Source organism: Falco biarmicus, chromosome 14 (assembly GCF_023638135.1).
Source record: "Falco biarmicus isolate bFalBia1 chromosome 14, bFalBia1.pri, whole genome shotgun sequence".
NCBI lineage: Eukaryota > Metazoa > Chordata > Aves > Falconiformes > Falconidae > Falco > Falco biarmicus.
Window position 1 is genome coordinate 24,224,191 of NC_079301.1, and position 68,707 is coordinate 24,292,897.

The following is a 68,707-nucleotide window of genomic DNA, read 5'->3' on the forward strand; positions in this document are numbered from 1 at the left end:
AAAATCCACGCAGCACATACCATCAAAATCCTCACAGCCGTGTCCTTGAACCAACAACAAAAAGCAGTGGCAATTTTGACTCACATTCTTAACTGCCTACCAAACAAGGATGATTTAACTCTTTAATGCTTTCCCTGCTGTTACTCTGGATAAGAGAAGAACCGCTGCGACACGTTCCCATCATAGCCTCCTACTACATTAGTATCTACAGAAAGACAGTTATTGACATTCAAAGTGTAAAGAATATCAGCTTCTTTTGGATTAGCATTATACATAGGTGGAAGGGCACACCAAACAAGAACTGGTTCAGTCAAAAAGTTCGAAACATAGCATGCCTTCTCTGAACATACCTCGGGGTCATTCCCTTCATTCCCTCTCTTTTTTATGCAAAGAGAAACACTTTTACCATAACAGAGAAGCCCCTATTTACATCTCTGAGCCAGGACACAAACCACAGCTGTATGCACCACCAGGCTCAGGGCAGAAATCGTTCATGTAGTTACATAGCTATATATCACTACAAGCATGCAGACACCTATTACACACTAGATAACCACGTTTATCTTTCCTAGTCTCCTTCACAATACCCAGCTGTTCTCTCATCTCTTGTTAGGTCAAATATTCTCCAGCTTCCTCTCCTATATCTCTCTTCAGACATTCTCTATACTCCTCTTTTTTGCTTGTTAATTGCAACAAGGCAATGGTTGTGTGTAGCTGGGTGACCATGACCTGCTTTAAGTTACAATCAACTAAACACTGAATACAGAAGAAAAAAAGCATGGGAGACATAAGGCAAATTAATTCACAGTGGTCACTCAGATTCACGTAACACATCCTATCAAAGTCTTCACACTTGTGTCCCTGTGCTAATAATAAAAATCAATAGCAACTCGGTTCTGTAGCAACATATGATGGATAGAATCAACATCTGTTAATAAGCCAGAAAAAAAAATAGTATTTGTAGTATTACTTTGTTCAGCAAGCTAGCAGCCTAATTTACTAAGCAAGTTAAAAGCGTGTACTATTCTTACGGAAGAGATTAGAGCAGCAAAAATCTGTTATGCTGCATTCCAGAACTCAGCCTGAGAATTGCAGTCTGCTGTGAGTTCTGCGTTACAATCATTTGACACATGTTGGGGTTGCGATTGTGAAAGTTCCCCGTTTACAATTTTCATTGACATTATCACAGCTAGTTGTTTTAAAAGCAACCCTTGAGCTTCCTGATGTTCGACTTGTTGCAAAATATTCTGAAGCCAATCAATCAAGTTCGTATTAAAGTTAGTGACTCTCTAGGACCCTGCAAGACTGTGGCAAGACTCCCGCATCCTGACTGCCTTAATAGCCATCTCATTCATTTGCAAACAGTTGTCCCTGGGATACCTTGCCCGAGTCACAGAATCGGCACAGTTAATTTCTCCAGCTAACTGCTCATAGTTAACAGCAATTCCCCAATTAAGGTTTTCAATCAAGGCCACTACACATAGCTCACAAAAATCAAATAACCACATCATATACTGTATCAGTTAGTACCATACAAAGCAATAACTTCCAATCATGCAGTGTGAGTGTATAAGGCTCTGCCATCACTTCAAGAAGGGACATAGCAAATGTATTATGAATTCTCCCTTCCCGCACTGCTTTGCTTAACCCTTTAACAGCCTCGTATTGCACAGGCTGCCACTCTGCAGGTTGATTTGTCTGACAAAATACTGAACATGCCATAGCGACTCCCAAAACCCATCACTGAAGTGTTTCCCACTTGCATTCCTGTCACCAATCCCTCAGACCCCTTTCACCCTCCCCCAAAATACAATCAGTGCATCAGGAGAGACAAGGGGGTGGGGGAAAGGTCTAGCTCCTTTTCCAGATTTATAGGACCTGGATCAAAAGGTTTATCAGTGTCAATAAAATCATTGTCTGAGTTGTCCTGTTCCTGTGCTTGGTCCTGTGTTGTGAGGGTCGCTGCAGTCAGTGACAGAAGCTTTGGGGGCAGAGGAGGTGTGGACGGAATCGCCATCGCTGACAGTGTGTTGAGAAGAGTCGCGCTGTCAGTGGAATTTACAGCCTCCTCTGGTTTAGCACCGTTAGTAGAATTAGTCCACACTTGGCAAAGAGTAGTCAGAATTTGCCACCAAGGTGCTAAATGCATTCCCGACGCAGAGTCCCCCTCCGCGGCAGCATCATACAATTGGCTGCTGTATGTACACACTTTCATTCTTTCAAAGTCTCTAAAGTTTCTTGACTGCTCGCCTGTCTCAATGAGTACAGGTTTCTAAAGCTTCTTAAAATTTCTTCAAATATTTAAAATCTCTAAGGTTTCTTGGCTGCTCACCTGTCTCGATGAATACAGGTGTTATCCTCGGGGTTTAGGTTGTCCGCCTGGTCCAGACAGCAAGACGATCGTTCAGCCAAGCCGTCTCCTCCGGAACGCAGCCCTCTTCCACGAGCTGTCTTTTTTCCGTCCTTATTCTTCCAAGGCTTCGGAACACCACCATAGGGGTCACCATTTGAGGAGATTGAGGCACAGACTCCCTGATCTGACTAGAAGACCCTTCACGAGTCCATATACGTCTCTTTCTGGGGACAAAGCCTGATTCCCCATTACGGATTTCCCACAGCTCACCTCTCAACTCCGGAGGGATTTCAGGCCGGCTCCCGCTTCCTTTCAGCAGATCATTCAAAGTTCTGTGGGATTCGCTGCATGTTGCTCAGATAGGCGATTCGAGAGCCCTTCACGTTAGATCCTTAAACGTATCACGTCGGGGTCACCAATTTGCGGCGAATGAAGAGACGGGACGCAGCTTGATGCAAGCAAGTTGTCCATTTATTAGTGATTTTCTTACAATTATATATGTTTCTGCCTTCTACATATTACACACTGATTGGTTAAATCTTAAGCGTAAAAAACACTGATTGGTTGATATTTAAGGCACACCGTTAGAACAATAGGTACTTACTAGTTTATCTTGACCTAGCAATAATTTTTATTCCAAGGTTAGGGAGTTTCTTTCTACACGGCTTTCTTGATTACATATCGGCGCCATCCGTTCCCTTAGCTGGCTACTTGTTTCTCTGTCCGTCTGGTTGCCTCCTCAACTGTAACGGCTCAGGGGTCTGCAGTTAGCTTGCTCCTTTGCTCCCAGGGCTTGTGCCCTACAAGTTCTGACAAGTCTCTATTCATCAGGCTCTCAGTACTTGGACTCTTGTCCTTGAGGCCTTGTCCTACACCCCCCCCCCCCCCCCCCCCCCCAAACATTAAGGGAGTATTTCAGGCCAAAAAATCCTGTACTTGCTGCAAAATGGATGATCAACATGCACCTATTACATTTTATTAATTGTTTGTGAACAAACAGACAGAATTGTGAGGATTTAAAATTTATTTTCCAGAGAAACCAATAGCACAAAGACAGCATAAGAAATAGGAAGAAATTACAGAGAGAATGATTTAAAAAATAAGTAAAAATTTGGGGTTGGGTAGTAGTAGTGAGAGGTTATTTTCATTCATTGGACTCTATACTAAATATTTGGCAATTTTGAAATAAAACTGAACTTCTTTACGCAATGACCTGAAAAACAATTGGCTAGGCAAAAGTGGACTGATAAAATATTGTAGCATGGACTTTATAATGGCAAAGTATTGGAAAAGGATCACAGATTGTTTTCCATTGTAATGAAATGAAGGGCAAAGACGAATCACCAGATGATAAATGGATTAGTGTTACTTCTAACAATGTACATTATATTCAGTTCTGTGTGGTTTGTGATTTCTATGGTATTTGGCTTTCAAGCAATTACTTCATTCATGTTCAGGTCCTAGCAGAGGGAATTTATATGAGCTGCCAAAATAAGACTTGCATTAAGGTGCACAGGGTTTTAAGTACCTTCTGTCATGTGATTGTAGAAAAAAAACCCTCTTATTTCAGGACTTGTGGTTTCTTCTGGAAGTGTACTGATGAGGAAATGCTTGGAGAACAGTGAAAGTAAACAGAAAGCAAAACAATTAAGATACTCAGTGGTAACAGAAGTTTGGCTTCTGATACTGAAAGTGCCTAGTCCTTTTCACCATCGCTGGCATTTATGAAACAAACATAAAAAATAGAAAACAAAAACAAAAGTCCTGTTCACCTTGGCAGAGAAATTCCAGTAGAATCACACTGGGAGTTCATGGTATCCATATATTTGCAGTCATTTTCCACATTATATGGTATGTAACACATTGGGAAAAAAGTAAACAGGCTTCTCTACAGCCCAGAAACTATGATTCATGGTAGTGGCAAAGCTAAGTCATATTACAGGCTAAAAAGAGAGACAGCACCAGGTGTGTTGGAATAAGTAGATTCCAGGTGGTATAATCTCCAAATATTGGATGCAACACAGAAGATCAATTTTTCATGAACTGCATCCTAGCATACAAGATAATCTAAGAGATGAAACATTTGCACCAAGGTTACAAATACTGAAAAGTAAGTGAAATGTCAAGTATGTTTCTAGCTGTTATTTCAGTTGGCAAAAGCCATTTCAAAATCTCTTGACAAACGTAAAGGAGAACATGTGTACATGAATTCCAAACACATCCCCTCTTCCCTGATTCCATTTTTAAATCCTGAGAACTGCTGATTTGAGTAACACAAAGTGTGGGTCACAGTTCAGATGGAATCTTGAGATTAGTGCAAGAAAAGACAGACACTACTAGGTATAAAGCCCACAACTGTCTTCACTGATTTGTGATTACATATGCACATTTTTTATCACAGAACACGTGTATCAGCACTCAACATGCATTTTTATTGATTCCCCCAATCCCCATCCCAGTCTCCTGGAAATGTCTTGGTACACAGTGGCTTTTCAAAGCGACAACTTGCAACAAATGAATAGTTTTTAATGTTTTTTTCTGTAAATTTGGACTTAGATTCTGTTCTAAGTTGGCAATAACCCTACTGAGGGGAAACTACTGTGGGATCATATTCCATTCTCTCAATCTTCTTGCTAAGCCATATGGAATTTGGGTTCCCTGCAGCTCTGGAAAGTGTCTTTCTGTCACCACTGTGGTTTTGCTTGTAGAAATGTATTTTGAACTTTCAGTAAATCCCACAACACTATGTTGAGACTTTTGTGGTTCTTTGGTTTAAAGCATCACAAGAAACTTGGATGTGGTCATTCCACCAGTCTCTCATTGTTTCTGGTTGTAGCAGCAGGTGCCATGCATCAGGGAGACAACAGCAGACATAATTTCTCCTGCTGCTATGTGTAAACATTGCAGAAGTACAGATGCCAATTACTATTGTGATCTTAGGAACCATAGAGAAAAACATTTCTCCTACTTTCCTAAAGATGAGTTTAGTTATTTTTTTTCAGGTCAAGTTTACTGGTGGCACAGAAGTAATCACAATATCATCTGTTGTCCTGGCACCATTGTTAAAAAAAAAAAACATGCTTAAGAAAGAAACAGGCTGCTGAGGGGGTGGAAGCACCCATCTGGAGACCGGGTCTCGTAAGGAGGCACCATGCTGGGCAGGAACAGCCTTGAAAGACTGCAGCCCATGGATGACCCATGCTGCAGTAGGGACACTACGAGACAGAGCTGCAGGAAAACCTGAAGAGGCAAAGACCATCTGCAAAAAAGGGCAAGAAGCAAAGCGTGGGAGAGGAAACCAGGAAAAAGCAAAGGGCATTTGAGAGAAACCATTATGCACATGATCCTGACATCCTGTACTGCCTATCACCTCCCTGTGGAACTGGGATGGATTTAATAACCTACAGCGTAAACAAAGCAAGCTTACACTAGGAAGTAGGGAGGAGCCGTGTTTGAGTTAAGGTGACCCTGGGGAAGGGAGAGGAAGAGTGTTAAGTGCTTGATTGATTGTGGGTTTTTTCCCCTGTACCTGACTTGGTGACCAAAAATCAGTGTTAATTAGCAGTAAATTAAGGCAAGTAAAAATTCTCCAAGTTGAGACTGTTGTTTGTCACATATACACATAATAGTGAAAAAGTAGATTGCATATGTAGCACAAAAAAAAATCAACAGTGACTGAAAGCTTGTACAGCTTAATTTCTGAAACTAAGACTGATATTAGGCACCAGCTGTCTTAGAACATCTGTATTTTAGCTTGTCAGCCTGAGAAAGCTAATATTTGCAAACAGCCACATTTATTATAAAAGTGTTAGATTGTTTCCACCACCAGTGGAATGAGCTAATTCCACTACCTCATACAGGAATAAATACTTTCTTAAGTAATAGGATTTTTTTGTAAGGGAACACCAGGACGTAGTGTTTACACTACTCTGTTTTGATTTAATTTAGTCCTTAGCATTTGCTTCGTTTGAAAGTAATTAGAAATTACAAAATACTTTTCCAAAAGCATACAGAAGTGGTTTTACTACAGTTTTATTGTCCAGACGCATTTAAATAAAACACACTTCTCCCATATACAGAATCTGCAGGAACACCCTTATGAGTTCGCACCCTCCGCACCACAAACTTCTCTTCCTCCTTAACTTATATTTAGAGGTAGGACCACTGGTTTTAACAGTGCGCTCAAATGCAGTTACATGCATATGTATTTAGAGGCTTGTGGCACTAGGGTTTTTTACTTTGTTGAGTTGAGTGATCATAGATCACTTAAGTAAAACCATTTTCTGAATGCTCTTGAGGAATCTGTTGCTATGCCTCCAAATATCAAAGGAAAGACACCCCCCCCAGCCCATTCTGCAAACAAGTCTGAAGATTCACATTCTTCCTTCAATGTGATTTAAGAGCTGTGAGATCAGCCACCAGGAAAGATACAAATTGGTAATGACTTTCTTTTTCCAAATGAGCATATTCTGTAGAAATGCCCTGTGAATGAAGTGATAACACAGACATCATTGTAGCCATCTTAAAGAAAATAACATCTTAAGAAGCAAACAGAAGCACATATGTGGAATCAGGCAGTTTATGGAGTCACCAAGCTAAAATATTATGTCTTTCTTTTGTATATTCTGTGGTAGTGTTAATTTTCCTAACACCTTGACAGATTACAAATGCTGAAATAGGCAATTCTTTCCTCTCCCTTAGCCTATTTTCTATGGCTTTTAACCAAAATTATAAGCAAGAGTCCATATTTCAGACTCAAACCTTGTCTTTTCTTTGAAAAATGCATACCACTTTGTGTTTTCCTGTGTTGGCTTTAAGTTTTCAGTTCATCTATGTAATTGCACACAATTTATCACTTTATCTCAGATTTTCTTTATGCTTTTAGTGTAGGACATCAAATATGAGGCTGAAGCAGTGAAAATCTTACTGCCTCCTATGCTGTTGCTACTGTTTTTACTACCAACTTCCTTGACAACTTCGGAACAATCATCTGCATGATGGTAGGAGTGATTAAAACATCTAGTAGGCAGAAGTCATGCATGTCCCTACCCCTAAGTACAAAAGTTATCCCTTCACAGGCAGCAGTCTGACTCACAAGCACAAGGCACATGTGGAAAAGTAACATCTAGATTGACCTTCAGTTTAGCTCCCCTTGATTTGTCAACATACAACTCCAGATGAACCTAGGTACAAAGGAAAACCAAAAGAGCCCCGTTTCACTGGGAAGCAAATCCAAAAGCCTCTTCCCCTCGGCTGCTCCGGCCCAGGAGCTGACTGTCATGACACAGGATCAGCGAGACACCTGAGCTGCTGCCTCCCAACCCTCCCCGGCAGTTAAACGCTTGCCCTTTGCAATACTTTTTAGAGAAATCAGCACTCGGGGGCGAGGAGTGGGGATTCCACCGCCGGCTTGCTTCTCCTTCCCTTGCCCGCTCGCAGGGGCTGAACAGGCTCCTGAGCCACCCCCCTGCGACAGCGTTACCGCAGGCCCCAAGGCAGCCTCTGCGGCCCCAGCCCGCTGCCACGGCCCGGCCAGCGGCTGGGGGAAAGACAAAGCCCCGCGCAGAGCTGCGGTGACTGCAGCGGCTGCCCGGAGGCGGCGGGGGGCGGCAGGGCGCCGCGGGCCGACCCCCCTCCCGGGCCCCGCTGCCACAAGGGAGCACCGGGGCCGCCCCGCCGCCGCTCCTCGCCTCCTCGCTGAGGTAGCGGTGCAGCTCCAAGAAAAAAAAAAAAGGCAGCACCGTGAGCAGCCCGCTGACCGCCGCCACTGCCGGGGAGACGAGAACCGCCGGCAGCCCCGCCGGTCCCGGGCCGGGCCGCCCGCCTCAGCCCGTCCGCCGCCGGCACCAGGCGCTCCCTGCCGCGGCCGAGCGCCGGCCCGCCACGTCCCCCCCAGGCGGCCGCTGCCCGACGGCCGCGCCCGGGCTCGCCCACCGGTCCCCGGCCGCCCACAGTCCGACCGCTCACTCAGCGCGCCGGCGCACGCCCCGGCCCGAAAGTCTTCCAGGCTCCCGGCGAAGGCCCCGCTCCGCCACAGCCGCCCCAGGGTGCCGCGCGGGCCGGAAATGAACCCACCTTCCGGGGCCGCCCGGCCCCGCCCCCGCCCGCCGGCCCCGCCCCCGCCCGCCGGCCCCGCCCCCGCCCGCCGGCCCCGGCCCCGCCCACCGCTCCCGGCCCCGCCCACCGGCCCCGCCCCCGCCCGCCGGCCCCGCCCCCGCCCGCCGGCCCCGCCCCCGCCCGCCGGCCCCGGCCCCGCCCCGCCCGCCGGCCCCGGCCCCGCCCCCCGGCCCCGCCCGCCGGCCCCGCCCCCGCCCGCCGGCCCCGCCCCCGCCCGCCGGCCCCGCCCCCGCCCCCGCCCCCGCCCCCGCCCGCCGGCCCCGCCCCCGCCCCGCCGGGCAGCGCGGCCCGGAGCCGGCCGAGGAGGGGCTGCGGCTGCCGTTCCGCGCCGGGGCGGGCAGGGGCTCGGTGCCGCCGCGGGCTCCCCTCGGCCTGCCGGCCCCCGGGGCTCTGCGGAGGCCGCCCGCGGGGCGCGGGCTGTGCCCACAGCGGCTGCCTGGGGGAGGGGGGGGCGGGGAGAGGCAGGCGGAGGAAAGACCCCGCTCCCTTGTCCCACCTTCCAGCCCTGCCGCGTACTCCGCACCCCTTCATTCCGGTAACGCTTCACTTTTCCCTCACAGGGAACGGCTATGGGCTCAAGAGGTTAAACCGTGCAGCAGCTCCTAATGGCTTACTTGTGCAGGGGAAAACTTGTATGAGCTTTTCTCAAGCCACACATTCACACCAGTCGCTTTGTCCTACTCAAAAAGTGCACTCCTGCAAAATCGCTTCTATTTCAATAAAATATATTTAAAATCGCTGTTACTAACGTGCTTCCAAATGCAAACAGAGCAAATGCACCCCTGTTTCCCACAGCAAAATGGAATGCGTCATGCAGAAAGCATTTAACAGCTTGAGCCACGTGGGTGCTTTTGCATACGGAGGCAATAAGCATTAATGCCCGGGCTGCGAGTGGGCAAAGGGCAGAGCGAAGGGAACCCCGCAGCCGCAGCGAGCGCTCCCGGGGTCCGGTGGTGTAAACTGGGCTGAGATCCCGCCCAGTGCTCGCCCGGCCGGTGCTCAGCACAGGGCTGGTGGGGCGCTGCTGCCATCTAGCGACAGAAATTGGGTACTGCAGAAGGGTTTAGGGTTGGTTAGAGTTAGGGTCAGGGTCAGAGTTAGGGTTAGGGCTGGGGTTAGGTTAGGGTTAGGGTTAGGTTAGGGTTAGGGTTAGGGTCAGGGTTAGGTTAGGTTAGGGTTAGAGTTAAGGTTAGGGTTAGGGTTAGGTTAGGGTTAGGGTTAGGGTCAGGGTTAGGTTAGGGTTAGGGTTAGGTTAGGGTTAGGTTAGGGTTAGGGTTAGGGTCAGGGTCAGGTTAGGGTCAGGGTTAGGTTAGGGTTAGGGTTAGAGTTAAGGTTAGGGTTAGGGTTAGGTTAGGGTTAGGGTCAGGGTTAGGGTTAGGGTCGAGTGGGGGAGATGGGTTGAGTGGGGGGGAGGGGTCCTGTTGGGGGGGTGGGGTCGAATGGGGGGGTGGGGTCAAGTAGGGGTCGGGATCGAGTGGGGATGTGGGGTCGAGTGGGGGGGTGGATTTGAGAGGGAGGGTGGGATCGAGTGGGGGGGTGGGGTCGAGTGGGCACGTGGGGTCAAATGGGGGGGAGGGGTCAAGTCGGGGGTGTGGTGGAGTCGGGGGGTGGGTTCGAGTGGGGATGTGGGGTCGAGTTGTGGAGTTGGGTTGAGTCGGGGGTGGTGTCCAGTGAGGGGTGGGGTCGAGTCGGTGGGTTGGGTCGATTCGAGGGGTGGGGACGAGTGGGGGGGTGGGGTCGATTTGGTGATTAAGGTCGAGTGTGGGGTGGTGTCAAGTGTAGGGGCTGGAGTCAGTTGGGGTTGTGGGGTCGAGTCGGGGTGTGGGGTCGATTGGGGGGTGGGGTCGAGTGGGGGGGTAGCACGTAATTTATTAGGTGTCCCTAAGCAGTTAGGGGTTTGTTCTCAATGTTGAAACAGAGCAAGGTCTTAAAAAGATCAGTCAGGATGGGTTTGGTACAATGCTCTGGGTGATGCTCCGTTTGTGTGAGGTAAGATGAAAAACTTTGTGTTGAGATAAGGTGAAGACGGCATGGCTGGCCTGTTCCGTTCCACTGACGGTGTTAAAGTTCAGGAATGTAGTCTGAATAATTAGAAAAGGTTCCACTGACCATGTTAAAGGAATGTACTCTGAATAACTAGAAAAGGTAAGGTGAGCACCTGAAGGAGATAAGGAGACCCTGAGTCAAGAGATCGTTGAACAAAGAAAATTGAAAGGTTTACTCCACCTAGATCCCACCTATTATGAATAGAATGATTCGATGTAGAAATCAAATGAATATGTATGTAAAGATGTTGTAACCTCTCATCAAAACTGTATAAATTACCTGACTTTTCACTGAAAACTTTGGGGCTAGTTTGTCCGGTGTTAACCAGCTGCTACTTACAGACAAAATTTGTCTCGGAGCCGTTACTCTGTGCCATTTTGGCATCAATGTTTAAAAAGGTGCAGCTGAATGTTATGGGATTTTCCCCGATGTTTTGAAGGAGTGCTCCGAAGTACTTTGTTTGTCTCCTTCCTGCAATGGCACATTTCCCTGGCAGATCAGCAGCATCTCTCTTGGGCAGCACAGCTGGCCAGATGTCACTCCCAATTATGTAACAAAAAACCCCACCCTAGTCAAATTATAACTGTATTTTGGAGATGGGTAATTTAATAGTACCAGTTCACAGCTATGCAAGTTCCAATAGTGCAAAACAAAAATCAAACACTTCCACACTGTAAGTATTTTTATTGGATGCACTTAAACATACCTGTAGGAGAAGGCCTCAACGGCAAGAGTCCAAGTACTGATAGCCTGATGAATAGAGACTCGTTAGAACTTGTAGGGCACAAGCCCTGGGAGCAAAGGAACAAGCTAACTGCAGACCCCTGAGCCAGCACAGTTGAGGAGGCAACCAGCCGGACAGGGAAACAAGTCACCAGATAAGGGAACGGATGGCACCGATATGTCACTTTGTTAATCAAGAAAGCCGCGTAGAAAGAAACCCCCTAATTTTGGAATAGAAATTGTTGCTATGTCAAGGTAAACTAATAAGTTCCTATTGTTCTAACGGTGTGCCTTAAATATCAACCAATCAGTGTTTGTTACGCTTAAGATTTAACCAATCGGTGTGTAATATGTAGAAGGTAGAAACGTATATAATTGTAGAGAAAATCACTAATAAACCGACAACTTGCTTGCATCAAGCTGCGTCCCGTCTCTTCATTCGCCGCACATGTCGGTCTTTTCACTCCCTTTTTTTTGAGGCTTTGCAAATAAGAACAGAGCGCTACAGTGAGCTACTAAAGAAAGAAGACCTACATCTGTCTGTCTTCAGATGTTCTCAGTGAGCTGGGTGAGAAGAAAGCCTGTGGGACTGGAGGACTGCTGGATCACAATCACCACAAGGTAAACTGTGGGGTCTGTTTCCTTACAGAGCCTTTTTTTTTCTTTCTTTCTTTTTTCTATTTGTCCCTCCTTGCACCTTATTTGATGTTACTCTGTTGATGTGTTTTTGACTTGATCTAGTCGTTATGGTATGGAGTGTTGGCACAGCTGGGAAGGGGTTTTTGTGCTCAACTTGGACACAGGAGTTGCCAGGTCTAAAGAAGCAAACAACATTTGTTTATCCTTTGCTCTTCCTCTGAAAAACTACCCGGTTCCTGTGATGTGCGTAACTTTGTACTTAAGCAGAAACTTGCCTTTACAAGAGGCTGTGGCTGATGCTTCCTAGTTCCGCGGCTGCATGCCCAGATTTTATTTATGGTCCTTTTGGCTGTATGTCACAGTGTGCCATATATGCAAAGTAACACAGCACTTTATTTGGTGAGCTTCCATTTTGCGTGAGCTTGTCTTCCCTTGCCCTTCTCAAACATTTTCAAATCACGGCTGAAAGGCTCTTAACGCGGAGACCCTTTGTAAGGTAAGGATTATACTAGAGCAGTGTTTTGCTTAAGGTTTTTGGGCAGGAAAGAAACACAACTCCTCCACAACCAAAAGCAGAGGTACCCTTACTAGCTGTCCCAAAGGCTGTTGTATATTGCAACCCTGATAGCTTACAAGCTGAGCCTAAAAAACAGCTTTCAGGGCAGTAAGGCATGAGTAAGGTGGAGAGAATCAAGCTGCCTCTCCAGTCTCATGTTCTAAATTTTGTGTAGGTGAGGAGAAGGACGTTTGCACTGAGGTTTTTGTGTTTTGCTGTGAGTACATCCACCGCACTGCTTAGTGTAACTGCACCATTGCTCGCCCTTTCTCTTTTGATTTGGTAACTCTGGCCTCGGTGCAGCAGTGGAAGCAAGCCGAGGACGGTACGGGGCTCAGCAGAGGAGACTGCAGGGCCTGCCCTGTCCCTGGGGAGCTTCTTGTGACAGGTGTGAATTTGGGAAGTCCTGTAGAAGGAGAAAGTCCTTCCGAGCGGCCTTGTCAGGCTTTGAAGCGCCTTAATGAAACCGGCCGTCTGGTGGTGGGAGACTGGAGGCGTCAGTAACAGGGCAACTTGCTTGTTGCTTTTTGCTTATTTACTTAGAATCCTCCTCTCTTGGGATTGACTCTCCATGCATTTCCACGGGCAGTTCAGTGCCTGCATTGCCATGTTAAAAAGGCATGAGGGAGACGGGTATGTGTGAAATACTTGATGCCAGGAAACTGACACGGTGTAAGAGGAGACTTTTGGATGATCTGAGATCCATGTAAAACACTGTGTTGCAAAGCACAGCTGCAGGTGTAGCTGGGAGAGTGTGTTTCCTTCTGTTCAGGTTTGTATGCCAAGGCTAATGCTTTGTAACGTACGCTACAAGACGGTGTTGCTTCATTCCAGCCTGCAGTGGAGGCTGCCGGCTGTTCCCACTGCCGCCTTGTGTCCTTGCACAAGACTGTTGCTGCTATCGCAGCCCATCCAAGAGGCCTCTGTTCTCCTGTGGAAGCCACTCTGTTTCCATCAGTTCCGTTTTCACTATGCAGATAAAGGAAGTTCCAAGGCAAGGGAGAAGAAACGTGCTCCTTACACTCCTCTTGTCTCTTCAGCCGGCATTTTTGCCACAGGTGCTTTCTGCAGTAACAGCGATAGCGATACAGTCCTTTGAGAGCTCATGCCTTCACAGCACATTTCAGGTGAATAGCCTGCTTAGTGAAATGGCCAGCTCTTCAGTATCAGCGTCCCAGGGAGCAGCTGGCTTTCCAGTCAGCCTGGGTGCAGGAAACCTCTAATAAATGTGACAGTTTTCTGTAACTTGGCTCTCGGCGAGTGTGAGATCCATGCTGCTCCCCCGTTTCTGAATGCCTGCCTAATTCTCTGTCAGGCTTTTTTTCCCTCCAGGGCTCCTTTGAACCTTTCTCGTATGCTGTTGCTTGGCACTGAGGCTGCTTGCGCTGGGGGCGTTCTTTGAAGTCAGCGTTCTCCGGTGGTGTCAGCACTATTCCTGTAGCCCCAAGCCTGACGAGCCACCCCTCTGTCCCACATTTGTCATCCAGGTCTGGCTTACTCACCAGCCAGAGGGCCTCCTGCAGCCTTGCCTGCTGCTGCCGAGCCACAGTCTGTGTTGAGAGGGTTTTTGGATAGCCTGGGGTTGTTCTAGGCAAGAATCTGCCAGTGAGGTTTGTATGTAATGCTGTCTGGGGTTATTGTCACTTAGGGAAAGTTTTGGGAGCTGAAACAGGAGGAGGAGGAGGAGGAGGGTGGCTGTTACGGTCAGCATACTAGAAACGGCAAGAAGGGGTCATGGACTTGGAGACTAATAAGGATTTTTGCCACAAGCGCAGGTGGAAAAGTAAGAGGAAGACAATGACGGCAGGTTTCAGGAAGACTTTGGGCTGCGCTTATGTTAGGGAGGGGACCAAGTCCTCGTCAAGGTGCATCCACAGCAATATTCCTGTCAAACGAATGTGAGAAAGCATTAGTGCCTGTATAGAGGGCAGTGGTGAGAGCTGAAGTAGTGGGGGGCCGTTCCTCTCTGTCCCTGAGGGCAAGTAATTCAAAGTGGAGCCGCTGCAGGAAAGCGCTGCGGTAGTAACTGGGGGCTCACAGTGTGCTTGGCTTTAGGCTGCGGCTGTAGCAGACTTGCCTTGTGCGCTTCTGCTTGTGCTTCACCAGATTTAGCCTGAAGATGCTGCAAGCGAGTGCACGAGAAGCTCTGTAAGGATGGATGTGGGAGGTGGTGCTACCAGCAGTTCTTTTACCTCCTTGTTGAAGAGCTGGTGGTCTTTCTTGGTGTTGCAGTGTTTGAGATCATCCTTGCGTACCTGGAGAAGGCAGACTGGAAGGACGCCTTGTCAGTGTCTTGCCACAGCGGAAAGGGGCTGTTGCATTGGGAGAGGCCGATGATTCATCCAAGCATGCTCTGTCTGGAAAAGAAGATGAAGACGATGACTCGGACAGCAACTAGGCTTCACAATGAGACAACGGGAAAGATGGGACACGTAGTCCATGGGATGAAGTTGGGACGTGAAGTGGTTCCGCTCCAAAGACCATCTGCTGCCCTTGTGACACCGGATTGTCCCAATGCTCCATAGTTCCGTAGCTGGCCCAGAGCTGTTTCTGGACATGAAGGGCAAAGATAAATGCGTTTTTTTACCCTGAAGCTTCCGTATTAATAGCTTATTTTTATAAAAAATAAACCAATGGCAAATGTAGAATTTATTTTGTTTCCCAAGGAAGCGATTGCATTCCTGTTGTTTTTTTTTTTTAATTCTTTTAAATGTGACTTTTTCTACATACCAAGTTGGGCACGTTACCCAAGAGCATTAGTAGACGCTATTTGAATGGATGCCGCCTTCTCTGTTTCTGCCCTAAGTTTTCTTGAAAGCGGTGAATGGTGACCTCACAACCTGTTCCGCTAGTGCCGTTGCAAAGTGTGCATGAACACTCGGCACAAACAAGCAGAAATTCTAATTTTCCTGAGCTCCTCAACAGACAATCACCAGCAACCAAGCTGCCTTCATCAGCTGAGCCACGCTGACTTGTATACCATGTGTAGTTAGCTGGGGTCGGTAGATGAGCTACGAGCGTGGGGTTACGCCAATGCTTTAGACTTCAGCTTGAGCAGGGTGGATGTCTGCGCAAGCGCAAATCACGTGCCTTGGTTGGCACATGGTGCGCATGGAGTTGAGGCGTCACGATCGCTTTTGGTTACTTCTCGGTCCTCTTAGCAAAATTGATCACGGAGCCTCAGAACAGTACCAGGAGGCAGGAGCTCTCTCTTTCAAGTCACTTACCGAGTTTCAGTAGGCCTGATTTATGACATGATCCTGCGTGCATTGTTTTCTCTGTCAAATATTTTTCCTTTACAAAAAGAGGCATAGTCTCAGTCTTGGCTGGATGTTCTGGTTCCACTCGTTTCTAACTGACTGAAGTGCTCCTGCAAAGGACAGAAACAGAGACCGTGGAAGCGCGGCTTCGCTTCAGGCTTGTGAGCCTGCCCCATCCCTTTCTCCTGTAGGGACTAGCCAGGTAACTGCAGCTTCTGAGCAAGTACAGCTTCCGCGCGGGTCAGCTGAAGAGCGTAAGAAGACATCATCGTAACTGTTGTTCTGAGCTGAGCTGGAATCAGGGGGCTGACCCAGGCATGGCTTGGCTTGTATCCATTTTCATTCCTCCCTCTGTTGTTACGGCTTTCAAACGGAGACTAGAAGTGGGATCCCCACAGGCCTGTAAAGGGTTGGCAACCAACAGGTTGTGGCTTTCTACAGTCGGTGCGTTTCTGTCTGTTCTTTTTGAATAGCCATAGAAAAGCCTGTTCTGTTAGAAGGGTGCCTAGTGGCTCGAGTAATGTGGGCTTTTTTGTTAGGCTTTATAGAAATGTGATTGCTTTTGTTCCAGAAACGAGAACAGCTTTTTCATGAGAGCATTGCTGCTCTTATTTCTGTAACAAGAAGTGCATCGTGAGTGTGCCTGCCATCTATTACGCTGATTCTCTGATGTAAACGTGTCAAGCAATGCAATTACAAGGAGTTACATCGTTACAGCTGAGGTTCTGCGCGTTAATGCACATAGCACCTATTAAACCTGATCTAAGGCTCTTCAGCCTCTCTAAGGTTTCCTTAAGATGGTTTCGTACACGTGCCTCATCTCCTCAGGCTTGAGAGTGCACGAGCAGGTGGCATAGACAAACTGGGGACTTTGGAGACTTTCTGAGTGGGTCCGAAAGCCTCTTACGGCATTACGCAGCCTGTCCTGCATCGTTGCCAGTGACATTAGGCAAACGCACCCGCGCCGTGCACATGCACGTGTTTTCAGATCAAGCTGTTGCAAATCTGAAGCTTACCTGCCTGTGGAGAAAGAGAAGGAAAAGGTGCTCTGCATTATTCTGCTCTTAGCACCGGGAGCCTTCCAGCTCGGCAGCATCACAGCAGCTTGGGGACCGGCTGTGCGGCCCTCTTTGTACACATTGCTTGTCTCAGTCGCCCGCTCTTCCTGTCCTCTCGCTGGCGCCTTAGCCAGGAGTTGGGGCATTGCTGCTGTTTCCCTTTGCTCTCTCTTTGTGCTAAGCTCGTCAGGTGATACTAGGCTGAAGTTCATGCCTGTGGTCATGAGTCGTCTCTCCCGGATGCTGTCCTCGGGATGTGTTAACTGGCGAGATAGAACAGCAAGCGAGAGTAGACTGGGGTTTCGATGGGCTCAGCCCTCTGGCTGCTGCTGCCGTTCTCAGCCTTTCAGCATCCTACAGTTCTGCAGCCACCTAGAAGAGGCTGTTCTTGGCGGGCCTGGACTCACACTGATGTGCGCACTGACCCTTTTCTAAATGCTTTAGGTGCCTGGCTGTTCATCAGTGTATTCACCAGCCATAGACACGATCCTAAGAGAGTAAAGCGGTGATTTGCTTTCAGGCAGCCGGCTGCAGCTATGTGAAGTGGCGTGTTCAAGAAGCCCCGAAGGGCCCATTCTTGCAGTGAGTCCAGTGTGAAGTTACTGTTGAAAACAGCCAAATTAGTTGCAGCACATGAAAATTGCCCCAGCGTCAGGTCAAATGCGAGATGTTGAAACCTTTGGCTTTGGACGTTTGTGAGAAGTTCTGAAAGAACAGCTTGTTTAAGCAAGTGTGCTTGTGTGATTTGTGACCCCTCCAGCGCTTGCCATGATGCTGCAACTCCTCCTGAGAGAGCAGGGAGGCAGTCCTCCTGTCTCACCAGCGTCTTTTTGCAGCATGAAAGCGGAGGCTGGTAGGCTGGCCATGGACCGACATGCCTGGGAAAAAGCATGCTGAGCGGTCTTGGCCTTGTGCTGTATTTTGCTTGGGTCCTGATATACGTGCTGTCACGTACTTCACATGCTGTGTCCTGTGTCTTTGTTTAATGCCCGAGTGTCTGTGGCCGCCTCTGTGAAGAAGGTCGTGGACTCCCCAAGTAGTACGTCCTACCTCTGCAGCAATGGGCAGCTGGTTGAGAAGTCAGGGGGCCAGATATGTGTATCGGGGGACATTTGAGTGATTCAGTATTTTTAATCTCATTTTACTTTGTTGCAGGGAACACCTGTTACATATTTTTTCTTGTCTTCTCATGTAGAAGGAGAGTGGGTGTGGGTTGGGGAAGTCGGTTACCCTGGTGTAAATTGTAGAATCCAGGTGTGCGACACGACTGACTTCCTTGGGAGGACACTGTTAGTGCATTTCTTCTGGCTTCCTGTCGTTCTCAGATAGAATTGAAGTGTTCCTTTACTTAACTACAGCGAGTAAGTTACAGAGCTGGTAATAGTCAGTGTTATTCTAATGCATTTTATTCTGCTTCTTGACTGCTTCATGACATTGTTTGGAACGGCTGCACAGGTAGCTGAGTTTAGCGCTCTGTGTTTGTTTTTGTTTTTCAGGAGGCTCTGAAAACTTGGCCATATTCAGTCATCACGATCCAGTGCATAACTCCTGCTTACTTCTGCGTTCGCTGTGCACTCCAAAGAGTTTACGTATTTCTCGAGTGGGCCAGCTCTGCAGTGATAAGATTACGTCTCGGGAGAAGGATAGAAAGAAGTACTTGCAGAAGAAGCTTAGTTTGCAAGCTGAGGGCTTCACGAAGCATTGAGCAATAGTCGACATGGATGTGTGACTGTTGCAGTCAGTGTACTACCCGAACCTTCTCAGTAACAGCAGACACATCCTAAAGACCAGAGACTCCCAGCTTTTGGGGGTAGGGACAAGCAATAGTTCAGAAGCTGGGACGTCTAATTTTATCAGAGGACACAGAAACGCCGCTGCCTCACAGAGCAGTCTTGAGAGTTACTCTGCCGCTGCTGCACCCTGACGTGATTGTAAGAATCTGCTTCAGCTTCTCCTGCTAGTGAATCCAGGCCTCTAATAAGGCAGGCAGGTGGGATCAAGGATAACATAACACAAACAGCTTTAATGCTTATCTTGAGTCACACGTTGAACATAACCTTGTTCTTTCTTTATTACTAGGATGGGCTTGAGAGAGCTTTGTTGTCAGGCATCTAGCAAATACAGTCACGGGTGCTTTGGAAAGGGAAATGGGTGAGAAGGTGCAATTGATCGTAACTATCCTTGCAAACTATTGCCCTTCTGGCTCTTACCACGTTTGTTCCATGACCTGTCAGCTTCAAACTTCATGGAGGGAATGCAACCGTGCTGTTGAAAGACCACATTAATGTGGTTGCTTTAGTTTTCGTTCTGTTCAGTAGTGATCCTGTGAGGCCTCTGCGATGTAATTAAGTTTTTCAGGCTCAGCTACTGCAGCATGGTGCTGAGGGACAGCTGGTAGGAAACACTCAGGACAGAGATTTGAATGGGTTTAAGACAGTCATGAGTACAGCCCAAAAGCATTCGGTCAAGTTCAAGTGTGGCCCATTCAACAAGTCATTACCACAGCCCTGTCAGTGTGTGGTCACTTAACCCTGCTGTCTGGTTTCCAGATGACTTTGTAGTGTTTACACCTAAGACACCAGGGAAGTTGCAAAGCACTGCCAGCTCGTCTCCTGCTAGAAGCTCCGTCCCCATTTACTGCAGACGGCAGACTCCTACTCTCGTGCAGCTGTATAGAAATTACCTCTCTCGGAAAATGTTCCCCATTTACATGGCTTTGTGCGAATGAGTTTCTGCCTCTGTGGTCTGAGTTGGCAGGCAGACCTGAGTAATGCCCACTCTGTGTGACTGGCCTTTGGCCAGCCATTCATAAAAACTCTGTTTCCTGAATGTGTGGCCACACGTTCCTTCACCCTTACCAGCCTGCTCTGCTGGGGGCTCTAGCACAGCTGGGCACGTGCAGCAGTGAGCGAGCAGCACGAGAAAGCCGAGCTGAGGTTGGCCACTCGGTCTTGGCATACTCCTCTCCTGCAGCGGGAGATGGGAATGGAGGTGGTAGTTGTGACTATAGTAGGCATGATTTGAAGGCAGGGGCCCTTGGAAAGAGAACACTGAGCTCTGCGCTGAGCTAAGCTCCTCTTTCTTTAACGCTGTGCGGCCAGGGTTTCTCTCCTTCCCCGCAAACGGCCAGATGCCTTGAGTGAGCTTGTCTGCACCGAATCATCTGAGTCTGGAAAACAGATGGGAGTAGGGTTGACTTGTCACCTTGCCTTGTTTTTGTGAGATTTAATTGGCAGAGGTATCTTTTAGACGGGTAAACCCCAATTCTTCCGCTTTCACAGTCCACTCACAGGGCCTGAAAAAGGGCCAAACGCGTTTCTGTCCTTGTTGGCTGTATTTCAACGGCTCGAGGTTTGCACGGTGCATTGGAAGGCTGGTTTTGGTCTCATCCTGTCTTGTCCGTGTCTCACCCCACCGCATTGGATGCTACAGTGTGTGCTGCTTCTCTGCCAGTCGTGAGAGCTGTGAAAGCAAATTCCAGCTTGCTGTGAGGCAGACGACTGCAGTCATTGTGCAGGCCACATGTGGCAAGTCCAGGGTCTTTCTTTTTCTTGGTTTTTTCTTTTCTTCCCCAGTGCCTAGGGCTTGGTGTGCATCTCTGCAGACAGTGTGTGCGTGCCCCTCTTCCTACCCCAGTATGTCTGTGACTGCAGAGCCAAGCCTACACACAAGAGCTCTTTGTGCAGGCCTGGCTGAGTCACGCAAACAGATGACCCTGATGCCAAAAGGCGTTGCCTCTGTCCCTTTTTTCATTTAGCTCACGTCTCATGTACCTATGCAGCATGGTTGGGTTGAATGACTTGAGGACAAAATACAATGAACATCAAATTGTTTTATTAGGAAGTCTGAACGCCTGTCTTTATAATCTAAGTGCTCAGATCACATATTTCTGTATGTGAAGGTGGCTGGGAGATGCTGCAGCGGCTGTGAATAGGGGAGGCCTCTGCTGGAAAAGGGATATCCGTGGTTTGGGGGCAGCCGTGGTACAGGTGAGATTTCTGGTAGAGCGTGAGGGCAGGACGGCCTCTTGTTTCCACCACACTTTCTCAGCTGTAGCTCTTCCCTGGGAAGAGCGTGTCTGCTTGTGCTGGACCTCTCTTTCTCAGCGTTGCAAACAAAAGATGTTCTTTCTCCCTTTCTGGAAAACATTTTGGAAAAGCAGGCTGTATATTACCAGGCTAGGCTTAGGATGATGTTAGACTCGTTTGGCTTTGTTCGGTACGCAGCTGAGAGTATAGAAGCACATCTGCTCTTTGGCAAAGAAGCCTCACTGGGCACCACTGTGGAAAAGCAGAGGTGCTTGCTTTGGAGGTTTCCTCTTCCTCCTTCTAGTTCTTAGGTAAGATTACTCTTCACCCTCTCCTCCAGCTGAGTTCCAAGCAATAGTAAATGCTGGCAGCGTCAGAGCTGGCATGAGTGGCTTTGTTAAAATGATCACGTACGCTGGGACTGGCTTGTGTTGCCTCTGTGTGCTTCAGAAGGGGCACAAAGAGGTGACAGTGGCGTTCCTTGGCAGCGCCACTATTTTTGGCTTGCCCTGACTGGGTAGAGGGTGCAAGAGTGGGCTTTGGTAGCTGGAACGGTCTGAGAAAGCCTGACGTAGCCTGCAGAGAGCGAGGGCGAGATGTTAGGTGAGGGCGAATGCCATAGTTTGCTGGCAGAGGGGGTTGCAGCTTGCGTGTAACTTACAGGAGCAGATCTCAGAATGTCACAGGCTCACAGAACGGCTGGGGTTGGAAGGGACCTGTGCAGGCCATGTCGTGCAACCCCCTGCTAAAGCCGGTTTGCCTAGAGCGGGTTGCACAGGGTCGCGTCCAGGTGGGGTTTGAGTATCTCCAGGGAAGGAGACTGCACAGCCTCTCTGGGCAGCCTGTGCCAGGGCTCCGACACCCTCCAAGTGAAGACGTTTTCCCTCACACTCGGATGGAATTTCCTGTGTTTCAGTTGGCGCCCGTCGCCCCTTGTCCTGACGCTGGGCACCACTGAAAAGAGCCTGGCCCCATCCTCTTGACACTTGCCCTTAAGATATTTATATGCACTGAGGAGATGCCCTCTCACTCTTCCCCAGGCTACACAGGTGCATCTCTGTCAGCCTGTCCTCATAAGGGAGATGGTCCAGTCCCCTGTGGTCTTTGTAGGTATAAACTGTGCACCGCAATGTAAAAGGAGGTTGCTCTCCAAGGGGTTTCCAGTGCTGCTAAAACTTGGTACTTGTATCAAACTTGTATCAAATCGCCTGGCGTGGCTTGTACTTAGGAGCATTTTTGCCGAAGGCTGGCCGTGATCAACTTCAATCACAAAGTTACCTTTTCCATAGCAGGAGAACCCAAAAATTTCTGGTTGTGGGGTTTAGCTTATCCATCATTGTGGCAACCTCCCTGCAGGTTTTACGTGGCCAGAGTCATTTCCCCGTCTAGGCTTCTCCGATGTGGGGGGAGAGGCTTCAGCAGTCGGGCTGTTGATGTTCTCTGCTGCACCTTCCTCAGATTTCAGCACGTCTTTCTCAGTCAGTTCTCAATCCACCAGACTGAACACAAAGTCTTTCTCTGAAACGTGAAGGTAGCAGAAATTTTGTTCAAATTCCCACTTGCTGCTGATCTGGATGTTTGGGGGTGAATTCAGGAGTTCCCTTACCACGTTTTCAAAGGGCTTAAAGACACGAGAGAGACATTTTGTTTGCTTTCTGCCCGCCCCCAGCCGCCCAGAGCCCCAGTGGGAGAGCGCGTGTTTCCGCCCCGCACCAAACCGGAGAGCGCTGAGGTGTAAGTGACTGCTTTCTGTCTGCTGTCACCTGACTGCTCAGCGCAGCCACAGCTGGGCCCAGCGCACTTTGCTGGACCTGATACCTTCCACCTCGGCAACGCCGCTCAGCTCAGGTCGATTAGAATTTCAGGGTTTGATGGGAACGTACAAGAGCGCGTGCTTCTCAGAAAGGGATGCAGGTGCGTATCTTTGTTACCTTGTTTACTTGCCCTTCCAAACCATTCTTGGATCTTGGTAAGGGAGTCTGTCTCCAAAAGTTGGCTGATTTTTTCCAGCACCTAGAAGACGTACAGAATAGTGACCATGAAAGAAGAGAAGCTGATTCGTGACAGTTTTTGCATGTGTTTCCGTTTAGCTCTAGCTGTGTGAGTGTGCGGCTTTACGGCTGTGCAAATTGCCTAGCCCAAGGTGTCCCGTCAGGTTTGCCACAGTGTGAGCTAAGGACGCCAGCCTGCAAAAGGTGATATTGCATGAGCGCCGTGTAAGCGGCACTTCAGAGACACCGCAAGGAAACGCTAAGAGTGTTTACTACGAAGAAAGCCCCTTGCATGTGTCATGCCAGATTTACAGGCTGCCTTTTAGAGAACAAGTTTCAGCTGTGTCGTTCCACCAGTGATTGCCCATAGCAACTTCCAGGTAGGGGAGAGCAACTGAGGAGTAAATGCTAAATACAAAAGCCAGTAGGCTCCCCACGGGGGTGGTGGCGGTGGGAAAAGTGGCCAATGAAGTCCCACACCATCCTCAAGAGAACTAAGAACGCATACCGTGGTAGGAATCCATGTACTGTAGCCCTCGTGTCTTTACCTTTTTTTCCTGATCTGTGTCGCTGAGGTCAGAACTCCCCTGGACGCGAGCACTGTAGCACGAGCTGACGGATGGGGAGGAACGCTGAGGGAGAGGCGTGTCCTGGAGTCCCAGTCTGTGTGCAGGCTGTGCAGAGGCTTGGAACCGTTTCTGCAGAAGCTTTTCCAAAAGAGAAAGCAACGTGTAAAGGAGTGGCTTGACTCCATTTCTGCAGCGCTTAAAGCAGTGCGAAACGTAGGGCTAACACTAGTCCCCAGCAAGGGTGTGCAGCAGAAACACATCTGAAACTGTCGCTCGCTTGGACAGGAACACCTGTAGGTTAGCTGCATTAGGTTAATTGTTACAGCTGCTACTACACAGTCGCCGAGAATCGCAGTACATATCTACGGCAAATGCGTAACGCTGGAGGAGAATGAGAGTGCTGCCGGGTAACTGCTGGTGGAAGTCAGGTGAGGAAACCATTAAGCCTGCAGCTTGAGGCTAAAGAGTTACGGCAGCAGGAATCTTGTACTGGAATTTATGAGCACAGCTGCAAAGCTGGGTCTGAACCTCAGTGTGCTGCTTCTAGAGAACGGTGTCAGCCCAAGTAAAACTGCTGGCAGTAAGTAATCTAAAGAAGCTTTGTGTGTGAGGGGAGGAGGCTTCTCCTGGGCTTGCTTGTTGTATAGTGTGATGTTTTCTCCCCGGCGCTACCAAAGCACAGTGGCGTTACAGATCTGAACACAATACAGTTATGGTTTAGCTGTCGTACTGCTTGACACCGTCTCCCTTCCAAGCTCTATGTTCTACATGTGGGATGCTCACATCCCTCTTTTTGGTTCTGCGCGGTCCTCCTTAGCAATCGGAGACCGTCAATTCAGGTTACATTGTTGAGAAGTGAGGGAGAGTGTGCCGCAGCAAAGAGCCATGTCTTCCCCCCTCCTACCCACCCCATCCCCCCACCCCCCTTACCTTTTCAGGCACAGCAGAGTTCTTCCCAAGCCTTTTGGGAACATCGGCACGTCCTTCTGAGTGTCCTTTTGGCAGGCTGCTGCTTACAGCACAGACCAGAGTGTTGTTTAATCCTGTGCAAGAAACCAGAAGATACAGGTTTTTCCTACAGTAAACACGCACAGTCAACTTGGCAGGTGATCTCCAAGGAGAGTCTGTGCTGGAAGGATGGAAAAGGGAGGTATCGGACCTGAAGTTTGTAGGCCCTGATACAGGGCTGATGGAACGGTGTGTAAACCCTGGGTAAACCTGTCATACTTGGGTAGGTGGCAGAGGGCCGTAAGCAGTCTGTTAGGGAGGACAGTGTGACCAGCCGCTACCTCAACAGTAATGATGCTCCAGGTACGACCCGGAGAGTGGGCAGGTGGGGTGAAGCCCACTCCCTGAGCGGTGCCAATCAGGAGAAAAGTGTCACTTGTCCGTGTGTCTTCAGAACAGGCTTGTGGTTTTCAATGAGAGCCGCGGCATTTAATGAAGAACTGGAACCCTCCTTTCTTAGCCAGGCTCAACGGATTTTCTTAACGAGCCGCTGTTTCTCTGGTGGAATACCAGTCCAACTGGGTTTCACATGGCAAAGCAGCAGTGCTGTGAAGTAGCTGGTGGAGGATTTTCAGCACCTTGATTCTGTTCAGATACTAAGCCGAAAGTAGTGACAGCTGAAACAGTTACTTGTTGTCTTGGTGCAAGAGTTGTAGTTGCACCTTGTAAAGAGTTTAGTGCAGCTAAGCTGAGGTTATTGCTTGCTGAGGACAGGTAAGGCTGCTTAGTCGATTGAAATGAAGGTAGCAGCTTTCTCTGCGGAAATGCTCCTCTTAGAAATGGGAAACGGCAGCAGTGGGTACTTTTGGAACAAAATGGTGGTTACGCTCACATTTCTCTCTGTGCGTGCCAGGGCAGTTGTCCTGGCTCTCTGTGTGGTCTCTCAGCAAGTCTTACCTGGTATGTGGCGGACCATCCGCGGATGGGGGATGTTCCTGGAGTGATGGTAGTAGTTTTCGCCTGAGCAGCCAAGCTGCGAGTCACGCCGGTTGTTCTTCCACATGTCATGGCTCAAGTGAGGTTCACACGTTGACTCAGAATCGGTCTTTGTTGTGTGAACTTGCTGGCCCTCGTGGGGAGCGTCTTTGTTCAGGGCAGGCTGGCTCTTCTGCCGATGGGCTGAGGCCAAACGCTGGGGGTGAGGTGGAGAACAAGTGAGAACAGCAAAGGAGACGTCCAGGCCTTCTTGGTTTCTGCCTTTCCTAAAGGTTGTGTGCGCAGGGAGGCAGCCCCCTGTCTCTTTATAGTTGCTCTCTGTTGTAGAGTTTGGATTGAGAGGTTGAATAACAGACTAGGAGCTGTTATTACCGTTATCCTGTGGGGTTTTTTTTCCCTTTCCGGTAGTAGCAGTCCCTAATGTTCACAGTCGTCTTTGCCTCAGGCACTTGCCTGGCACACTCGGTACTGTAACGTCTAAGACTGGGAACATCCCAAGACGGTTGGTTTGTTGAAGGCACCTGGCAAATGTCACGTGGGAGATGAGCTAATCTGATCTCTTCTGTTATGTTCCAGGCTCTAGTTCAACAAATACTCTCTGAGGCACCTGGCTCGGGTGCAAGCGCATCCCCAGTGGAGTGATGGATCTTAGCGTACAGGGGGAGTGGTCCGTGAGCCAGGGAAACCCCCTGGGAGGGCAGAGACCTGCCAGGAGCCAGCAGCTCCCATGAGAGCAGCTGAAGAGGTGTGGGCAGGGCCAGGGGTCCTGGAAGCTGCTCCTCACTCCCACAACGTTCAGCCCTGGGGAGCACTGCGACCGGGGCGGGCAAACAGGTGGCTTTGCAGGGTGGCCGTTTGGGTGGGAGGGCACCTCTTTCAGGGGGGGACATTGCGCTGGCCAAAGGTGAGAGACTTGAGGTACACACAAGCCAGCAACTGGACATTGTTCTGTGGTCATCTGCACAGGTCAAGGGCCATGCAGTGGTGGAGCTAAAGAGCCTTAGGGCAGCGAGGAGGGTGCACAGCAAGCTCGCCCCCCTGGGATAGCAAACTGAAGTTTTCAAAAATGAAGTTCATGTGAGAGGGTTCTCTTCTTCACTAAAAACTTTTATGGATTTTCTTTGGCAATTGAAACTGTCTTGTGAAAGAGAAGTCTAGAATCTCACTAGTTATTGAGCAACCTCTTTGTATTATATACAATAATTCCTGGTACAATATGTTTTGGGGATTTTAGGGGTGTTATTCTACCCAAATAGCAACTTACGACATGCCTAATATTGAGATTGGTAAAATTAAATGACAACCAAGGATGTTTGGGTTTTACCCAGTATGGTGCACCAGAATGGTGCTACCAGCCGGCACTGTCATTTTTATATTGTAGATAAAATGACACCCCAAACGTTGATTATCATTGCAGCATGCCATAGCATAGCAGTCCACGAGCTTGTGGCCTTGAGGCACAACAATTTCAGGACATTGCACCTGCGGGTGACTGCTACTCATGTAACTTGTTGTTGGTTTTGTTGGTTTTGCAAGCCATCTTGGGCACAAGAGGAAGATAAAAACTGTGTCTCTGAGGTCAACAATAAATCAGATTTAGAGTTTCTCGTTGTGTCTTAAGGCCTTTTGCAGAGGCATGGGGCATGCTCTCTGCCTTTGTGTCCTCACCAGGAGTGGGACTAGTGTCCGTAAGAGCTGGAGAAAAGGAGAAAATGGAAGAAGCACGGGCAGATATTTTTTATGCTTGGAGGGCAAAAAGAGGGGCACGTGTGTCGTGTGTGTCTCTTTGTCGTTACGGGTAATGTTTGGGTAACGTAGAGTCCGAGATGCTGTTGAATATTGTCAAGAGAAGGCATCTGATAGCAGAAGCTCTAAGAAAGGGTTCAGGTAGCTGCTGGCTCCTGATGCCTAGGATGCCTGTGGAGAGGTACTACTGCTGGTGCTACAAGATGATGACCTATCTAGAAGGAGAAAGGAAACGTGGATGGAGTCGGGTGAAGGGCAGTAGTGTTAGTTGCCAAAGTTATGTGATCTGTGAGGTTTGGATACCGTAGGGTTCCCTCGTTCAGATCAGCCTGTTGACTTCAGTGGAAGGTGAAAGGATGAGTATTATTACGGCATCCAATTCTGCCAGTACTTCTGGCATTTTGCCTTGACACGCTTTCCTTTCCCCACAGCCGATCCCAGTTTTTTTCAAGAGAGTGCTATAAAAATATGAAGGTGTTTTTTTCACTTTTAAAAGGAGTAGCTCTTTTGGGTGTGTATTTTGTTGCCTTATGAAAAGCATTTGCCAAGAGTTAGTTGGCGTTGAAACTGAACAAAGAAGCCATCTAGTGTAGCACTCATGTTTTACCTTAATTTCCCGATCCACGTCACAGAGGTCAGAACTCCCCTGGACGCGAGCACTGTAGCGCGAGCTGACAGATGGGGAGGAACGCTGGGGGAGAGGCGTGTCCTGGAGTCCCAGTCTGTGTGCAGGCTGTGCAGAGGCTTGGAACCGTTTCTGCAGAAGCTTTTCCAAAAGAGAAAGCAACGTGTAAAGGAGTGGCTTGACTCCATTTCTGCAGCGCTTAAAGCAGTGCGAAACGTAGGGCTAACACTAGTCCCCAGCAAGGGTGTGCAGCAGAAACACATCTGAAACTGTCGCTCGCTTGAACAGGAACACCTGTAGGTTAGCTGCATTAGGTTAATTGTTACAGCTGCTACTACACAGTCGCCGAGAATCGCAGTACATATCTACGGCAAATGCGTAACGCTGGAGGAGAATGAGAGTGCTGCCGGGTAACTGCTGGTGGAAGTCAGGTGAGGAAACCATTAAGCCTGCAGCTTGAGGCTAAAGAGTTACGGCAGCAGGAATCTTGTACTGGAATTTATGAGCACAGCTGCAAAGCTGGGTCTGAACCTCAGTGTGCTGCTTCTAGAGAACGGTGTCAGCCCAAGTAAAACTGCTGGCAGTAAGTAATCTAAAGAAGCTTTGTGTGTGAGGGGAGGAGGCTTCTCCTGGGCTTGCTTGTTGTATAGTGTGATGTTTTCTCCCCGGCGCTACCAAAGCACAGTGGCGTTACAGATCTGAACACAATACAGTTATGGTTTAGCTGTCGTACTGCTTGACACCGTCTCCCTTCCAAGCTCTATGTTCTACATGTGGGATGCTCACATCCCTCTTTTTGGTTCTGCGCGGTCCTCCTTAGCAATCGGAGACCGTCAATTCAGGTTACATTGTTGAGAAGTGAGGGAGAGTGTGCCGCAGCAAAGAGCCATGTCTTCCCCCCTCCTACCCACCCCATCCCCCCACCCCCCTTACCTTTTCAGGCACAGCAGAGTTCTTCCCAAGCCTTTTGGGAACATCGGCACGTCCTTCTGAGTGTCCTTTTGGCAGGCTGCTGCTTACAGCACAGACCAGAGTGTTGTTTAATCCTGTGCAAGAAACCAGAAGATACAGGTTTTTCCTACAGTAAACACGCACAGTCAACTTGGCAGGTGATCTCCAAGGAGAGTCTGTGCTGGAAGGATGGAAAAGGGAGGTATCGGACCTGAAGTTTGTAGGCCCTGATACAGGGCTGATGGAACAGTGTGTAAACCCTGGGTAAACCTGTCATACTTGGGTAGGTGGCAGAGGGCCGTAAGCAGTCTGTTAGGGAGGACGGTGTGACCAGCCGCTACCTCAACAGTAATGATGCTCCAGGTACGACCCGGAGAGTGGGCAGGTGGGGTGAAGCCCACTCCCTGAGCGGTGCCAATCAGGAGAAAAGTGTCACTTGTCCGTGTGTCTTCAGAACAGGCTTGTGGTTTTCAATGAGAGCCGCGGCATTTAATGAAGAACTGGAACCCTCCTTTCTTAGCCAGGCTCAACGGATTTTCTTAACGAGCCGCTGTTTTTCTGGTGGAATACCAGTCCAACTGGGTTTCACATGGCAAAGCAGCAGTGCTGTGAAGTAGCTGGTGGAGGATTTTCAGCACCTTGATTCTGTTCAGATACTAAGCCGAAAGTAGTGACAGCTGAAACAGTTACTTGTTGTCTTGGTGCAAGAGTTGTAGTTGCACCTTGTAAAGAGTTTAGTGCGGCTAAGCTGAGGTTATTGCTTGCTGAGGACAGGTAAGGCTGCTTAGTCGATTGAAATGAAGGTAGCAGCTTTCTCTGCGGAAATGCTCCTCTTAGAAATGGGAAACGGCAGCAGTGGGTACTTTTGGAACAAAATGGTGGTTACGCTCACATTTCTCTCTGTGCGTGCCAGGGCAGTTGTCCTGGCTCTCTGTGTGGTCTCTCAGCAAGTCTTACCTGGTATGTGGCGGACCATCCGCGGATGGGGGATGTTCCTGGAGTGATGGTAGTAGTTTTCGCCTGAGCAGCTAAGCTGCGAGTCACGCCGGTTGTTCTTCCACATGTCGTGGCTCAAGTGAGGTTCACACGTTGACTCAGAATCGGTCTTTGTTGTGTGAACTTGCTGGCTCTCGTGTGGAGCGTCTTTGTTCAGGTCACAGGCTGGCTCTTCCGCCGATGGGCTGAGGCCAAACGCTGGGGGTGAGGTGGAGAACAAGTGAGAACAGCAAAGGAGACGTCCAGGCCTTCTTGGTTTCTGCCTTTCCTAAAGGTTGTGTGCGCAGGGAGGCAGCCCCCTGTCTCTTTATAGTTGCTATCTGTTGTAGAGTTTGGATTGAGAGGTTGAATAACAGACTAGGAGCTGTTATTACCGTTATCCTGTGGGGTTTTTTTCCCTTTCCGGTAGTAGCAGTCCCTAATGTTCACAGTCGTCTTTGCCTCAGGCACTTGCCTGGCACACTCGGTACTGTAACGTCTAAGACTGGGAACACCCCAAGACAGTTGGTTTGTTGAAGGCACCTGGCAAATGTCACACGGGGTGTGAGCTAATGTGTTCTGTTGTGATGCAGTCACGAGGTCATCAAACACTTGCCATGGCAACCGCATTCCACAGTATAGTGGTGGGTCACAGCTTGGAGGTGGGGGTGGGGGGGTGGTCCGTGAGCTGGGGAACCCCCCTGGGAGAAATAAAATCCTGTTTCTCTAACTCTTATTTATATCCAAGCTCAACTGTGGGTCAATCTGTGGTAGCAGCAATTACAAGTGAAGGTGCAGAGGGCACCTTCCCCACTGACATTCAAAAGTTAATTTGGGATAAGGCAACTACATTTGCAAAAGAATTCAATCTTGGTGGTATCTAGTCAATTTTACTTACATTTCTGATTAAATTATTAAATGGTTCTTATCTCGACCCTCGACTTTGAACATTCCTTTCTGATTCTCCTCCCCACCCCTCTGGGTGGTGGGCAGTGAACAAGCAGCTGTGTGGTGCTTGGTTGCCGGCTGGGATTAAACCCCAGCATTTTGGTACATCCTAAAACAAAAACCCCAGCTTCAGCCACCCAAACCACACAAACGAGCACATCACAAATAGCTTTGCTTGACTATCTACTTACTGTGGACCTGTAAGCGTGTAAACGACCAGTATCCTAGTTATGGCACAGAGGCAAGAGGTGAGCATGCCACCACTCTGTGAGGGTAAGAGGAACTGACTGTCGTCTTGGGGTGGAGGGTGGTGATGTGCTCCCCCTGTCCCCATCCCCCGTCCCCCCGCCCCGCATTCTAACCTGTGTTGCATCACAATGCTCAAGTGATGACCACCAGTGGTGGCGGTGACGGGCGGCTCTGGTCCTGGCTCACAGTGCGTTCCGGGAGACAGATAAGAGCCCGACAGCCAAGGGCTAGTTTGAACAACGTGCCCACCTGGCAGTCTGGCCACGGTCTGACTCAGGCCAAGCCTGGAAGAGGCTAACTTCTGTAGTCGGTGTGCAGATGTGACTGTGAGGTAATTCTCTGACTCCGTTAATCTTGGACGGCCCAGGGCCCGTTGAGCTCTGCTGTGCGGCACCAGCTGGCACAGCTCTCGCCTTGAGTAGGGATGCCTCTCTAGGCTATATGCAGCATTTTATCTCTGTTTTGCTTGTTTCTGAAGGGAAAACCTTCATTTGGGAACGCTGAGCACCGTATGAAAAGAGCTGAGGCTTGAAATCCACAGCAAAGGCAATTAGTGCTGACCTGCACCCAGTTCCTCGCAGCAGGATGTTGTGCCAGGAGAGGGCAAGGACGTGAGCAGCCACGGGGCCTGCGCCTGCGGGTGCTGAGGGAGCCAGCGGCTCGGGCGATCACAAGTCGAGCAGGGTGTTGCACGTGGTAAGAGAGGCGCATCCTCTCGCAGCACGTCTTGCTGACCTACTGAATTGTGTTTTCCCATCAGCACGATCGGCACATTGTCCTTGTTTCACTGTTCACTGAAAGCCATTCCCACAGGTTACCGAGGAGCTGGACTGTAAAGCCAAGGAATCGGGAGCAGGTACAGCCACAGGCAGACAGAGTATGGTTCTTAAGTAGCTTGCACAATGGCATATTTTACTATCTCCGCTGGGCTCTTGTGAGCGTCAGCAAAGGGATTCAGCAAAGCCTTCACATTCTCACTGTGTCCCTGCCGCTGAGACTTCAAGAGCCACTGTCCCCTGTTCTCTTTGCAGCTACAGTGCCACTGGGAGCAGTGGGTTTGGAGGGCAGGCTCCCAGGGAGGTGGGAAGAGGGGACAGCTTCTAGCCAGGGCTCCGCCGTGGGTGGGATGCGACAAGGGTGGGGAAGAGTGTGACAAGGGAATCGGGGAGGCAGAAGCCCTGCAAAGAGCCAGGTTTCTGCAGGTGGGTGGTTTGTTTTCATTCTAGCGCTTTGGCTGATCAAGGGTGGGACTCTGAGCTGAGAGGCTTGGCTAAAAGGCCAGAGCAGTGCACCTGCAGGAGCACATCACAAGACTGGCTCCCAGTGTGTTGGAAGGGCTTGGGGTATCGGCAACCTGACTGCTTTGCAGCTGACCGACTCCTTGGTGCGAGAAGTCAGTGGTGGCAAGATTCAAAACGGGCATGTCTGTAGGAGAAGGCCTCAAGGACAAGAGTCCAAGTACTGATAGCCTGATGAACAGAGACTCGTTAGAACTTGTAGGGCACAAGCCCTGGGAGCAAAGGAACAAGCTAACTGCAGACCCCTGAGCCAGCACAGTTGAGGAGGCAACCAGCCGGACAGAGAAACAAGTAGCCAGATAAGGGAACGGATGGCGCCGATATGTCACTTTGTTAATCAAGAAAGCCGCGTAGAAAGAAACCCCCTAATTTTGGAATAGAAATTGTTGCTATGTCAAGGTAAACTAATAAGTTCCTATTGTTCTAACGGTGTGCCTTAAATATCAACCAATCAGTGTTTGTTACGCTTAAGATTTAACCAATCGGTGTGTAATATGTAGAAGGTAGAAACGTATATAATTGTAGAGAAAATCACTAATAAACCGACAACTTGCTTGCATCAAGCTGCGTCCCGTCTCTTCATTCGCCGCACATGTCGGTCTTTTCACTCCCTTTTTTTTGAGGCTTTGCAAATAAGAACAGAGCGCTACAGTGAGCTACTAAAGAAAGAAGACCTACATCTGTCTGTCTTCAGATGTTCTCAGTGAGCTGGGTGAGAAGAAAGCCTGTGGGACTGGAGGACTGCTGGATCACAATCACCACAAGGTAAACTGTGGGGTCTGTTTCCTTACAGGGCCTTTTTTTTTCTTTCTTTCTTTTTTCTATTTGTCCCTCCTTGCACCTTATTTGATGTTACTCTGTTGATGTGTTTTTGACTTGATCTAGTCGTTATGGTATGGAGTGTTGGCACAGCTGGGAAGGGGTTTTTGTGCTCAACTTGGACACAGGAGTTGCCAGGTCTAAAGAAGCAAACAACATTTGTTTATCCTTTGCTCTTCCTCTGAAAAACTACCCGGTTCCTGTGATGTGCGTAACTTTGTACTTAAGCAGAAACTTGCCTTTACAAGAGGCTGTGGCTGATGCTTCCTAGTTCCGCGGCTGCATGCCCAGATTTTATTTATGGTCCTTTTGGCTGTATGTCACAGTGTGCCATATATGCAAAGTAACACAGCACTTTATTTGGTGAGCTTCCATTTTGCGTGAGCTTGTCTTCCCTTGCCCTTCTCAAACATTTTCAAATCACGGCTGAAAGGCTCTTAACGCGGAGACCCTTTGTAAGGTAAGGATTATACTAGAGCAGTGTTTTGCTTAAGGTTTTTGGGCAGGAAAGAAACACAACTCCTCCACAACCAAAAGCAGAGGTACCCTTACTAGCTGTCCCAAAGGCTGTTGTATATTGCAACCCTGATAGCTTACAAGCTGAGCCTAAAAAACAGCTTTCAGGGCAGTAAGGCATGAGTAAGGTGGAGAGAATCAAGCTGCCTCTCCAGTCTCATGTTCTAAATTTTGTGTAGGTGAGGAGAAGGACGTTTGCACTGAGGTTTTTGTGTTTTGCTGTGAGTACATCCACCGCACTGCTTAGTGTAACTGCACCATTGCTCGCCCTTTCTCTTTTGATTTGGTAACTCTGGCCTCGGTGCAGCAGTGGAAGCAAGCCGAGGACGGTACGGGGCTCAGCAGAGGAGACTGCAGGGCCTGCCCTGTCCCTGGGGAGCTTCTTGTGACAGGTGTGAATTTGGGAAGTCCTGTAGAAGGAGAAAGTCCTTCCGAGCGGCCTTGTCAGGCTTTGAAGCGCCTTAATGAAACCGGCCGTCTGGTGGTGGGAGACTGGAGGCGTCAGTAACAGGGCAACTTGCTTGTTGCTTTTTGCTTATTTACTTAGAATCCTCCTCTCTTGGGATTGACTCTCCATGCATTTCCACGGGCAGTTCAGTGCCTGCATTGCCATGTTAAAAAGGCATGAGGGAGACGGGTATGTGTGAAATACTTGATGCCAGGAAACTGACACGGTGTAAGAGGAGACTTTTGGATGATCTGAGATCCATGTAAAACACTGTGTTGCAAAGCACAGCTGCAGGTGTAGCTGGGAGAGTGTGTTTCCTTCTGTTCAGGTTTGTATGCCAAGGCTAATGCTTTGTAACGTACGCTACAAGACGGTGTTGCTTCATTCCAGCCTGCAGTGGAGGCTGCCGGCTGTTCCCACTGCCGCCTTGTGTCCTTGCACAAGACTGTTGCTGCTATCGCAGCCCATCCAAGAGGCCTCTGTTCTCCTGTGGAAGCCACTCTGTTTCCATCAGTTCCGTTTTCACTATGCAGATAAAGGAAGTTCCAAGGCAAGGGAGAAGAAACGTGCTCCTTACACTCCTCTTGTCTCTTCAGCCGGCATTTTTGCCACAGGTGCTTTCTGCAGTAACAGCGATAGCGATACAGTCCTTTGAGAGCTCATGCCTTCACAGCACATTTCAGGTGAATAGCCTGCTTAGTGAAATGGCCAGCTCTTCAGTATCAGCGTCCCAGGGAGCAGCTGGCTTTCCAGTCAGCCTGGGTGCAGGAAACCTCTAATAAATGTGACAGTTTTCTGTAACTTGGCTCTCGGCGAGTGTGAGATCCATGCTGCTCCCCCGTTTCTGAATGCCTGCCTAATTCTCTGTCAGGCTTTTTTTCCCTCCAGGGCTCCTTTGAACCTTTCTCGTATGCTGTTGCTTGGCACTGAGGCTGCTTGCGCTGGGGGCGTTCTTTGAAGTCAGCGTTCTCCGGTGGTGTCAGCACTATTCCTGTAGCCCCAAGCCTGACGAGCCACCCCTCTGTCCCACATTTGTCATCCAGGTCTGGCTTACTCACCAGCCAGAGGGCCTCCTGCAGCCTTGCCTGCTGCTGCCGAGCCACAGTCTGTGTTGAGAGGGTTTTTGGATAGCCTGGGGTTGTTCTAGGCAAGAATCTGCCAGTGAGGTTTGTATGTAATGCTGTCTGGGGTTATTGTCACTTAGGGAAAGTTTTGGGAGCTGAAACAGGAGGAGGAGGAGGAGGAGGGTGGCTGTTACGGTCAGCATACTAGAAACGGCAAGAAGGGGTCATGGACTTGGAGACTAATAAGGATTTTTGCCACAAGCGCAGGTGGAAAAGTAAGAGGAAGACAATGACGGCAGGTTTCAGGAAGACTTTGGGCTGCGCTTATGTTAGGGAGGGGACCAAGTCCTCGTCAAGGTGCATCCACAGCAATATTCCTGTCAAACGAATGTGAGAAAGCATTAGTGCCTGTATAGAGGGCAGTGGTGAGAGCTGAAGTAGTGGGGGGCCGTTCCTCTCTGTCCCTGAGGGCAAGTAATTCAAAGTGGAGCCGCTGCAGGAAAGCGCTGCGGTAGTAACTGGGGGCTCACAGTGTGCTTGGCTTTAGGCTGCGGCTGTAGCAGACTTGCCTTGTGCGCTTCTGCTTGTGCTTCACCAGATTTAGCCTGAAGATGCTGCAAGCGAGTGCACGAGAAGCTCTGTAAGGATGGATGTGGGAGGTGGTGCTACCAGCAGTTCTTTTACCTCCTTGTTGAAGAGCTGGTGGTCTTTCTTGGTGTTGCAGTGTTTGAGATCATCCTTGCGTACCTGGAGAAGGCAGACTGGAAGGACGCCTTGTCAGTGTCTTGCCACAGCGGAAAGGGGCTGTTGCATTGGGAGAGGCCGATGATTCATCCAAGCATGCTCTGTCTGGAAAAGAAGATGAAGACGATGACTCGGACAGCAACTAGGCTTCACAATGAGACAACGGGAAAGATGGGACACGTAGTCCATGGGATGAAGTTGGGACGTGAAGTGGTTCCGCTCCAAAGACCATCTGCTGCCCTTGTGACACCGGATTGTCCCAATGCTCCATAGTTCCGTAGCTGGCCCAGAGCTGTTTCTGGACATGAAGGGCAAAGATAAATGCGTTTTTTTACCCTGAAGCTTCCGTATTAATAGCTTATTTTTATAAAAAATAAACCAATGGCAAATGTAGAATTTATTTTGTTTCCCAAGGAAGCGATTGCATTCCTGTTGTTTTTTTTTTTTAATTCTTTTAAATGTGACTTTTTCTACATACCAAGTTGGGCACGTTACCCAAGAGCATTAGTAGACGCTATTTGAATGGATGCCGCCTTCTCTGTTTCTGCCCTAAGTTTTCTTGAAAGCGGTGAATGGTGACCTCACAACCTGTTCCGCTAGTGCCGTTGCAAAGTGTGCATGAACACTCGGCACAAACAAGCAGAAATTCTAATTTTCCTGAGCTCCTCAACAGACAATCACCAGCAACCAAGCTGCCTTCATCAGCTGAGCCACGCTGACTTGTATACCATGTGTAGTTAGCTGGGGTCGGTAGATGAGCTACGAGCGTGGGGTTACGCCAATGCTTTAGACTTCAGCTTGAGCAGGGTGGATGTCTGCGCAAGCGCAAATCACGTGCCTTGGTTGGCACATGGTGCGCATGGAGTTGAGGCGTCACGATCGCTTTTGGTTACTTCTCGGTCCTCTTAGCAAAATTGATCACGGAGCCTCAGAACAGTACCAGGAGGCAGGAGCTCTCTCTTTCAAGTCACTTACCGAGTTTCAGTAGGCCTGATTTATGACATGATCCTGCGTGCATTGTTTTCTCTGTCAAATATTTTTCCTTTACAAAAAGAGGCATAGTCTCAGTCTTGGCTGGATGTTCTGGTTCCACTCGTTTCTAACTGACTGAAGTGCTCCTGCAAAGGACAGAAACAGAGACCGTGGAAGCGCGGCTTCGCTTCAGGCTTGTGAGCCTGCCCCATCCCTTTCTCCTGTAGGGACTAGCCAGGTAACTGCAGCTTCTGAGCAAGTACAGCTTCCGCGCGGGTCAGCTGAAGAGCGTAAGAAGACATCATCGTAACTGTTGTTCTGAGCTGAGCTGGAATCAGGGGGCTGACCCAGGCATGGCTTGGCTTGTATCCATTTTCATTCCTCCCTCTGTTGTTACGGCTTTCAAACGGAGACTAGAAGTGGGATCCCCACAGGCCTGTAAAGGGTTGGCAACCAACAGGTTGTGGCTTTCTACAGTCGGTGCGTTTCTGTCTGTTCTTTTTGAATAGCCATAGAAAAGCCTGTTCTGTTAGAAGGGTGCCTAGTGGCTCGAGTAATGTGGGCTTTTTTGTTAGGCTTTATAGAAATGTGATTGCTTTTGTTCCAGAAACGAGAACAGCTTTTTCATGAGAGCATTGCTGCTCTTATTTCTGTAACAAGAAGTGCATCGTGAGTGTGCCTGCCATCTATTACGCTGATTCTCTGATGTAAACGTGTCAAGCAATGCAATTACAAGGAGTTACATCGTTACAGCTGAGGTTCTGCGCGTTAATGCACATAGCACCTATTAAACCTGATCTAAGGCTCTTCAGCCTCTCTAAGGTTTCCTTAAGATGGTTTCGTACACGTGCCTCATCTCCTCAGGCTTGAGAGTGCACGAGCAGGTGGCATAGACAAACTGGGGACTTTGGAGACTTTCTGAGTGGGTCCGAAAGCCTCTTACGGCATTACGCAGCCTGTCCTGCATCGTTGCCAGTGACATTAGGCAAACGCACCCGCGCCGTGCACATGCACGTGTTTTCAGATCAAGCTGTTGCAAATCTGAAGCTTACCTGCCTGTGGAGAAAGAGAAGGAAAAGGTGCTCTGCATTATTCTGCTCTTAGCACCGGGAGCCTTCCAGCTCGGCAGCATCACAGCAGCTTGGGGACCGGCTGTGCGGCCTCTTTGTACACATTGCTTGTCTCAGTCGCCCGCTCTTCCTGTCCTCTCGCTGGCGCCTTAGCCAGGAGTTGGGGCATTGCTGCTGTTTCCCTTTGCTCTCTCTTTGTGCTAAGCTCGTCAGGTGATACTAGGCTGAAGTTCATGCCTGTGGTCATGAGTCGTCTCTCCCGGATGCTGTCCTCGGGATGTGTTAACTGGCGAGATAGAACAGCAAGCGAGAGTAGACTGGGGTTTCGATGGGCTCAGCCCTCTGGCTGCTGCTGCCGTTCTCAGCCTTTCAGCATCCTACAGTTCTGCAGCCACCTAGAAGAGGCTGTTCTTGGCGGGCCTGGACTCACACTGATGTGCGCACTGACCCTTTTCTAAATGCTTTAGGTGCCTGGCTGTTCATCAGTGTATTCACCAGCCATAGACACGATCCTAAGAGAGTAAAGCGGTGATTTGCTTTCAGGCAGCCGGCTGCAGCTATGTGAAGTGGCGTGTTCAAGAAGCCCCGAAGGGCCCATTCTTGCAGTGAGTCCAGTGTGAAGTTACTGTTGAAAACAGCCAAATTAGTTGCAGCACATGAAAATTGCCCCAGCATCAGGTCAAATGCGAGATGTTGAAACCTTTGGCTTTGGACGTTTGTGAGAAGTTCTGAAAGAACAGCTTGTTTAAGCAAGTGTGCTTGTGTGATTTGTGACCCCTCCAGCGCTTGCCATGATGCTGCAACTCCTCCTGAGAGAGCAGGGAGGCAGTCCTCCTGTCTCACCAGCGTCTTTTTGCAGCATGAAAGCGGAGGCTGGTAGGCTGGCCATGGACCGACATGCCTGGGAAAAAGCATGCTGAGCGGTCTTGGCCTTGTGCTGTATTTTGCTTGGGTCCTGATATACGTGCTGTCACGTACTTCACATGCTGTGTCCTGTGTCTTTGTTTAATGCCCGAGTGTCTGTGGCCGCCTCTGTGAAGAAGGTCGTGGACTCCCCAAGTAGTACGTCCTACCTCTGCAGCAATGGGCAGCTGGTTGAGAAGTCAGGGGGCCAGATATGTGTATCGGGGGACATTTGAGTGATTCAGTATTTTTAATCTCATTTTACTTTGTTGCAGGGAACACCTGTTACATATTTTTTCTTGTCTTCTCATGTAGAAGGAGAGTGGGTGTGGGTTGGGGAAGTCGGTTACCCTGGTGTAAATTGTAGAATCCAGGTGTGCGACACGACTGACTTCCTTGGGAGGACACTGTTAGTGCATTTCTTCTGGCTTCCTGTCGTTCTCAGATAGAATTGAAGTGTTCCTTTACTTAACTACAGCGAGTAAGTTACAGAGCTGGTAATAGTCAGTGTTATTCTAATGCATTTTATTCTGCTTCTTGACTGCTTCATGACATTGTTTGGAACGGCTGCACAGGTAGCTGAGTTTAGCGCTCTGTGTTTGTTTTTGTTTTTCAGGAGGCTCTGAAAACTTGGCCATATTCAGTCATCACGATCCAGTGCATAACTCCTGCTTACTTCTGCGTTCGCTGTGCACTCCAAAGAGTTTACGTATTTCTCGAGTGGGCCAGCTCTGCAGTGATAAGATTACGTCTCGGGAGAAGGATAGAAAGAAGTACTTGCAGAAGAAGCTTAGTTTGCAAGCTGAGGGCTTCACGAAGCATTGAGCAATAGTCGACATGGATGTGTGACTGTTGCAGTCAGTGTACTACCCGAACCTTCTCAGTAACAGCAGACACATCCTAAAGACCAGAGACTCCCAGCTTTTGGGGGTAGGGACAAGCAATAGTTCAGAAGCTGGGACGTCTAATTTTATCAGAGGACACAGAAACGCCGCTGCCTCACAGAGCAGTCTTGAGAGTTACTCTGCCGCTGCTGCACCCTGACGTGATTGTAAGAATCTGCTTCAGCTTCTCCTGCTAGTGAATCCAGGCCTCTAATAAGGCAGGCAGGTGGGATCAAGGATAACATAACACAAACAGCTTTAATGCTTATCTTGAGTCACACGTTGAACATAACCTTGTTCTTTCTTTATTACTAGGATGGGCTTGAGAGAGCTTTGTTGTCAGGCATCTAGCAAATACAGTCACGGGTGCTTTGGAAAGGGAAATGGGTGAGAAGGTGCAATTGATCGTAACTATCCTTGCAAACTATTGCCCTTCTGGCTCTTACCACGTTTGTTCCATGACCTGTCAGCTTCAAACTTCATGGAGGGAATGCAACCGTGCTGTTGAAAGACCACATTAATGTGGTTGCTTTAGTTTTCGTTCTGTTCAGTAGTGATCCTGTGAGGCCTCTGCGATGTAATTAAGTTTTTCAGGCTCAGCTACTGCAGCATGGTGCTGAGGGACAGCTGGTAGGAAACACTCAGGACAGAGATTTGAATGGGTTTAAGACAGTCATGAGTACAGCCCAAAAGCATTCGGTCAAGTTCAAGTGTGGCCCATTCAACAGGTCATTACCACAGCCCTGTCAGTGTGTGGTCACTTAACCCTGCTGTCTGGTTTCCAGATGACTTTGTAGTGTTTACACCTAAGACACCAGGGAAGTTGCAAAGCACTGCCAGCTCGTCTCCTGCTAGAAGCTCCGTCCCCATTTACTGCAGACGGCAGACTCCTACTCTCGTGCAGCTGTATAGAAATTACCTCTCTCGGAAAATGTTCCCCATTTACATGGCTTTGTGCGAATGAGTTTCTGCCTCTGTGGTCTGAGTTGGCAGGCAGACCTGAGTAATGCCCACTCTGTGTGACTGGCCTTTGGCCAGCCATTCATAAAAACTCTGTTTCCTGAATGTGTGGCCACACGTTCCTTCACCCTTACCAGCCTGCTCTGCTGGGGGCTCTAGCACAGCTGGGCACGTGCAGCAGTGAGCGAGCAGCACGAGAAAGCCGAGCTGAGGTTGGCCACTCGGTCTTGGCATACTCCTCTCCTGCAGCGGGAGATGGGAATGGAGGTGGTAGTTGTGACTATAGTAGGCATGATTTGAAGGCAGGGGCCCTTGGAAAGAGAACACTGAGCTCTGCGCTGAGCTAAGCTCCTCTTTCTTTAACGCTGTGCGGCCAGGGTTTCTCTCCTTCCCCGCAAATGGCCAGATGCCTTGAGTGAGCTTGTCTGCACCGAATCATCTGAGTCTGGAAAACAGATGGGAGTAGGGTTGACTTGTCACCTTGCCTTGTTTTTGTGAGATTTAATTGGCAGAGGTATCTTTTAGACGGGTAAACCCCAATTCTTCCGCTTTCACAGTCCACTCACAGGGCCTGAAAAAGGGCCAAACGCGTTTCTGTCCTTGTTGGCTGTATTTCAACGGCTCGAGGTTTGCACGGTGCATTGGAAGGCTGGTTTTGGTCTCATCCTGTCTTGTCCGTGTCTCACCCCACCGCATTGGATGCTACAGTGTGTGCTGCTTCTCTGCCAGTCGTGAGAGCTGTGAAAGCAAATTCCAGCTTGCTGTGAGGCAGACGACTGCAGTCATTGTGCAGGCCACATGTGGCAAGTCCAGGGTCTTTCTTTTTCTTGGTTTTTTCTTTTCTTCCCCAGTGCCTAGGGCTTGGTGTGCATCTCTGCAGACAGTGTGTGCGTGCCCCTCTTCCTACCCCAGTATGTCTGTGACTGCAGAGCCAAGCCTACACACAAGAGCTCTTTGTGCAGGCCTGGCTGAGTCACGCAAACAGATGACCCTGATGCCAAAAGGCGTTGCCTCTGTGCCTTTTTTCATTTAGCTCACGTCTCATGTACCTATGCAGCATGGTTGGGTTGAATGACTTGAGGACAAAATACAATGAACATCAAATTGTTTTATTAGGAAGTCTGAACGCCTGTCTTTATAATCTAAGTGCTCAGATCACATATTTCTGTATGTGAAGGTGGCTGGGAGATGCTGCAGCGGCTGTGAATAGGGGAGGCCTCTGCTGGAAAAGGGATATCCGTGGTTTGGGGGCAGCCGTGGTACAGGTGAGATTTCTGGTAGAGCGTGAGGGCAGGACGGCCTCTTGTTTCCACCACACTTTCTCAGCTGTAGCTCTTCCCTGGGAAGAGCGTGTCTGCTTGTGCTGGACCTCTCTTTCTCAGCGTTGCAAACAAAAGATGTTCTTTCTCCCTTTCTGGAAAACATTTTGGAAAAGCAAGCTGTATATTACCAGGCTAGGCTTAGGATGATGTTAGACTCGTTTGGCTTTGTTCGGTACGCAGCTGAGAGTATAGAAGCACATCTGCTCTTTGGCAAAGAAGCCTCACTGGGCACCACTGTGGAAAAGCAGAGGTGCTTGCTTTGGAGGTTTCCTCTTCCTCCTTCTAGTTCTTAGGTAAGATTACTCTTCACCCTCTCCTCCAGCTGAGTTCCAAGCAATAGTAAATGCTGGCAGCGTCAGAGCTGGCATGAGTGGCTTTGTTAAAATGATCACGTACGCTGGGACTGGCTTGTGTTGCCTCTGTGTGCTTCAGAAGGGGCACAAAGAGGTGACAGTGGCGTTCCTTGGCAGCGCCACTATTTTTGGCTTGCCCTGACTGGGTAGAGGGTGCAAGAGTGGGCTTTGGTAGCTGGAACGGTCTGAGAAAGCCTGACGTAGCCTGCAGAGAGCGAGGGCGAGATGTTAGGTGAGGGCGAATGCCATAGTTTGCTGGCAGAGGGGGTTGCAGCTTGCGTGTAACTTACAGGAGCAGATCTCAGAATGTCACAGGCTCACAGAACGGCTGGGGTTGGAAGGGACCTGTGCAGGCCATGTCGTGCAACCCCCTGCTAAAGCCGGTTTGCCTAGAGCGGGTTGCACAGGGTCGCGTCCAGGTGGGGTTTGAGTATCTCCAGGGAAGGAGACTGCACAGCCTCTCTGGGCAGCCTGTGCCAGGGCTCCGACACCCTCCAAGTGAAGACGTTTTCCCTCACACTCGGATGGAATTTCCTGTGTTTCAGTTGGCGCCCGTCGCCCCTTGTCCTGACGCTGGGCACCACTGAAAAGAGCCTGGCCCCATCCTCTTGACACTTGCCCTTAAGATATTTATATGCACTGAGGAGATGCCCTCTCACTCTTCCCCAGGCTACACAGGTGCATCTCTGTCAGCCTGTCCTCATAAGGGAGATGGTCCAGTCCCCTGTGGTCTTTGTAGGTATAAACTGTGCACCGCAATGTAAAAGGAGGTTGCTCTCCAAGGGGTTTCCAGTGCTGCTAAGACTTGGTACTTGTATCAAACTTGTATCAAATCGCCTGGCGTGGCTTGTACTTAGGAGCATTTTTGCCGAAGGCTGCCCGTGATCAACTTCAATCACAAAGTTACCTTTTCCATAGCAGGAGAACCCAAAAATTTCTGGTTGTGGGGTTTAGCTTATCCATCATTGTGGCAACCTCCCTGCAGGTTTTACGTGGCCGGAGTCATTTCCCCGTCTAGGCTTCTCCGATGTGGGGGGAGAGGCTTCAGCAGTCGGGCTGTTGATGTTCTCTGCTGCACCTTCCTCAGATTTCAGCACGTCTTTCTCAGTCAGTTCTCAATCCACCAGACTGAACACAAAGTCTTTCTCTGAAACGTGAAGGTAGCAGAAATTTTGTTCAAATTCCCACTTGCTGCTGATCTGGATGTTTGGGGGTGAATTCAGGAGTTCCCTTACCACGTTTTCAAAGGGCTTAAAGACACGAGAGAGACATTTTGTTTGCTTTCTGCCCGCCCCCAGCCGCCCAGAGCCCCAGTGGGAGAGCGCGTGTTTCCGCCCCGCACCAAACCGGAGAGCGCTGAGGTGTAAGTGACTGCTTTCTGTCTGCTGTCACCTGACTGCTCAGCGCAGCCACAGCTGGGCCCAGCGCACTTTGCTGGACCTGATACCTTCCACCTCGGCAACGCCGCTCAGCTCAGGTCAATTAGAATTTCAGGGTTTGATGGGAACGTACAAGAGCGCGTGCTTCTCAGAAAGGGATGCAGGTGCGTATCTTTGTTACCTTGTTTACTTGCCCTTCCAAACCATTCTTGGATCTTGGTAAGGGAGTCTGTCTCCAAAAGTTGGCTGATTTTTTCCAGCACCTAGAAGACGTACAGAATAGTGACCATGAAAGAAGAGAAGCGGATTCGTGACAGTTTTTGCATGTGTTTCCGTTTAGCTCTAGCTGTGTGAGTGTGCGGCTTTACGGCTGTGCAAATTGCCTAGCCCAAGGTGTCCCATCAGGTTTGCCACAGTGTGAGCTAAGGACGCCAGCCTGCAAAAGGTGATATTGCATGAGCGCCGTGTAAGCGGCACTTCAGAGACACCGCAAGGAAACGCTAAGAGTGTTTACTACGAAGAAAGCCCCTTGCATGTGTCATGCCAGATTTACAGGCTGCCTTTTAGAGAACAAGTTTCAGCTGTGTCGTTCCACCAGTGATTGCCCATAGCAACTTCCAGGTAGGGGAGAGCAACTGAGGAGTAAATGCTAAATACAAAAGCCAGTAGTCTCCCCACGGGGGTGGTGGCGGTGGGAAAAGTGGCCAATGAAGTCCCACACCATCCTCAAGAGAACTAAGAACGCATACCGTGGTAGGAATCCACGTACTGTAGCCCTCGTGTCTTTACCTTTTTTTCCTGATCTGTGTCGCTGAGGTCAGAACTCCCCTGGACGCGAGCACTGTAGCGCGAGCTGACGGATGGGGAGGAACGCTGAGGGAGAGGCGTGTCCTGGAGTTCCAGTCTGTGTGCAGGCTGTGCAGAGGCTTGGAACCGTTTCTGCAGAAGCTTTTCCAAAAGAGAAAGCAACGTGTAAAGGAGTGGCTTGACTCCATTTCTGCAGCGCTTAAAGCAGTGCGAAACGTAGGGCTAACACTAGTCCCCAGCAAGGGTGTGCAGCAGAAACACATCTGAAACTGTCGCTCGCTTGGACAGGAACACCTGTAGGTTAGCTGCATTAGGTTAATTGTTACAGCTGCTACTACACAGTCGCCGAGAATCGCAGTACATATCTACGGCAAATGCGTAACGCTGGAGGAGAATGAGAGTGCTGCCGGGTAACTGCTGGTGGAAGTCAGGTGAGGAAACCATTAAGCCTGCAGCTTGAGGCTAAAGAGTTACGGCAGCAGGAATCTTGTACTGGAATTTATGAGCACAGCTGCAAAGCTGGGTCTGAACCTCAGTGTGCTGCTTCTAGAGAACGGTGTCAGCCCAAGTAAAACTGCTGGCAGTAAGTAATCTAAAGAAGCTTTGTGTGTGAGGGGAGGAGGCTTCTCCTGGGCTTGCTTGTTGTATAGTGTGATGTTTTCTCCCCGGCGCTACCAAAGCACAGTGGCGTTACAGATCTGAACACAATACAGTTATGGTTTAGCTGTCGTACTGCTTGACACCGTCTCCCTTCCAAGCTCTATGTTCTACATGTGGGATGCTCACATCCCTCTTTTTGGTTCTGCGCGGTCCTCCTTAGCAATCGGAGACCGTCAATTCAGGTTACATTGTTGAGAAGTGAGGGAGAGTGTGCCGCAGCAAAGAGCCATGTCTTCCCCCCCGCTACCCACCCCATCCCCCCACCCCCCTTACCTTTTCAGGCACAGCAGAGTTCTTCCCAAGCCTTTTGGGAACATCGGCGCGTCCTTCTGAGTGTCCTTTTGGCAGGCTGCTGCTTACAGCACAGACCAGAGTGTTGTTTAATCCTGTGCAAGAAACCAGAAGATACAGGTTTTTCCTACAGTAAACACGCACAGTCAACTTGGCAGGTGATCTCCAAGGAGAGTCTGTGCTGGAAGGATGGAAAAGGGAGGTATCGGACCTGAAGTTTGTAGGCCCTGATACAGGGCTGATGGAACGGTGTGTAAACCCTGGGTAAACCTGTCATACTTGGGTAGGTGGCAGAGGGCCGTAAGCAGTCTGTTAGGGAGGACGGTGTGACCAGCCGCTACCTCAGCAGTAATGATGCTCCAGGTACGACCCGGAGAGTGGGCAGGTGGGGTGAAGCCCACTCCCTGAGCGGTGCCAATCAGGAGAAAAGTGTCACTTGTCCGTGTGTCTTCAGAACAGGCTTGTGGTTTTCAATGAGAGCCGCGGCATTTAATGAAGAACTGGAACCCTCCTTTCTTAGCCAGGCTCAACGGATTTTCTTAACGAGCCGCTGTTTTTCTGGTGGAATACCAGTCCAACTGGGTTTCACACGGCAAAGCAGCAGTGCTGTGAAGTAGCTGGTGGAGGATTTTCAGCACCTTGATTCTGTTCAGATACTAAGCCGAAAGTAGTGACAGCTGAAACAGTTACTTGTTGTCTTGGTGCAAGAGTTGTAGTTGCACCTTGTAAAGAGTTTAGTGCGGCTAAGCTGAGGTTATTGCTTGCTGAGGACAGGTAAGGCTGCTTAGTCGATTGAAATGAAGGTAGCAGCTTTCTCTGCGGAAATGCTCCTCTTAGAAATGGGAAACGGCAGCAGTGGGTACTTTTGGAACAAAATGGTGGTTACGCTCACATTTCTCTCTGTGCGTGCCAGGGCAGTTGTCCTGGCTCTCTGTGTGGTCTCTCAGCAAGTCTTACCTGGTATGTGGCGGACCATCCGCGGATGGGGGATGTTCCTGGAGTGATGGTAGTAGTTTTCGCCTGAGCAGCCAAGCTGTGAGTCACGCCGGTTGTTCTTCCACATGTCGTGGCTCAAGTGAGGTTCACACGTTGACTCAGAATCGGTCTTTGTTGTGTGAACTTGCTGGCCCTCGTGGGGAGCGTCTTTGTTCAGGGCAGGCTGGCTCTTCTGCCGATGGGCTGAGGCCAAACGCTGGGGGTGAAGTGGAGAACAAGTGAGAACAGCAAAGGAGACGTCCAGGCCTTCTTGGTTTCTGCCTTTCCTACAGGTTGTGTGCGCAGGGAGGCAGCCCCCTGTCTCTTTATAGTTGCTATCTGTTGTAGAGTTTGGATTGAGAGGTTGAATAACAGACTAGGAGCTGTTATTACCGTTATCCTGTGGGGTTTTTTTTCCCTTTCCGGTAGTAGCAGTCCCTAATGTTCACAGTCGTCTTTGCCTCAGGCACTTGCCTGGCACACTCGGTACTGTAACGTCTAAGACTGGGAACATCCCAAGACAGTTGGTTTGTTGAAGGCACCTGGCAAATGTCACGTGGGGGATGAGCTAATCTGATCTCTTCTGTTATGTTCCAGGCTCTAGTTCAACAAATACTCTCTGAGGCACCTGGCTCGGGTGCAAGCGCATCCCCAGTGGAGTGATGGATCTTAGCGTACGGGGGGAGTGGTCCGTGAGCCAGGGAAACCCCCTGGGAGGGCAGAGACCTGCCAGGAGCCAGCAGCTCCCATGAGAGCAGCTGAAGAGGTGTGGGCAGGGCCAGGGGTCCTGGAAGCTGCTCCTCGCTCCCACAACGTTCAGCCCTGGGGAGCGCTGCGACCGGGGCGGGCAAACAGGTGGCTTTGCAGGGTGGCCGTTTGGGTGGGAGGGCACCTCTTTCAGGGGGGGACATTGCGCTGGCCAAAGGTGAGAGACTTGAGGTACACACAAGCCAGCAACTGGACATTGTTCTGTGGTCATCTGCACAGGTCAAGGGCCATGCAGTGGTGGAGCTAAAGATCCTTAGGGCAGCGAGGAGGGTGCACAGCAAGCTCGCCCCCCTGGGATAGCTAACTGAAGTTTTCAAAAATGAAGTTCATGTGAGAGGGTTCTCTTCTTCACTAAAAACTTTTATGGATTTTCTTTGGCAATTGAAACTGTCTTGTGAAAGAGAAGTCTAGAATCTCACTAGTTACTTAGCAACCTCTTTGTATTATATACAATAATTCCTGGTACAATATGTTTTGGGGATTTTAGGGGTGTTATTCTACCCAAATAGCAACTTACGACATGCCTAATATTGAGATTGGTAAAATTAAATGACAACCAAGGATGTTTGGGGTTTACCCAGTATGGTGCACCAGAATGGTGCTACCAGCCGGCACTGTCATTTTTATATTGTAGATAAAATGACACCCCAAACGTTGATTATCATTGCAGCATGCCATAGCATAGCAGTCCACGAGCTTGTGGCCTTGAGGCACAACAATTTCAGGACATTGCACCTGCGGGTGACTGCTACTCATGTAACTTGTTGTTGGTTTTGTTGGTTTTGCAAGCCATCTTGGGCACAAGAGGAAGATAAAAACTGTGTCTCTGAGGTCAACAATAAATCAGATTTAGAGTTTCTCGTTGTGTCTTAAGGCCTTTTGCAGAGGCATGGGGCATGCTCTCTGTCTTTGTGTCCTCACCAGGAGTGGGACTAGTGTCCGTAAGAGCTGGAGAAAAGGAGAAAATGGAAGAAGCACGGGCAGATATTTTTTATGCTTGGAGGGCAAAAAGAGGGGCACGTGTGTCGTGTGTGTCTCTTTGTCGTTACGGGTAATGTTTGGGTAACGTAGAGTCCGAGATGCTGTTGAATATTGTCAAGAGAAGGCATCTGATAGCAGAAGCTCTAAGAAAGGGTTCAGGTAGCTGCTGGCTCCTGATGCCTAGGATGCCTATGGAGAGGTACTACTGCTGGTGCTACAAGATGATGACCTATCTAGAAGGAGAAAGGAAACGTGGATGGAGTCGGGTGAAGGGCAGTAGTGTTAGTTGCCAAAGTTATGTGATCTGTGAGGTTTGGATACCGTAGGGTTCCCTCGTTCAGATCAGCCTGTTGACTTCAGTGGAAGGTGAAAGGATGAGTATTATTACGGCATCCGATTCTGCCAGTACTTCTGGCATTTTGCCTTGACACGCTTTCCTTTCCCCACAGCCGATCCCAGTTTGTTTCAAGAGAGTGCTATAAAAATATGAAGGTGTTTTTTTCACTTTTAAAAGGAGTAGCTCTTTTGGGTGTGTATTTTGTTGCCTTATGAAAAGCATTTGCCAAGAGTTAGTTGGCGTTGAAACTGAACAAAGAAGCCATCTAGTGTAGCACTCATGTTTTACCTTAATTTCCTGATCCACGTCACAGAGGTCAGAACTCCCCTGGACGCGAGCACTGTAGCGCGAGCTGACGGATGGGGAGGAACGCTGGGGGAGAGGCGTGTCCTGGAGTTCCAGTCTGTGTGCAGGCTGTGCAGAGGCTTGGAACCGTTTCTGCAGAAGCTTTTCCAAAAGAGAAAGCAACGTGTAAAGGAGTGGCTTGACTCCATTTCTGCAGCGCTTAAAGCAGTGCGAAACGTAGGGCTAACACTAGTCCCCAGCAAGGGTGTGCAGCAGAAACACATCTGAAACTGTCGCTCGCTTGGACAGGAACACCTGTAGGTTAGCTGCATTAGGTTAATTGTTACAGCTGCTACTACACAGTCGCCGAGAATCGCAGTACATATCTACGGCAAATGCGTAACGCTGGAGGAGAATGAGAGTGCTGCCGGGTAACTGCTGGTGGAAGTCAGGTGAGGAAACCATTAAGCCTGCAGCTTGAGGCTAAAGAGTTACGGCAGCAGGAATCTTGTACTGGAATTTATGAGCACAGCTGCAAAGCTGGGTCTGAACCTCAGTGTGCTGCTTCTAGAGAACGGTGTCAGCCCAAGTAAAACTGCTGGCAGTAAGTAATCTAAAGAAGCTTTGTGTGTGAGGGGAGGAGGCTTCTCCTGGGCTTGCTTGTTGTATAGTGTGATGTTTTCTCCCCGGCGCTACCAAAGCACAGTGGCGTTACAGATCTGAACACAATACAGTTATGGTTTAGCTGTCGTACTGCTTGACACCGTCTCCCTTCCAAGCTCTATGTTCTACATGTGGGATGCTCACATCCCTCTTTTTGGTTCTGCGCGGTCCTCCTTAGCAATCGGAGACCGTCAATTCAGGTTACATTGTTGAGAAGTGAGGGAGAGTGTGCCGCAGCAAAGAGCCATGTCTTCCCCCCCGCTACCCACCCCATCCCCCCACCCCCCTTACCTTTTCAGGCACAGCAGAGTTCTTCCCAAGCCTTTTGGGAACATCGGCGCGTCCTTCTGAGTGTCCTTTTGGCAGGCTGCTGCTTACAGCACAGACCAGAGTGTTGTTTAATCCTGTGCAAGAAACCAGAAGATACAGGTTTTTCCTACAGTAAACACGCACAGTCAACTTGGCAGGTGATCTCCAAGGAGAGTCTGTGCTGGAAGGATGGAAAAGGGAGGTATCGGACCTGAAGTTTGTAGGCCCTGATACAGGGCTGATGGAACGGTGTGTAAACCCTGGGTAAACCTGTCATACTTGGGTAGGTGGCAGAGGGCCGTAAGCAGTCTGTTAGGGAGGACGGTGTGACCAGCCGCTACCTCAACAGTAATGATGCTCCAGGTACGACCCGGAGAGTGGGCAGGTGGGGTGAAGCCCACTCCCTGAGCGGTGCCAATCAGGAGAAAAGTGTCACTTGTCCGTGTGTCTTCAGAACAGGCTTGTGGTTTTCAATGAGAGCCGCGGCATTTAATGAAGAACTGGAACCCTCCTTTCTTAGCCAGGCTCAACGGATTTTCTTAACGAGCCGCTGTTTTTCTGGTGGAATACCAGTCCAACTGGGTTTCACATGGCAAAGCAGCAGTGCTGTGAAGTAGCTGGTGGAGGATTTTCAGCACCTTGATTCTGTTCAGATACTAAGCCGAAAGTAGTGACAGCTGAAACAGTTACTTGTTGTCTTGGTGCAAGAGTTGTAGTTGCACCTTGTAAAGAGTTTAGTGCGGCTAAGCTGAGGTTATTGCTTGCTGAGGACAGGTAAGGCTGCTTAGTCGATTGAAATGAAGGTAGCAGCTTTCTCTGCGGAAATGCTCCTCTTAGAAATGGGAAACGGCAGCAGTGGGTACTTTTGGAACAAAATGGTGGTTACGCTCACATTTCTCTCTGTGCGTGCCAGGGCAGTTGTCCTGGCTCTCTGTGTGGTCTCTCAGCAAGTCTTACCTGGTATGTGGCGGACCATCCGCGGATGGGGGATGTTCCTGGAGTGATGGTAGTAGTTTTCGCCTGAGCAGCCAAGCTGCGAGTCACGCCGGTTGTTCTTCCACATGTCGTGGCTCAAGTGAGGTTCACACGTTGACTCAGAATCGGTCTTTGTTGTGTGAACTTGCTGGCTCTCGTGTGGAGCGTCTTTGTTCAGGTCACAGGCTGGCTCTTCCGCCGATGGGCTGAGGCCAAACGCTGGGGGTGAGGTGGAGAACAAGTGAGAACAGCAAAGGAGACGTCCAGGCCTTCTTGGTTTCTGCCTTTCCTAAAGGTTGTGTGCGCAGGGAGGCAGCCCCCTGTCTCTTTATAGTTGCTATCTGTTGTAGAGTTTGGATTGAGAGGTTGAATAACAGACTAGGAGCTGTTATTACCGTTATCCTGTGGGGTTTTTTTCCCTTTCCGGTAGTAGCAGTCCCTAATGTTCACAGTCGTCTTTGCCTCAGGCACTTGCCTGGCACACTCGGTACTGTAACGTCTAAGACTGGGAACACCCCAAGACAGTTGGTTTGTTGAAGGCACCTGGCAAATGTCACACGGGGTGTGAGCTAATGTGTTCTGTTGTGATGCAGTCACGAGGTCATCAAACACTTGCCATGGCAACCGCATTCCACAGTATAGTGGTGGGTCACAGCTTGGAGGTGGGGGTGGGGGGGTGGTCCGTGAGCTGGGGAACCCCCCTGGGAGAAATAAAATCCTGTTTCTCTAACTCTTATTTATATCCAAGCTCAACTGTGGGTCAATCTGTGGTAGCAGCAATTACAAGTGAAGGTGCAGAGGGCACCTTCCCCACTGAAATTCAAAAGTTAATTTGGGATAAGGCAACTACATTTGCAAAAGAATTCAATCTTGGTGGTATCTAGTCAATTTTACTTACATTTCTGATTAAATTATTAAATGGTTCTTATCTCGACCCTCGACTTTGAACATTCCTTTCTGATTCTCCTCCCCACCCCTCTGGGTGGTGGGCAGTGAACAAGCAGCTGTGTGGTGCTTGGTTGCCGGCTGGGATTAAACCCCAGCATTTTGGTACATCCTAAAACAAAAACCCCAGCTTCAGCCACCCAAACCACACAAACGAGCACATCACAAATAGCTTTGCTTGACTATCTACTTACTGTGGACCTGTAAGCGTGTAAACGACCAGTATCCTAGTTATGGCACAGAGGCAAGAGGTGAGCATGCCACCACTCTGTGAGGGTAAGAGGAACTGACTGTCGTCTTGGGGTGGAGGGTGGTGATGTGCTCCCCCTGTCCCCATCCCCCGTCCCCCCGCCCCGCATTCTAACCTGTGTTGCATCACAATGCTCAAGTGATGACCACCAGTGGTGGCGGTGACGGGCGGCTCTGGTCCTGGCTCACAGTGCGTTCCGGGAGACAGATAAGAGCCCGACAGCCAAGGGCTAGTTTGAACAACGTGCCCACCTGGCAGTCTGGCCACGGTCTGACTCAGGCCAAGCCTGGAAGAGGCTAACTTCTGTAGTCGGTGTGCAGATGTGACTGTGAGGTAATTCTCTGACTCCGTTAATCTTGGACGGCCCAGGGCCCGTTGAGCTCTGCTGTGCGGCACCAGCTGGCACAGCTCTCGCCTTGAGTAGGGATGCCTCTCTAGGCTATATGCAGCATTTTATCTCTGTTTTGCTTGTTTCTGAAGGGAAAACCTTCATTTGGGAATGCTGAGCACCGTATGAAAAGAGCTGAGGCTTGAAATCCACAGCAAAGGCAATTAGTGCTGACCTGCACCCAGTTCCTCGCAGCAGGATGTTGTGCCAGGAGAGGGCAAGGACGTGAGCAGCCACGGGGCCTGCGCCTGCGGGTGCTGAGGGAGCCAGCGGCTCGGGCGATCACAAGTCGAGCAGGGTGTTGCACGTGGTAAGAGAGGCGCATCCTCTCGCAGCACGTCTTGCTGACCTACTGAATTGTGTTTTCCCATCAGCACGATCGGCACATTGTCCTTGTTTCACTGTTCACTGAAAGCCATTCCCACAGGTTACCGAGGAGCTGGACTGTAAAGCCAAGGAATCGGGAGCAGGTACAGCCACAGGCAGACAGAGTATGGTTCTTAAGTAGCTTGCACAATGGCATATTTTACTATCTCCGCTGGGCTCTTGTGAGCGTCAGCAAAGGGATTCAGCAAAGCCTTCACATTCTCACTGTGTCCCTGCCGCTGAGACTTCAAGAGCCACTGTCCCCTGTTCTCTTTGCAGCTACAGTGCCACTGGGAGCAGTGGGTTTGGAGGGCAGGCTCCCAGGGAGGTGGGAAGAGGGGACAGCTTCTAGCCAGGGCTCCGCCGTGGGTGGGATGCGACAAGGGTGGGGAAGAGTGTGACAAGGGAATCGGGGAGGCAGAAGCCCTGCAAAGAGCCAGGTTTCTGCAGGTGGGTGGTTTGTTTTCATTCTAGCGCTTTGGCTGATCAAGGGTGGGACTCTGAGCTGAGAGGCTTGGCTAAAAGGCCAGAGCAGTGCACCTGCAGGAGCACATCACAAGACTGGCTCCCAGTGTGTTGGAAGGGCTTGGGGTATCGGCAACCTGACTGCTTTGCAGCTGACCGACTCCTTGGTGCGAGAAGTCAGTGGTGGCAAGATTCAAAACGGGCATGTCTGTAGGAGAAGGCCTCAAGGACAAGAGTCCAAGTACTGATAGCCTGATGAATAGAGACTCGTTAGAACTTGTAGGGCACAAGCCCTGGGAGCAAAGGAACAAGCTAACTGCAGACCCCTGAGCCAGCACAGTTGAGGAGGCAACCAGCCGGACAGGGAAACAAGTCGCCAGATAAGGGAACGGATGGCACCGATATGTCACTTTGTTAATCAAGAAAGCCGCGTAGAAAGAAACCCCCTAATTTTGGAATAGAAATTGTTGCTATGTCAAGGTAAACTAATAAGTTCCTATTGTTCTAACGGTGTGCCTTAAATATCAACCAATCAGTGTTTGTTACGCTTAAGATTTAACCAATCGGTGTGTAATATGTAGAAGGTAGAAACGTATATAATTGTAGAGAAAATCACTAATAAACCGACAACTTGCTTGCATCAAGCTGCGTCCCGTCTCTTCATTCGCCGCACATGTCGGTCTTTTCACTCCCTTTTTTTTGAGGCTTTGCAAATAAGAACAGAGCGCTACAGTGAGCTACTAAAGAAAGAAGACCTACATCTGTCTGTCTTCAGATGTTCTCAGTGAGCTGGGTGAGAAGAAAGCCTGTGGGACTGGAGGACTGCTGGATCACAATCACCACAAGGTAAACTGTGGGGTCTGTTTCCTTACAGAGCCTTTTTTTTTCTTTCTTTCTTTTTTCTATTTGTCCCTCCTTGCACCTTATTTGATGTTACTCTGTTGATGTGTTTTTGACTTGATCTAGTCGTTATGGTATGGAGTGTTGGCACAGCTGGGAAGGGGTTTTTGTGCTCGACTTGGACACAGGAGTTGCCAGGTCTAAAGAAGCAAACAACATTTGTTTATCCTTTGCTCTTCCTCTGAAAAACTACCCGGTTCCTGTGATGTGCGTAACTTTGTACTTAAGCAGAAACTTGCCTTTACAAGAGGCTGTGGCTGATGCTTCCTAGTTCCGCGGCTGCATGCCCAGATTTTATTTATGGTCCTTTTGGCTGTATGTCACAGTGTGCCATATATGCAAAGTAACACAGCACTTTATTTGGTGAGCTTCCATTTTGCGTGAGCTTGTCTTCCCTTGCCCTTCTCAAACATTTTCAAATCACGGCTGAAAGGCTCTTAACGCGGAGACCCTTTGTAAGGTAAGGATTATACTAGAGCAGTGTTTTGCTTAAGGTTTTTGGGCAGGAAAGCCCCTCCAGGGCTCCTTTGAACCTTTCTCGTATGCTGTTGCTTGGCACTGAGGCTGCTTGCGCTGGGGGCGTTCTTTGAAGTCAGCGTTCTCCGGTGGTGTCAGCACTATTCCTGTAGCCCCAAGCCTGACGAGCCACCCCTCTGTCCCACATTTGTCATCCAGGTCTGGCTTACTCACCAGCCAGAGGGCCTCCTGCAGCCTTGCCTGCTGCTGCCGAGCCACAGTCTGTGTTGAGAGGGTTTTTGGATAGCCTGGGGTTGTTCTAGGCAAGAATCTGCCAGTGAGGTTTGTATGTAATGCTGTCTGGGGTTATTGTCACTTAGGGAAAGTTTTGGGAGCTGAAACAGGAGGAGGAGGAGGAGGAGGAGGGTGGCTGTTACGGTCAGCATACTAGAAACGGCAAGAAGGGGTCATGGACTTGGAGACTAATAAGGATTTTTGCCACAAGCGCAGGTGGAAAAGTAAGAGGAAGACAATGACGGCAGGTTTCAGGAAGACTTTGGGCTGCGCTTATGTTAGGGAGGGGACCAAGTCCTCGTCAAGGTGCATCCACAGCAATATTCCTGTCAAACGAATGTGAGAAAGCATTAGTGCCTGTATAGAGGGCAGTGGTGAGAGCTGAAGTAGTGGGGGGCCGTTCCTCTCTGTCCCTGAGGGCAAGTAATTCAAAGTGGAGCCGCTGCAGGAAAGCGCTGCGGTAGTAACTGGGGGCTCACAGTGTGCTTGGCTTTAGGCTGCGGCTGTAGCAGACTTGCCTTGTGCGCTTCTGCTTGTGCTTCACCAGATTTAGCCTGAAGATGCTGGAAGCGAGTGCACGAGAAGCTCTGTAAGGATGGATGTGGGAGGTGGTGCTATCAGCAGTTCTTTTACCTCCTTGTTGAAGAGCTGGTGGTCTTTCTTGGTGTTGCAGTGTTTGAGATCATCCTTGCGTACCTGGAGAAGGCAGACTGGAAGGACGCCTTGTCAGTGTCTTGCCACAGCGGAAAGGGGCTGTTGCATTGGGAGAGGCCGATGATTCATCCAAGCATGCTCTGTCTGGAAAAGAAGATGAAGACGATGACTCGGACAGCAACTAGGCTTCACAATGAGACAACGGGAAAGATGGGACACGTAGTCCATGGGATGAAGTTGGGACGTGAAGTGGTTCCGCTCCAAAGACCATCTGCTGCCCTTGTGACACCGGATTGTCCCAATGCTCCATAGTTCCGTAGCTGGCCCAGAGCTGTTTCTGGACATGAAGGGCAAAGATAAATGCGTTTTTTTACCCTGAAGCTTCCGTATTAATAGCTTATTTTTATAAAAAATAAACCAATGGCAAATGTAGAATTTATTTTGTTTCCCAAGGAAGCGATTGCATTCCTGGTTTTGTTTTTTTTTAATTCTTTTAAATGTGACTTTTTCTACATACCAAGTTGGGCACGTTACCCAAGAGCATTAGTAGATGCTATTTGAATGGATGCCGCCTTCTCTGTTTCTGCCCTAAGTTTTCTTGAAAGCGGTGAATGGTGACCTCACAACCTGTTCCGCTAGTGCCGTTGCAAAGTGTGCATGAACACTCGGCACAAACAAGCAGAAATTCTAATTTTCCTGAGCTCCTCAACAGACAATCACCAGCAACCAAGCTGCCTTCATCAGCTGAGCCACGCTGACTTGTATACCATGTGTAGTTAGCTGGGGTCGGTAGATGAGCTACGAGCGTGGGGTTACGCCAATGCTTTAGACTTCAGCTTGAGCAGGGTGGATGTCTGCGCAAGCGCAAATCACGTGCCTTGGTTGGCACATGGTGCGCATGGAGTTGAGGCGTCACGATCGCTTTTGGTTACTTCTCGGTCCTCTTAGCAAAATTGATCACGGAGCCTCAGAACAGTACCAGGAGGCAGGAGCTCTCTCTTTCAAGTCACTTACCGAGTTTCAGTAGGCCTGATTTATGACATGATCCTGCGTGCATTGTTTTCTCTGTCAAATATTTTTCCTTTACAAAAAGAGGCATAGTCTCAGTCTTGGCTGGATGTTCTGGTTCCACTCGTTTCTAACTGACTGAAGTGCTCCTGCAAAGGACAGAAACAGAGACCGTGGAAGCGCGGCTTCGCTTCAGGCTTGTGAGCCTGCCCCATCCCTTTCTCCTGTAGGGACTAGCCAGGTAACTGCGGCTTCTGAGCAAGTACAGCTTCCGCGCGGGTCAGCTGAAGAGCGTAAGAAGACATCATCGTAACTGTTGTTCTGAGCTGAGCTGGAATCAGGGGGCTGACCCAGGCATGGCTTGGCTTGTATCCATTTTCATTCCTCCCTCTGTTGTTACGGCTTTCAAACGGAGACTAGAAGTGGGATCCCCACAGGCCTGTAAAGGGTTGGCAACCAACGGGTTGTGACTTTCTACAGTCGGTGCGTTTCCATCTGTTCTTTTTGAATAGCCATAGAAAAGCCTGTTCTGTTAGAAGGGTGCCTAGTGGCTCGAGTAATGTGGGCTTTTTTGTTAGGCTTTATAGAAATGTGATTGCTTTTGTTCCAGAAACGAGAACAGCTTTTTCATGAGAGCATTGCTGCTCTTATTTCTGTAACAAGAAGTGCATCGTGAGTGTGCCTGCCATCTATTACGCTGATTCTCTGATGTAAACGTGTCAAGCAATGCAATTACAAGGAGTTACATTGTTACAGCTGAGGTTCTGCGCGTTAATGCACATAGCACCTATTAAACCTGATCTAAGGCTCTTCAGCCTCTCTAAGGTTTCCTTAAGATGGTTTCGTACACGTGCCTCATCTCCTCAGGCTTGAGAGTGCACGAGCAGGTGGCATAGACAAACTGGGGACTTTGGAGACTTTCTGAGTGGGTCCGAAAGCCTCTTACGGCATTACGCAGCCTGTCCTGCATCGTTGCCAGTGACATTAGGCAAACGCACCCGCGCCGTGCACATGCACGTGTTTTCAGATCAAGCTGTTGCAAATCTGAAGCTTACCTGCCTGTGGAGAAAGAGAAGGAAGAGGTGCTCTGCATTATTCTGCTCTTAGCACCGGGAGCCTTCCAGCTCGGCAGCATCACAGCAGCTTGGGGACCGGCTGTGCGGCCTCTTTGTACACATTGCTTGTCTCAGTCGCCCGCTCTTCCTGTCCTCTCGCTGGCGCCTTAGCCAGGAGTTGGGGCATTGCTGCTGTTTCCCTTTGCTCTCTCTTTGTGCTAAGCTCGTCAGGTGATACTAGGCTGAAGTTCATGCCTGTGGTCATGAGTCGTCTCTCCCGGATGCTGTCCTCGGGATGTGTTAACTGGCGAGATAGAACAGCAAGCGAGAGTAGACTGGGGTTTCGATGGGCTCAGCCCTCTGGTTGCTGCTGCCGTTCTCAGCCTTTCAGCATCCTACAGTTCTGCAGCCACCTAGAAGAGGCTGTTCTTGGCGGGCCTGGACTCACACTGATGTGCGCACTGACCCTTTTCTAAATGCTTTAGGTGCCTGGCTGTTCATCAGTGTATTCACCAGCCATAGACACGATCCTAAGAGAGTAAAGTGGTGATTTGCTTTCAGGCAGCCGGCTGCAGCTATGTGAAGTGGCGTGTTCAAGAAGCCCCGAAGGGCCCATTCTTGCAGTGAGTCCAGTGTGAAGTTACTGTTGAAAACAGCCAAATTAGTTGCAGCACATGAAAATTGCCCCAGCGTCAGGTCAAATGCGACGTTTGTGAGAAGTTCTGAAAGAACAGCTTGTTTAAGCAAGTGTGCTTGTGTGATTTGTGACCCCTCCAGCGCTTGCCATGATGCTGCAACTCCTCCTGAGAGAGCAGGGAGGCAGTCCTCCTGTCTCACCAGCGTCTTTTTGCAGCATGAAAGTGGAGGCTGGTAGGCTGGCCATGGACCGACATGCCTGGGAAAAAGCATGCTGAGCGGTCTTGGCCTTGTGCTGTATTTTGCTTGGGTCCTGATATACGTGCTGTCACGTACTTCACATGCTGTGTCCTGTGTCTTTGTTTAATGCCCGAGTGTCTGTGGCCGCCTCTGTGAAGAAGGTCGCGGACTCCCCAAGTAGTACGTCCTACCTCTGCAGCAATGGGCAGCTGGTTGAGAAGTCAGGGGGCCAGATATGTGTATCGGGGGACATTTGAGTGATTCAGTATTTTTAATCTCATTTTACTTTGTTGCAGGGAACACCTGTTACATATTTTTTCTTGTCTTCTCATGTAGAAGGAGAGTGGGTGTGGGTTGGGGAAGTCGGTTACCCTGGTGTAAATTGTAGAATCCAGGTGTGCGACACGACTGACTTCCTTGGGAGGACACTGTTAGTGCATTTCTTCTGGCTTCCTGTCGTTCTCAGATAGAATTGAAGTGTTCCTTTACTTAACTACAGCGAGTAAGTTACAGAGCTGGTAATAGTCAGTGTTATTCTAATGCATTTTATTCTGCTTCTTGACTGCTTCATGACATTGTTTGGAACGGCTGCACAGGTAGCTGAGTTTAGCGCTCTGTGTTTGTTTTTGTTTTTCAGGAGGCTCTGAAAACTTGGCCATATTCAGTCATCACGATCCAGTGCATAACTCCTGCTTACTTCTGCGTTCGCTGTGCACTCCAAAGAGTTTACGTATTTCTCGAGTGGGCCAGCTCTGCAGTGATAAGATTACGTCTCGGGAGAAGGATAGAAAGAAGTACTTGCAGAAGAAGCTTAGTTTGCAAGCTGAGGGCTTCACGAAGCATTGAGCAATAGTCGACATGGATGTGTGACTGTTGCAGTCAGTGTACTACCCGAACCTTCTCAGTAACAGCAGACACATCCTAAAGACCAGAGACTCCCAGCTTTTGGGGGTAGGGACAAGCAATAGTTCAGAAGCTGGGACGTCTAATTTTATCAGAGGACACAGAAACGCCGCTGCCTCACAGAGCAGTCTTGAGAGTTACTCTGCCGCTGCTGCACCCTGACGTGATTGTAAGAATCTGCTTCAGCTTCTCCTGCTAGTGAATCCAGGCCTCTAATAAGGCAGGCAGGTGGGATCAAGGATAACATAACACAAACAGCTTTAATGCTTATCTTGAGTCACACGTTGAACATAACCTTGTTCTTTCTTTATTACTAGGATGGGCTTGAGAGAGCTTTGTTGTCAGGCATCTAGCAAATACAGTCACGGGTGCTTTGGAAAGGGAAATGGGTGAGAAGGTGCAATTGATTGTAACTATCCTTGCAAACTATTGCCCTTCTGGCTCTTACCACGTTTGTTCCATGACCTGTCAGCTTCAAACTTCATGGAGGGAATGCAACCGTGCTGTTGAAAGACCACATTAATGTGGTTGCTTTAGTTTTCGTTCTGTTCAGTAGTGATCCTGTGAGGCCTCTGCGATGTAATTAAGTTTTTCAGGCTCAGCTACTGCAGCATGGTGCTGAGGGACAGCTGGTAGGAAACACTCAGGACAGAGATTTGAATGGGTTTAAGACAGTCATGAGTACAGCCCAAAAGCATTCGGTCAAGTTCAAGTGTGGCCCATTCAACAAGTCATTACCACAGCCCTGTCAGTGTGTGGTCACTTAACCCTGCTGTCTGGTTTCCAGATGACTTTGCAGTGTTTACACCTAAGACACCAGGGAAGTTGCAAAGCACTGCCAGCTCGTCTCCTGCTAGAAGCTCCGTCCCCATTTACTGCAGACGGCAGACTCCTACTCTCGTGCAGCTGTATAGAAATTACCTCTCTCGGAAAATGTTCCCCATTTACATGGCTTTGTGCGAATGAGTTTCTGCCTCTGTGGTCTGAGTTGGCAGGCAGACCTGAGTAATGCCCACTCTGTGTGACTGGCCTTTGGCCAGCCATTCATAAAAACTCTGTTTCCTGAATGTGTGGCCACACGTTCCTTCACCCTTACCAGCCTGCTCTGCTGGGGGCTCTAGCACAGCTGGGCACGTGCAGCAGTGAGCGAGCAGCACGAGAAAGCCGAGCTGAGGTTGGCCACTCGGTCTTGGCATACTCCTCTCCTGCAGCGGGAGATGGGAATGGAGGTGGTAGTTGTGACTATAGTAGGCATGATTTGAAGGCAGGGGCCCTTGGAAAGAGAACACTGAGCTCTGCGCTGAGCTAAGCTCCTCTTTCTTTAACGCTGTGCGGCCAGGGTTTCTCTCCTTCCCCGCAAACGGCCAGATGCCTTGAGTGAGCTTGTCTGCACCGAATCATCTGAGTCTGGAAAACAGATGGGAGTAGGGTTGACTTGTCACCTTGCCTTGTTTTTGTGAGATTTAATTGGCAGAGGTATCTTTTAGACGGGTAAACCCCAATTCTTCCGCTTTCACAGTCCACTCACAGGGCCTGAAAAAGGGCCAAACGCGTTTCTGTCCTTGTTGGCTGTATTTCAACGGCTCGAGGTTTGCACGGTGCATTGGAAGGCTGGTTTTGGTCTCATCCTGTCTTGTCCGTGTCTCACCCCACCGCATTGGATGCTACAGTGTGTGCTGCTTCTCTGCCAGTCGTGAGAGCTGTGAAAGCAAATTCCAGCTTGCTGTGAGGCAGACGACTGCAGTCATTGTGCAGGCCACATGTGGCAAGTCCAGGGTCTTTCTTTTTCTTGGTTTTTTCTTTTCTTCCCCAGTGCCTAGGGCTTGGTGTGCATCTCTGCAGACAGTGTGTGCGTGCCCCTCTTCCTACCCCAGTATGTCTGTGACTGCAGAGCCAAGCCTACACACAAGAGCTCTTTGTGCAGGCCTGGCTGAGTCACGCAAACAGATGACCCTGATGCCAAAAGGCGTTGCCTCTGTCCCTTTTTTCATTTAGCTCACGTCTCATGTACCTATGCAGCATGGTTGGGTTGAATGACTTGAGGACAAAATACAATGAACATCAAATTGTTTTATTAGGAAGTCTGAACGCCTGTCTTTATAATCTAAGTGCTCAGATCACATATTTCTGTATGTGAAGGTGGCTGGGAGATGCTGCAGCGGCTGTGAATAGGGGAGGCCTCGGCTGGAAAAGGGATATCCGTGGTTTGGGGGCAGCCGTGGTACAGGTGAGATTTCTGGTAGAGCGTGAGGGCAGGACGGCCTCTTGTTTCCACCACACTTTCTCAGCTGTAGCTCTTCCCTGGGAAGAGCGTGTCTGCTTGTGCTGGACCTCTCTTTCTCAGCGTTGCAAACAAAAGATGTTCTTTCTCCCTTTCTGGAAAACATTTTGGAAAAGCAGGCTGTATATTACCAGGCTAGGCTTAGGATGATGTTAGACTCGTTTGGCTTTGTTCGGTACGCAGCTGAGAGTATAGAAGCACATCTGCTCTTTGGCAAAGAAGCCTCACTGGGCACCACTGTGGAAAAGCAGAGGTGCTTGCTTTGGAGGTTTCCTCTTCCTCCTTCTAGTTCTTAGGTAAGATTACTCTTCACCCTCTCCTCCAGCTGAGTTCCAAGCAATAGTAAATGCTGGCAGCGTCAGAGCTGGCATGAGTGGCTTTGTTAAAATGATCACGTACGCTGGGACTGGCTTGTGTTGCCTCTGTGTGCTTCAGAAGGGGCACAAAGAGGTGACAGTGGCGTTCCTTGGCAGCGCCACTATTTTTGGCTTGCCCTGACTGGGTAGAGGGTGCAAGAGTGGGCTTTGGTAGCTGGAACGGTCTGAGAAAGCCTGACGTAGCCTGCAGAGAGCGAGGGCGAGATGTTAGGTGAGGGCGAATGCCATAGTTTGCTGGCAGAGGGGGTTGCAGCTTGCGTGTAACTTACAGGAGCAGATCTCAGAATGTCACAGGCTCACAGAACGGCTGGGGTTGGAAGGGACCTGTGCAGGCCATGTCGTGCAACCCCCTGCTAAAGCCGGTTTGCCTAGAGCGGGTTGCACAGGGTCGCGTCCAGGTGGGGTTTGAGTATCTCCAGGGAAGGAGACTGCACAGCCTCTCTGGGCAGCCTGTGCCAGGGCTCCGACACCCTCCAAGTGAAGACGTTTTCCCTCACACTCGGATGGAATTTCCTGTGTTTCAGTTGGCGCCCGTCGCCCCTTGTCCTGACGCTGGGCACCACTGAAAAGAGCCTGGCCCCATCCTCTTGACACTTGCCCTTAAGATATTTATATGCACTGAGGAGATGCCCTCTCACTCTTCCCCAGGCTACACAGGTGCATCTCTGTCAGCCTGTCCTCATAAGGGAGATGGTCCAGTCCCCTGTGGTCTTTGTAGGTATAAACTGTGCACCGCAATGTAAAAGGAGGTTGCTCTCCAAGGGGTTTCCAGTGCTGCTAAGACTTGGTACTTGTATCAAACTTGTATCAAATCGCCTGGCGTGGCTTGTACTTAGGAGCATTTTTGCCGAAGGCTGCCCGTGATCAACTTCAATCACAAAGTTACCTTTTCCATAGCAGGAGAACCCAAAAATTTCTGGTTGTGGGGTTTAGCTTATCCATCATTGTGGCAACCTCCCTGCAGGTTTTACGTGGCCGGAGTCAGTTCCCCGTCTAGGCTTCTCCGATGTGGGGGGAGAGGCTTCAGCAGTCGGGCTGTTGATGTTCTCTGCTGCACCTTCCTCAGATTTCAGCACGTCTTTCTCAGTCAGTTCTCAATCCACCAGACTGAACACAAAGTCTTTCTCTGAAACGTGAAGGTAGCAGAAATTTTGTTCAAATTCCCACTTGCTGCTGATCTGGATGTTTGGGGGTGAATTCAGGAGTTCCGTTACCACGTTTTCAAAGGGCTTAAAGACACGAGAGAGACATTTTGTTTGCTTTCTGCCCGCCCCCAGCCGCCCAGAGCCCCAGTGGGAGAGCGCGTGTTTCCGCCCCGCACCAAACCGGAGAGCGCTGAGGTGTAAGTGACTGCTTTCTGTCTGCTGTCACCTGACTGCTCAGCGCAGCCACAGCTGGGCCCAGCGCACTTTGCTGGACCTGATACCTTCCACCTCGGCAACGCCGCTCAGCTCAGGTCAATTAGAATTTCAGGGTTTGATGGGAACGTACAAGAGCGCGTGCTTCTCAGAAAGGGATGCAGGTGCGTATCTTTGTTACCTTGTTTACTTGCCCTTCCAAACCATTCTTGGATCTTGGTAAGGGAGTCTGTCTCCAAAAGTTGGCTGATTTTTTCCAGCACCTAGAAGACGTACAGAATAGTGACCATGAAAGAAGAGAAGCTGATTCGTGACAGTTTTTGCATGTGTTTCCGTTTAGCTCTAGCTGTGTGAGTGTGCAGCTTTACGGCTGTGCAAATTGCCTAGCCCAAGGTGTCCCATCAGGTTTGCCACAGTGTGAGCTAAGGACGCCAGCCTGCAAAAGGTGATATTGCATGAGCGCCGTGTAAGCGGCACTTCAGAGACACCGCAAGGAAACGCTAAGAGTGTTTACTACGAAGAAAGCCCCTTGCATGTGTCATGCCAGATTTACAGGCTGCCTTTTAGAGAACAAGTTTCAGCTGTGTCGTTCCACCAGTGATTGCCCATAGCAACTTCCAGGTAGGGGAGAGCAACTGAGGAGTAAATGCTAAATACAAAAGCCAGTAGTCTCCCCACGGGGGTGGTGGCGGTGGGAAAAGTGGCCAATGAAGTCCCACACCATCCTCAAGAGAACTAAGAACGCATACCGTGGTAGGAATCCATGTACTGTAGCCCTCGTGTCTTTACCTTTTTTTCCTGATCTGTGTCGCTGAGGTCAGAACTCCCCTGGACGCGAGCACTGTAGCGCGAGCTGACGGATGGGGAGGAACACTGGGGGAGAGGCGTGTCCTGGAGTTCCAGTCTGTGTGCAGGCTGTGCAGAGGCTTGGAATCGTTTCTGCAGAAGCTTTTCCAAAAGAGAAAGCAACGTGTAAAGGAGTGGCTTGACTCCATTTCTGCAGCGCTTAAAGCAGTGCGAAACGTAGGGCTAACACTAGTCCCCAGCAAGGGTGTGCAGCAGAAACACATCTGAAACTGTCGCTCGCTTGGACAGGAACACCTGTAGGTTAGCTGCATTAGGTTAATTGTTACAGCTGCTACTACACAGTCGCCGAGAATCGCAGTACATATCTACGGCAAATGCGTAACGCTGGAGGAGAATGAGAGTGCTGCCGGGTAACTGCTGGTGGAAGTCAGGTGAGGAAACCATTAAGCCTGCAGCTTGAGGCTAAAGAGTTACGGCAGCAGGAATCTTGTACTGGAATTTATGAGCACAGCTGCAAAGCTGGGTCTGAACCTCAGTGTGCTGCTTCTAGAGAACGGTGTCAGCCCAAGTAAAACTGCTGGCAGTAAGTAATCTAAAGAAGCTTTGTGTGTGAGGGGAGGAGGCTTCTCCTGGGCTTGCTTGTTGTATAGTGTGATGTTTTCTCCCCGGCGCTACCAAAGCACAGTGGCGTTACAGATCTGAACACAATACAGTTATGGTTTAGCTGTCGTACTGCTTGACACCGTCTCCCTTCCAAGCTCTATGTTCTACATGTGGGATGCTCACATCCCTCTTTTTGGTTCTGCGCGGTCCTCCTTAGCAATCGGAGACCGTCAATTCAGGTTACATTGTTGAGAAGTGAGGGAGAGTGTGCCGCAGCAAAGAGCCATGTCTTCCCCCCCGCTACCCACCCCATCCCCCCACCCCCCTTACCTTTTCAGGCACAGCAGAGTTCTTCCCAAGCCTTTTGGGAACATCGGCGCGTCCTTCTGAGTGTCCTTTTGGCAGGCTGCTGCTTACAGCACAGACCAGAGTGTTGTTTAATCCTGTGCAAGAAACCAGAAGATACAGGTTTTTCCTACAGTAAACACGCACAGTCAACTTGGCAGGTGATCTCCAAGGAGAGTCTGTGCTGGAAGGATGGAAAAGGGAGGTATCGGACCTGAAGTTTGTAGGCCCTGATACAGGGCTGATGGAACGGTGTGTAAACCCTGGGTAAACCTGTCATACTTGGGTAGGTGGCAGAGGGCCGTAAGCAGTCTGTTAGGGAGGACGGTGTGACCAGCCGCTACCTCAGCAGTAATGATGCTCCAGGTACGACCCGGAGAGTGGGCAGGTGGGGTGAAGCCCACTCCCTGAGCGGTGCCAATCAGGAGAAAAGTGTCACTTGTCCGTGTGTCTTCAGAACAGGCTTGTGGTTTTCAATGAGAGCCGCGGCATTTAATGAAGAACTGGAACCCTCCTTTCTTAGCCAGGCTCAACGGATTTTCTTAACGAGCCGCTGTTTTTCTGGTGGAATACCAGTCCAACTGGGTTTCACACGGCAAAGCAGCAGTGCTGTGAAGTAGCTGGTGGAGGATTTTCAGCACCTTGATTCTGTTCAGATACTAAGCCGAAAGTAGTGACAGCTGAAACAGTTACTTGTTGTCTTGGTGCAAGAGTTGTAGTTGCACCTTGTAAAGAGTTTAGTGCGGCTAAGCTGAGGTTATTGCTTGCTGAGGACAGGTAAGGCTGCTTAGTCGATTGAAATGAAGGTAGCAGCTTTCTCTGCGGAAATGCTCCTCTTAGAAATGGGAAACGGCAGCAGTGGGTACTTTTGGAACAAAATGGTGGTTACGCTCACATTTCTCTCTGTGCGTGCCAGGGCAGTTGTCCTGGCTCTCTGTGTGGTCTCTCAGCAAGTCTTACCTGGTATGTGGCGGACCATCCGCGGATGGGGGATGTTCCTGGAGTGATGGTAGTAGTTTTCGCCTGAGCAGCTAAGCTGCGAGTCACACCGGTTGTTCTTCCACATGTCGTGGCTCAAGTGAGGTTCACACGTTGACTCAGAATCGGTCTTTGTTGTGTGAACTTGCTGGCCCTCGTGGGGAGCGTCTTTGTTCAGGGCAGGCTGGCTCTTCTGCCGATGGGCTGAGGCCAAACGCTGGGGGTGAAGTGGAGAACAAGTGAGAACAGCAAAGGAGACGTCCAGGCCTTCTTGGTTTCTGCCTTTCCTAAAGGTTGTGTGCGCAGGGAGGCAGCCCCCTGTCTCTTTATAGTTGCTATCTGTTGTAGAGTTTGGATTGAGAGGTTGAATAACAGACTAGGAGCTGTTATTACCGTTATCCTGTGGGGTTTTTTTTCCCTTTCCGGTAGTAGCAGTCCCTAATGTTCACAGTCGTCTTTGCCTCAGGCACTTGCCTGGCACACTCGGTACTGTAACGTCTAAGACTGGGAACATCCCAAGACGGTTGGTTTGTTGAAGGCACCTGGCAAATGTCACGTGGGGGATGAGCTAATCTGATCTCTTCTGTTATGTTCCAGGCTCTAGTTCAACAAATACTCTCTGAGGCACCTGGCTCGGGTGCAAGCGCATCCCCAGTGGAGTGATGGATCTTAGCGTACGGGGGGAGTGGTCCGTGAGCCAGGGAAACCCCCTGGGAGGGCAGAGACCTGCCAGGAGCCAGCAGCTCCCATGAGAGCAGCTGAAGAGGTGTGGGCAGGGCCAGGGGTCCTGGAAGCTGCTCCTCGCTCCCACAACGTTCAGCCCTGGGGAGCACTGCGACCGGGGCAGGCAAACAGGTGGCTTTGCAGGGTGGCCGTTTGGGTGGGAGGGCACCTCTTTCAGGGGGGGACATTGCACTGGCCAAAGGTGAGAGACTTGAGGTACACACAAGCCAGCAACTGGACATTGTTCTGTGGTCATCTGCACAGGTCAAGGGCCATGCAGTGGTGGAGCTAAAGATCCTTAGGGCAGCGAGGAGGGTGCACAGCAAGCTCGCCCCCCTGGGATAGCTAACTGAAGTTTTCAAAAATGAAGTTCATGTGAGAGGGTTCTCTTCTTCACTAAAAACTTTTATGGATTTTCTTTGGGAATTGAAACTGTCTTGTGAAAGAGAAGTCTAGAATCTCACTAGTTATTTAGCAACCTCTTTGTATTATATACAATAATTCCTGGTACAAAATGTTTTGGGGATTTTAGGGGTGTTATTCTACCCAAATAGCAACTTACGACATGCCTAATATTGAGATTGGTAAAATTAAATGACAGCCAAGGATGTTTGGGTTTTACCCAGTATGGTGCACCAGAATGGTGCTACCAGCCGGCACTGTCATTTTTATATTGTAGATAAAATGACACCCCAAACGTTGATTATCATTGCAGCATGCCATAGCATAGCAGTCCACGAGCTTGTGGCCTTGAGGCACAACAATTTCAGGACATTGCACCTGCGGGTGACTGCTACTCATGTAACTTGTTGTTGGTTTTGTTGGTTTTGCAAGCCATCTTGGGCACAAGAGGAAGATAAAAACTGTGTCTCTGAGGTCAACAATAAATCAGATTTAGAGTTTCTCGTTGTGTCTTAAGGCCTTTTGCAGAGGCATGGGGCATGCTCTCTGTCTTTGTGTCCTCACCAGGAGTGGGACTAGTGTCCGTAAGAGCTGGAGAAAAGGAGAAAATGGAAGAAGCACGGGCAGATATTTTTTATGCTTGGAGGGCAAAAAGAGGGGCACGTGTGTCGTGTGTGTCTCTTTGTCGTTACGGGTAATGTTTGGGTAACGTAGAGTCCGAGATGCTGTTGAATATTGTCAAGAGAAGGCATCTGATAGCAGAAGCTCTAAGAAAGGGTTCAGGTAGCTGCTGGCTCCTGATGCCTAGGATGCCTATGGAGAGGTACTACTGCTGGTGCTACAAGATGATGACCTAACTAGAAGGAGAAAGGAAACGTGGATGGAGTTGGGTGAAGGGCAGTAGTGTTAGTTGCCAAAGTTATGTGATCTGTGAGGTTTGGATACCGTAGGGTTCCCTCGTTCAGATCAGCCTGTTGACTTCAGTGGAAGGTGAAAGGATGAGTATTATTACGGCATCCGATTCTGCCAGTACTTCTGGCATTTTGCCTTGACACGCTTTCCTTTCCCCACAGCCGATCCCAGTTTTTTTCAAGAGAGTGCTATAAAAATATGAAGGTGTTTTTTTCACTTTTAAAAGGAGTAGCTCTTTTGGGTGTGTATTTTGTTGCCTTATGAAAAGCATTTGCCAAGAGTTAGTTGGCGTTGAAACTGAACAAAGAAGCCATCTAGTGTAGCACTCATGTTTTACCTTAATTTCCCGATCCACGTCACAGAGGTCAGAACTCCCCTGGACGCGAGCACTGTAGCGCGAGCTGACGGATGGGGAGGAACGCTGGGGGAGAGGCGTGTCCTGGAGTCCCAGTCTGTGTGCAGGCTGTGCAGAGGCTTGGAACCGTTTCTGCAGAAGCTTTTCCAAAAGAGAAAGCAACGTGTAAAGGAGTGGCTTGACTCCATTTCTGCAGCGCTTAAAGGCAGTGCGAAACGTAGGGCTAACACTAGTCCCCAGCAAGGGTGTGCAGCAGAAACACATCTGAAACTGTCGCTCGCTTGGACAGGAACACCTGTAGGTTAGCTGCATTAGGTTAATTGTTACAGCTGCTACTACACAGTCGCCGAGAATCGCAGTACATATCTACGGCAAATGCGTAACGCTGGAGGAGAATGAGAGTGCTGCCGGGTAACTGCTGGTGGAAGTCAGGTGAGGAAACCAT

At 49.6% G+C, this 68,707-nt stretch overlaps 1 protein-coding gene and 7 long non-coding RNA genes across 8 annotated transcripts in view; 3 read left to right on the forward strand and 5 right to left on the reverse strand.

Annotated features, from left to right (window-relative positions):
• Window positions 1-6,369: 6,369 nt before the first annotated feature.
• LOC130158851 (uncharacterized) lies at window positions 6,370-8,444 on the reverse strand. Its single transcript, XR_008825509.1, has 3 exons — window positions 8,321-8,444; window positions 7,403-7,536; window positions 6,370-6,835 (listed from the first exon to the last, which is right to left on the reverse strand). It is a non-coding gene; the product is annotated as an uncharacterized LOC130158851 (long non-coding RNA).
• A 2,974-nt stretch (window positions 8,445-11,418) lies between these two features.
• On the forward strand, window positions 11,419-16,464 carry LOC130158897 (uncharacterized). The gene is made up of 2 exons (XR_008825532.1): window positions 11,419-11,860; window positions 14,667-16,464. It is a non-coding gene; the product is annotated as an uncharacterized LOC130158897 (long non-coding RNA).
• A 4,105-nt stretch (window positions 16,465-20,569) lies between these two features.
• Window positions 20,570-24,831, reverse strand: LOC130158898 (uncharacterized). The gene is made up of 3 exons (XR_008825533.1): window positions 24,271-24,831; window positions 23,320-23,478; window positions 20,570-22,793 (listed from the first exon to the last, which is right to left on the reverse strand). It is a non-coding gene; the product is annotated as an uncharacterized LOC130158898 (long non-coding RNA).
• Window positions 24,832-29,817: 4,986 nt separating this feature from the next.
• Window positions 29,818-37,445, forward strand: LOC130158899 (uncharacterized). Its single transcript, XR_008825534.1, has 2 exons — window positions 29,818-32,841; window positions 35,648-37,445. It is a non-coding gene; the product is annotated as an uncharacterized LOC130158899 (long non-coding RNA).
• A 4,104-nt stretch (window positions 37,446-41,549) lies between these two features.
• LOC130158992 (uncharacterized) lies at window positions 41,550-44,434 on the reverse strand. The gene is made up of 2 exons (XR_008825580.1): window positions 44,300-44,434; window positions 41,550-43,773 (listed from the first exon to the last, which is right to left on the reverse strand). It is a non-coding gene; the product is annotated as an uncharacterized LOC130158992 (long non-coding RNA).
• An 8,927-nt stretch (window positions 44,435-53,361) lies between these two features.
• LOC130158976 (uncharacterized) lies at window positions 53,362-59,902 on the forward strand. The gene is made up of 3 exons (XR_008825574.1): window positions 53,362-53,821; window positions 55,299-56,528; window positions 58,856-59,902. It is a non-coding gene; the product is annotated as an uncharacterized LOC130158976 (long non-coding RNA).
• Window positions 59,903-62,755: 2,853 nt separating this feature from the next.
• LOC130158937 (uncharacterized) lies at window positions 62,756-67,836 on the reverse strand. The gene is made up of 3 exons (XR_008825546.1): window positions 64,878-67,836; window positions 63,319-64,085; window positions 62,756-62,905 (listed from the first exon to the last, which is right to left on the reverse strand). It is a non-coding gene; the product is annotated as an uncharacterized LOC130158937 (long non-coding RNA).
• Window positions 67,837-67,939: 103 nt separating this feature from the next.
• The window catches only part of LOC130158763 (uncharacterized), a 2,395-nt gene continuing 1,627 nt past the window's right edge, over window positions 67,940-68,707 (reverse strand). Inside the window, exon 3 of the mRNA XM_056359751.1 lies at window positions 67,940-68,403. Coding sequence (XP_056215726.1) covers window positions 67,957-68,403 — 447 coding nt within the window. The 3' untranslated portion in view covers window positions 67,940-67,956. The remainder of the gene's footprint in view (window positions 68,404-68,707) is intronic.